Raw genomic sequence first — 70,851 nt, forward strand, 5'->3', positions numbered from 1 at the left:
TTTAAGTATTTATTTATGTATCAGGTATGTTTAGGTCAAAATTAATCTGCATAAAGGTCACTAGCCCAATGCTAACACTAATTCTATAGTAACTCTTATTAAGCATTACATAATCACAGGGTTGGAAAGCAGGTTATGCTAAATTCATGTGCAACCATAGTTAGCTGTAGAAAGGATGATGTCATTGTGTAATGACTGTGAGTGGATGGCTTACAATTTATCTTCAAAACTCATCTATATAGAGTGAACTTTGGGGACTTCCCCCATTTACATATGAAGATGAACTTTAAACATAAAATCAGTGGAGCAGTTCTTACGTGTTGCTTGTTTCACCCCAACTTTCAGCCAGCACTGTTGTCCAGAGCAGGAATGGACCTATGACATATTACAAACATTACAAAATGTCTTGTTTGTGAGCTGAGCTGCCTAATGGAGCAAGTTCAAGCTCAAATAAATACCTCCCTCCTTCCTTCCTTCCTTCCTTCCTTCCTTCCTTCCATCCAGACAACCACCACAACCAAGCAGCACTACAACAACTTCAGAGAGAACAGACTGCTGCTGCCATTAACACACAATGAGCAACACAAGTGACTTCTAGCCAGTCACACACACCTTTGACACAACTCACCTTATTTTCACCTGGGATGGAAGACGTGTGGAGGAATTACTTCTGAAGGCTTTTGCTACTGTGACCAGGTGACAATAGACAGGAGCCACAATAAACTGGAACTTCAGACTGATGTAGACAATCCAGTAGACTGGATGATAAAACTAAACACCAGGATTGATAAAGGGCTTCAAATAACTGTTTAATACTAAAATAAAAACAAACAGAAATTCAAAACAAATCAAGAATGTGGGTCCAAACTGCAGTCAGGGAGGCTGGTTGGAAATGACATGTACAACAAATAATCATCACTGCAAACAAATTCACTGGAGCTAAACCAAACCATTTAACAGCACTACAAAATAAACTAACTTAAACAAACTCACACAAGACATGAATAAAGACTGGAACCATTTCCTTCTCCCTGGCAGCCCAAACACAGACACACTGTTTTAATGCTAAATACTTTGGGCTGTTTTTTACATTTCATTTCTTTACAAACTAAAACCTAACAAATGATGGAAAAAAACAACAGTGGCTGGTTTCTCTAAAGTATCTGCTAAAATAACTAAAGAAATCAAATCAATTAATAGAAAAAAAAATACTTTACAAACAAAATCAAATCATTTACAGGCCTGAAACAAAGCCCCTCCCCTCAGTTTAGAACATGCAATTGCCTGGAGACTATTTATAAAAAATTAATAAGTTAATATGTTCAGGTATGGCCAGGTTAGGAGACAGCTGGAGAGACTCCACCAGCACAAGGCTGCAGGACCTGACGGCATCAGCCCAGTGGTCCTGAAGACCTGCGCCGTCCAGCTGGCTGAGGTCCTACAACACCTCTTCAACCTGAGCCTGAAGCAGGAGGAAGTCCCGGTGCTGTGGAAGACGTCCTGCCTGGTTCCAGTCCCTGAGAAGACGACTCCATCTGGCCTCAAAGACTACCAACCGGTTGCCTTCACATCTCATGTGATGAAGGTGCTGGAGAGGCTGGTCTTGGCCCACCTCAGGCCGCTGGTGAAATCTTCTCTGGACCCTCTGCAATTTGCGTACCAGCCTCATGTGGGAGTGGACGACGCCATCATCTACCTGCTGCAACGAGCTCAGTCTCACCTGGATGGAACCGGTGACTCTGTGAGAATCACTTTCTTTGATTTCTCCAGTGCATTCAACACCATCCAACCACTGCTGCTGAGTGAGAAGCTGCGGGTGGTGGAGGTTGGGGGGGTGGACACATCCACCGTCTCCTGGATCACTGACTACCTGACAGGCAGACCACAGTTTGTCCGTCTGGGCAGTGTGCTGTCTGATACGGTGGTCAGTGGTACTGGAGCTCCTCAGGGAACTGTTCTGTCTCCCTTCCTGTTCACCTTATACACCACTGACTTCCAGAACAACTCAGAGTCCTGCCATCTGCAGAAGTTCTCTGATGACTCTGCAGTGGACAGTGTATAAGGGATGGACGGGAGGATGAGTACAGGGCAGTAGTGGAGGACTTTGTGGAGTGGGCTGGTAGAAATCACCTGCTCCTGAACGTGGCCAAGACCAGAGAGATGGTGGTCGACTTCAGGAGGAAGACGACGGCTCCACAACCGCTGAGAGTTCTGGGAGAGGAGGTGGACATGGTGGAGGAGTACAAGTACCTGGTGTCTCCATGACAACAGACTGAACTGGAAGACCAACATCAATGCTGTCTACAAGAAGGTGATGAGTCAACTCTTTTTCTTGAGGAAACTTCGATCCTTCAATGTGTGCAGCGAGATGTTGGAGATGTTCTACCATCTGTTGTGGCCAGTGCATTGTACTTCGCTGTGGTCTGCTGGGGGAGCAGCATTGGAGCCGGTGACACCAACAGACTTAACAAACTGGTTAAGAAGGCTGGCTCCATCATCGGCTACAAACTGGACAGTCTGGAAAAGGTGGTGGAGAGGAGGACGCTGAACAAACTATTATCCATATTGGATAATCCTGACCACCCTCTCCACCACCTGCTGCAGGGACAGAGGAGCACTTTCTCTAAAAGACTCCTCCAGCTGCTGTCACAAGGACAGATACAGGAGATCATTCCAGATACAGGAGATCATTCCAGATACAGGAGATCATTCCTGATACAGGAGATCATTCCTGCCGACCGCAATAACTCTGTACAATAACTCACCTCTGGTAAAAATCCATCACATAACAATAACACTGTTGACTGTGTTTCTTGGTTGTTTGTATATAATATATATAGATATATACTGTACTGTATATACTGTGCATTTTAGATTTTAGATTTTTAATGCTATTTACTGCTATTTTATTGCTTTTCTATTATTCTATTATTCTCTTATTGTTTCTGTATGCTGCTGTAGCCAAACTATTTCCCCTCGGGGATTAATAAAGTAACTACCTAACCTAAAACACAAAGATCATCTTTATATTTCTTCACTAGTAAAAACATGTTTTTTAACAAAACAAACAGAGCCGACCAAAATCACCACCAAACCAAGGCAGGCCTCAGCTTGAGCTCAGGTGTGCAGGAAATAGGCCCAGGTGAGCTTCCTGCCTCAATAGACAATCCTCCCTTCCTGTCTGGGTCCTAGTGCTAGACTTGTATCTGCCCATCCACACTACTCACAAACTACAGCTCTTTTCTGCTCTCAAATGGAGACGTTAACAGTGGAAACAGGATCTGATGGAATTTAAATGTTTGAAAAACATAACCCTGTTAGGGTGAGGATCTGACATTTTATTTATGGTTACCAACCCTAACCCCTAACCCATAACCCTTAACCCATAACCCTAGGAGTTTTGCTGGTGTTTTTACAGGCATAAACAGCATATGAAAATAAAGGTTGACCATAGATCTTTTACACAACACAATGTGTCCATGATCTGTTAATTTATTATTCAAATCTTACTGAACCTGATTGAACCACATTTCTTATATATATTCTACAGATCATTTTCACCAAGGTTAACAAACAGCTGAATTACACAATAATGGCTGCTTAATATTTTACTTTATAGGCACTGACAAGTGATACGAGGTATTAAGAAAAATGTACATTTAACAGAGACATAACAGAAGCAAACAAAAATGGGACAAGAAAATTATTAACAGAGTTTAACATAAGACTTTTCAGGTTTTACAAGATCATAATTGATGGGAATATCAGTCAATGATTTCCTGTTTTAAATTAAAACTGATTTACAAATATCTAAAGTCAATATGCGACTTTGAAATATCAGGAACATCTGGTGGCCTCATGGTTCAAGAAGACAAGTGCAGTGTCCACAGTTCAATTGTTGCTGGCGACCTTTTCTATGTCATATCCATCTCTGCTGTTTTTAGTAAAACAAACTATCAACTGTTACACTGCAAATGGAAAACAGATTTACAAATGAACAATCTTAAATGTTGCATTGTTGACATTGTTGTGTGTCCATTTTACACTTTTGGACAGAGATCCGACCACCGGTTTGTCTGCACACAACTCTTTCCACCAGGCGGGGCGCTCCACAACCTGGCTGCCCTGCATCACCGTCGACCACAGGTTCTTATACAGCTGCATGGAGGACAAACAACACCACAGGTTGGACAACAATTTCTTGTGTGCACACAGCAGACCAAAACTCTTCTCGGTGCCCTAAAGGACATCTGGAAATATGCTGCAGTGGTTGTTGGTTAATCATCTTTAAAACCTGAACTGTGTTGGATGGAGGCTACCATAGAGAGCTAACACTCATGCTCACATATTTACCAAGTTACATCTAAGTGAGTACAAAGAAAATACTCAAAGCATTTTTTTTTTATTACAAAAGAAACATGTTCAAGATATTTTTAATAAAGCAGAAATCTTTTTCATATATTGCATGATGTCTTGTACATGTATGTTTGTAATGTACTGATCTCTCACCATGACACCAGCTCTACACTGTAATAGAAGAACAACACTCATTTATATTTCTGTCCTCTACATGGATGTAGGACGTACTGAGGATGTTAACTTTCTGTCTGAGGCCTGGAAACGTTTCAGACTTATTATATTAGGACTAACTGATGAATGTGTCTGAATGTTTACAGGGAGGAACAGAGAAACTCAACCTTCCTTCCTTCCTTACTAACCTCAGCTGTCATCTTCACCTGAACTGTGACTGCCAGGTGGACATCGGTTATTAGATCCATCTGAACATACTAATCACAGCTCATTCTCAGTTTGTTTACATGTGTGAGGCTGTGGTAGTTTTCCTTTTACAAATGTGTGCATGCTGATGATGTCACAGAAATTGAAACATTTTCCTTCATCCTCTAAGTCTTCCAGGTGATGAAGGTCCTCGTCGTCTGTGGGCGACAGCTTCAATAACTATCAAACAATCTGATGCTCCTACATTTAGCTGCAAGTCAGCTTCTCACATATAAACACACTAACATGCACACATGAATCAGGAATATTTAAAACAGATCCCTATATTTAAAAAAACACAAACAGTGGTCCATATAATTAGAGAATATAATTACAAACCGTAAACAGTACGAGGAAGGCAAAAAGCACGGAGTAGAGCAAAGCTCCTCCAAGAGCTGGCCACCTCCAAACTGCATATACTTACAGAGTCTCAAAGACAGGCAGGGCTAACGGCCAACGGCCAAGAAGCTCCACAAGGCCCGCCCCCACAGGACAGGGAGACTCTACAACAGGAGCAGATGCAGAAGCAACCCCTGTCCTCAAATTTGATCAGCTGAAGAAAGGCAAGAAGGACCTGCCCAGCAAGCAAAAAAGACTCGGAGACCGTGAGCGGACCACTTTTCTTTTATTATTTTTCTTCCGTGCCTACGCCTGATGAAGACCAAGACAGGTCGAAACGTGGCGACGGGCACAAATTGAGGACAAACTGGTCACACTTTTCTGCAAGACAATCTAGTCTCTTTTTATTTCATTTTTCTTTTTCCATGTAAGGATCTGTCTCCCCATAAAAAAAACAAAAAAATATATAGAATACTCACCTTAAACAGGGACGAATGAGCCCAAAAGGGATCTCCGTCCGTCACCGATCCCCCGGTGACATGGACAGGGATACCCTAATTGGAAGCACGGGATATGAGGGAGAGGGGTTGGGGTGGGAGACCTGCCGGGGGATGGACCGTGCACCCCCTCTCGCCAGTTTATTCCAACGGGAGGATCAGTTCCCCTACCCCTAACCCTAAACCCTAAACCTAAACCAACCCTAACCCTAACCCATCCCTCTTCCCTAAAACCTAACCTATCCCTTTTCCCTAACCACCCTCCTACCACCCTACCCCAGAAACCTAAAACTTGAATTTTTTTTTTTTAAAAAGAAACCAAAGGAATTTGGAAAAATAGAAAAATTAGGAATTAAGATAATACTAAGAGTGGTTAAATAATTACAACAATTAGGATTAAAAAAGGAAAAAAAACCAAGGAGAAAAGCTATTTTTTTCCTCCAAAAGTTATGTGCCTCTCTGAAAAGGCATGTAATTAGGAGCCTTCTAAATAGACAGGGCTCTTGGCCAATGAGCAAAGAGCTCCACTAGGCCCACCCCTGCAGACAGAGGGAGACATATAAAAGATCAGCTGCAGAAGAGTCTGTCCTCTTTCCATTCTCTGTTGAGCTGAACACAGGAACAGACCTCACACAGCCAACAAGAAAGACCACTATCCTGATTTTATTGTGCCTTAGCCTGAAGAAGACTCATAGCAGTCGAAACGTCGCGACAGGCACGATATAATTTTTCAAAAAAAAAATTTAGATTTTTTTTTTTTTTCTTTCTTTTCTTTCAAAAAAACAAAATCTATATACTTACCTTACCCTACTTTCCCCCTAAATTTATTCCACCCCACTTACCTGATTTTATTTCCCTTCCCTTTATTCCTTTGGAATAAAACCCTTTTCTCCCTCCCCAACCACCATGAGCACAGCTCACTACGATTGGACCCTTGTCAGCCACCGGAAGGGACGAAACCATCCCCCGGCCAGGCCTCAGACAAATTACGGGCACGAAACGCACAACAGGAGTGGGTTTGGACTGGGAGACCCACCTGGAGGAAGGCCCGTGCTCCACCCTTCATCCGTTCGGATGGGGGGTTATTCTCACAGTGACCGGATCCGTCCAGGTGAGACTGAGCTCGTTGCAGCAGGTAGGTGATGGCGTCGTCCACTCACACATGAGGCTGTAAATGACTGACAATTCTCTTCCATAAAACTTAATTGATAATCTAACCACAGGTAGCAACTCACCTGGATAATCGACTTAATTGGGTAGAAACACCAGACGGAGATGGTCCCGGTGAGAACTTCTCCCTCGACAGCTGCCCTGCGGCTCAACAGGTAACTCTCACTTGCAATACTGCTAAATTCACTGGCTATCTCCTGGGAATCCCAAAATATCGTACTTTGCTCTAAATCGTGTCTGCCTCCTGCACCTGTTTTAGCTCTGCGGTCTCCGGTAGCTGAGGGTGTAGGAGGGGCTCAGCCACGTGCAACATCCAGGACGTTCACTCAGTGAGACGTTTAGGGAACGTATGTAAATTGGCCTACTGAAAATTACTTTGGTTACGTATAGACAGTCTGTGTTAAATTAATGTCATTTTAAAAGCATATAAAGGTCTTATTATGACAGCAGATGTATTGTTTGTATTCTATATTACAGTCACAGACTGTCTGTTCTGGAAAGATAGGCAGCTTAAGATATTTGTGTGATGTGCAGCATGCTTACTATCATAGGAAGTGATTACAAGTTATTCTTTATCAAGTAGTTGTTAAAAAGAAACATTTAATTGCAATTTTTGTTGATTTAATTCCCCTCCACCCCACAAAAAACACTTAAGAACTACACAAATTACATTAACATTTTTGTAAAAAGCCATCACAAAATCAAACCTTTTTAATCACAACAATCCCAAAAGACTGCAAAATCCTGGAGGGACTGATACTGATGTACATTTGAGTCATTAAAACAAGTTCACAAGGGATTTGACAATTTGCTGCTTTTAATTGACATATTTTTATAAACGTAGAGTATCTTTTGTTTTTAGACTATTGGTTGGATAAAAGACAGAATCTAAATACATCTGTTCGTTCAAAGAGAGATTGTATGACTTTTTTTAATACATTTTTTAAACTTGTATAAACAAAACAAACAATCCATAATGAAAATGAGTTTTGGTTGCAGCTCTGGTGCCTTCTGCCAAATCTGATCTCTGCTGTAAATAAAAGAAACTGACAGGTAACAAATTAAAGGAAAAAAAACTGAATATATTAAATGAGAAATGACTGTCGTTGGTTCCATAGGAGACACAGGACTCCCTAAATGGTTTGACAAATCTTTGATGAAGAAGTGGTGAAGTTGTTCTATTAGGTGTCAATTTTAGATAGATAAAAACAAAATCAATTTTGTGTTGTTTTCTGATCCAAAACATGATAAACAGGAGACAGAAGATGACGCAGCATCTGTGCCCTGAACATTTATTCTGCAGGTTTTTCTGTACATGGATGGATCAGACACTTTGTGAACACAATCAGTTGCCATTTTGGTTCATCTGAAGATACTCATTGTGTAATTTCTCCTGGGTCTCGTAGAGCTTGCGTAGTTTCTTGGCTTGACCTTTGCTGATCTCCTTCCCTTCAGCATCGTGAGTAGGGAAACCCTGTTAACAGCAAGAACACATGAGTCTTAAAGGTCCCATATTTTACACTTGTTTTATTTTCATTGTTAAAACTACACAAGAAGATATTTTTGTGGTTTTAAGAACCAAAAACTGTCTCAGTATAGTTTTCTATCCCCTCTTTTCAGCGTCTGTCTGCAGCTTTACCAACAGCAGGCCGTTTTGTGGCTGTGTCTTTAAGGGTCATTGGTATCAGTGATGCTCTCTTCTGATTGGCTGACTGTTTTGTGATTGACACACGCCCAGGCCAAACACAGGTCTTGTAGCTTGATAGCTCCACAACAAAATGACCAGTCCGTGTTTTCTTCCACATAAAAGGTTGGACGGTGGGCCGTGGTGAGGGCGGATATATGATGGCAGCATGAGTCTGTGACATCACAAACTTGCAGAATTTCAAACAGCACAGTTGCTGCATCCGTGCTGGGTGGACTGAGCATTGTAACACTTAAACAGCATTTATAGCATCTCAACCTGCTCTATAATCAAAGAGATCTGAATATATAGAACATGGGAGCATTTTTGTGAAGTTTTTCTGAATTTTATAGAAAACTTGTTAAAAGTAAATCACAAAACACACAAGCAGAAACATTAAGGAGACAAGTTCACACATTTTGTTTTGGTCTGAACTTTCTACTAATTTGTATGAAGGTATTTTTGTCTTTTTTTCAGCATAAAAGAACATTTTGAGAAAAATTGTCTTGCACTGGAATTAAAGATCAAGTTTGTAAGTAAAATGATATTCACTGATCATAAAATTATTTGGATTGCAAACACAGTTTTTGGGACTTTAAAATTTTGATTATTAAATCTGAGATTTTATTGAGTCACTAAAAGTGAATCAGACCTTTTTGTTTGTGACTCAAAAACTTTTGGTTTCAAGTAGAGTTGGACGTAATGTGTGGGACAAAAGTACATGAAGGACTTACCGCTTCGTCAAATTTGGAATATTTGTCTGTTTCAGTGAGAAACATTTCACATGGAGGAATCTGCATCTTGGCGAGTTTGGCCATCTGAAAACAGAAAAATAAAAGGGACATGTTAGTGAACACATTCATGATCAGACAAGCAAAAGAGGAGGACTAGCGCTCTGTATACGAAGCCATCAGACTGACCTCTTGTTCTTGTTTCTTCCTGGCTGCCTCCTCTTTCTGCTTTTTCTTCTCTTCTTCCATCTGTCAAAGAGGAAAACGATTGATTACCTCCAACCGGTCAAGTTGCAGTTTACATTCATGACCATATTGATATATGCAGAGAGAACTTTGAAGGAATTTCTCCAAAAAAACAGATTCTGATAGAACACAAAGTAGTTGTTGCCATGACAACAGATGATGCCCCAAATCTGGATGTTGCTGCAGAGTAGCAACAGATTCTAAAAGGTTGATGCTTCACACACATGTTGAACACGTAAACGGTTGGTATTTCGGAAGTACTCCGTTTACTTTTTTCTTGGTAAATCACAGCAGACAACTTTGATAGTTTCTGAAACCTGAACTGCAGCAGACTGGTGCCGATTTCAGGTGAGACATTACAAATGAGAGATTAGCCTCACAATCTAAAATTAGAGGAATCCTCAGAGATTTAAAGTAAATAAGCACCAAACAGAAAACCCATTGTATTTCTTTGTGTAATTAAGGGCTCTCTTACCTTCTTCTTCTCCTCCCTTTCCTTCAGTAATGTCTCCTTGTCCACCAGTTTCACCACAGTAGGCAGTCCTGCAACACATTCACTTGGTTTCATCGCTATACCAGTTTCTTTTGTTTCTGTCTCCTCTACACAAGAGCGCCGTAACAATCTTCTTTTTTTTTTAAACTTTTTATAGAGATAAGTACACAGTGTTGAATTCAGAAGAGCCTTGTGTGAAAGGGATCTTTTAATTAGTGTAATCATTACAATCTAAGTAATGGGAGGATTGGAACACAGGAGCCTGCTAGCTGCCCCCACCAGTGATTAATCATGTTTTAGTACAAACTGCACTAACAGAAGAGTTCAACAGAAGAAACCTTCTAAAAATTATTACCAAAACATTTCAAATTCATGTCATGAAGTCATTGTCAGGACAGAATTCCGACATTTACAAGCTTTTACCTTCATGATCTTCCAGTCGGACTCCATGTTCCGGTAACGTGTCGTCACGGACGACGTCGCAGAGCTGCAGCAACGCCGTCACTGAAGGAGTTAAAAAAAACAAAAAACAAAGCTTTAATTGCATCCTGAAGGGAAAACAGTTGACATATTTTCTCATTGGACAGGCGTGTGATATTTTCTGATTGGACACGCGTGTGATATCTTGAGCTGAGACTCAAAGTTTAAGATGCACTCTTTTACCTTTCTGCTCGCGGGCGATTTTGCGGACGGCCTCTCTGAAGTCCGACAGCACCGTGAGGTACGGCATCACCGTGCTCTCCAGCTGCAGAGATTTGAAGGGACATTTGTTTGTTAAAACTTCATCCAACATTTAAAATGACAGACGTTTAGTCAGTCAGTGCATTGAAATCCTAAAACAGCAAAATGAGGCCATTTGATGTCAAGTCTGCTAAAATCGATTCCTTAGAAAAATATGAATAAAAAGCACATTTGTCCTGATAATGGAGACGTAACAGACACATTTACACTGTAAACTGTGTTTACTTACGTCGACACTCTGACCCTGTCCTCCTACGGGGAAGCCGATGGGGTCGGATCCTTCCACTGCACCAAATATCTAGACGACAACAAAAGCTTCCTTTCAGTGGTTTATCACACACATCATTCACTGTTTACTTACTGGATATGAACCAGAATAAACAGTCATATTTAAATGATCAAAGTTCAAGCTTCATCTATAATAAATGAATCTACAGGAATACAGATCCCAACTATCACATTAAACCGATACAACTGACTCTTTATTGGTTCTGTTGTAAACCTTTGGTCAATGATGGACCAATAGAAGACAGGGAGCTCAGACTTACTGTCTGTAACAGTAAAACACTGAACAGGTCACCTTCAAGCAATCAGTGAAAACATGTTCAACCACAGACTGAATATAAAAGAGTTCGTAGCTTCAGGTCTGTAAAATGGTTCCGATCCAGAAGTGTCTTCAGCTGCAATACCAGCGAGTGCCACTAGAGGTCGGCTCCAAAAAGCCTCCGGCTCCATAGACTCCCATTCAACTTCTCTCATCAAATCCAAAGTGAATAAAATGTGTCCATCAGTTATCTCGGTGTTGTTAGCTAAAGTCACTCCTTCTTATTAGTTTTCTGGAGGTCCATCTGAAAATAATCCCTCATTCATTAGAAAAGAAGATTCAAGAAGACCTGTTTTTGGGGGCGTGTCTGTTTGATTGACAGGTCTGTGGTGCAGTCAGGTTACAGCTACAGCGTGGGCGGGACGTAGTATCGTCAGGTTTCCAATCAGATCGGTCAGATCCACCTCTGGCTCCTCCCCCAGCTCGTCCAAATATGGTCACTTCCTGCTCCAAACTGCTCCGAACTAGCAAGATGGTGACGGACAGAATCTGAACTGGAGGATTCATAACGTTCACAATCCAACGATGACATCACTGATGGTTGATGACATCACTGATGACTGACGGTTTGTTTAAACCTTTTTGACAGACACTCAAGCTGCCATCTAGTGGTTGCTACAGCGTTAGCGCCTTCATTCGAGAAGATGGATGTTTTTAAATTTCAAGGTCGCCTACTTGGGTTGCTGCATTTCTAAAGACACTACATCATCAAATCCCACAGAGGTAAGTTCTGATGTCCAAGATCATAATTCTCCCATCGTCACAGACCCTTTAATCAGAGAATTTACAGAGATGCATGCTCGGCCTCCTTTAAACCACAATAAGACGTCCTCTGTTTGTAATTCACCTTTAAAGAAGAGGAAGAAGGACGCACACCGACACATTCACTAGACTTTCATTGTGCGTTCTCTGAAAGAGAAGAGGAAGTCATGCCTGTCTTTTAAGGACTTGTCCTCCCAGTTGAGGAACACGTACTATTTATCCCATGAAGGGGCTGGACTTGTAATAATCCAGGTTTCAAGGTGTTTTTTTAGCTTGTGACCAAACCAGTGGCTCGGACCGATCAGCGCACTGAGGAACTACAAGCAGCTGTAGGTGTTGTAACAGCAAGAAGCAAGAAAAAAAAAAATCTGAAGAGTGCACAAATCTTTCTTACAAATATGGCAAAAATCCTCTGCTGACTAACTCCTGCGGTTTGTTGCCATTTGGTCTGACCTGCATATTCCACTGAAGACGCTCTGCTACGTCGTGCGCGCCGTGATTTTGTTCCGTCCTCTGCGTGGCTTCATCTCCACCGGGAGCTTTTCAGCAGCGTTTTGTCTGCCTGTTTTATCTTACTTCCTCACTTGGTCATGTGTCCTTGATTTCGTGGGTAAACTTGTTAAACAGTCTGTTGTGTGTTCATTGTCATTTCCTACTTTGTGCAGCAGACAAAGTTAAAACAGTCTGCTGTGTTTAAGTCATTAAAAACATGAATCCTCCTGTTTATTGTGTAACTATTTCACATACCGTGTCTGTACCAGCAGGAGGATCCATTTCTTCTTTAAACTGAGCGTGGGTTAGACGGTGATGTGATTTACGAGCGGGGATTTCTTTAGCGGAGCAGCTTGGCGACCTGCTCCTGGGCCGCGGTGCAGCCGCTAGGATGTGAAGCATCGACCTTAATGATGGAGATTCACCACGACAGCCGTGTTGGAGTCGGAACCAGTTGAAAATAGCCTTAAGGTGCTCTCCAATAACATGACATGGTTGATTGACCTGATTGGTTAAAGTAAGCCCCTGATAGACAGATGGTTCATCCAATCAGCTGCCATGTTTTTGAACTTTTCCAGTCAGTTTCTACAGACGGTGTCTCGGATGGTTCTCTTTAACTAATTATCTTAAGTTTGTGTAGAAGTGGAAAGGAAACAGATGTCAGTGCACCGGTATTTTTCCTCCTTTTGTGTAACGCTGTTCTGTAAATTTCTGAGTTTTATGCACAGAAATACTTGTATAACAATCTACAGAAGCAGAACAGACTCTTCATGGTTGTATACTTATGGAGAGAGCTGCCTGTTAGTGATGAAAACTGCAGCAGAAACACACTCACCTTCAGCATGTTGGTGAGGTACGCGGAGATACTTTCCACCAGCATGCGGTTGGGCCGCAGCTTGGCGCTCTTCCTGCTGGCGACGTAAGTGTTGCTCTGTCCGACCAGCACTCTCATCTCCTCCATGGCAGTGCGGGTGTCCACGTTGTCGCACAGAGCCTCATGGACGGCAGTCTTCCTGTTGTAGAAACTGGACGACACGAGAGACATTGAGCTTTTAGTTTCTGATGAGTTTGTTCCGGTTTAAACGCAGTGTGTCTGCAGATGAGTCGACCGGGAGGGTTCTTTTGGAACACAAGTGTATTTGGACTTTTCTGAATTAAAACCTTCACATATCTTGAGCTTGTGAGTTCTCAGTCACTCCAGGATTTACAAGTTTTTTTGTGATTGTTGCAATCAAAACATTTTGATTTTGTGGCATCTTTTCCCCCCAAACAATTGCGATTTCCTCAAAGGAATATTTCTTTAAGGAGTTTGTATGCAAATGTTTGGGCACCTTTGGGTAAATGACATATTTTGTTGATTTTTTAAAAATCAAAACAAGTAAACACAAACGCTACAGACACAAACGTTGATGCCGTTATATTTCATCAAGTTAAAAAACATAAAATGTGTAAAAGTCGGTACTCAGTAGCACCTATTCAGCAGCATGCAAATGTTTTTTTTCCTGTTGTGAAAAACGTAAATTGACTTATTACAATTATTGACCTTCAAAGTCCAAACGAGGCAATTAATGGTGAAGTAGAAGGGTGCCCAAATATCTGCACATGCCACAAGTACTGTTTCATCAAGTTTATGAAGTAAAAAGTAAAAAAGGTCATAAAGGCTCCTTTTTTAATGTATGAAAATGTCCTAATTTAGTTTTGAACTTTTCTATATGACTGTTATCTGATCGCTCTCATCTTTCAGCTAACACAGGTGTGTTCAGACGTCCCATCTCTGCCCCCTCACCAGTTGTTGAGCTCCACCTCTGCCGCCTCCCACTTCTCGAACTGACCGGTGACGTCGGTCGGAGCGCGTAGAATGTCTTTCACGTTGAGGAAGAACTCCTGTCAAATGAAATAATAAAAAACAGAAGATGAGTATAGAATAGAGACAGACATGAGGACTTACCTATTTGTCTTTTGTGGTGACCTACATTCATGAACTTCTCGTACTGGACGGCCGACTCCATCGTGTTGGAGGAGTAATCCAGGGTGTCTTTCCAGGAATGCATCAGGAAAGCCAGACGGAGCTGACGAGCTGCCGCCAGACAAAAAAACACAGGAAGTGATGAATATTTCTCATCTCAGAGTTTAACGTCTTTGCATCACAATCAGTACCTGATTTAGTTAAATGTTTAGGCTTTCAGTCCATTTACATCTAAATATCATCAAAGCTGTCAGTCAGTGACATAAATCTACAGCAGACATTACAGAAAAGTAGTTATTTGTTTTCCACTGACTGAAGGACATTAAGTTTGGAACGATTAAAATAAACCAGGTATCTCCAACATTAATGACATCCAGCAGCAGCAGAGGACTCACCTGTGTTCTTTTCTAGGGCGTCTTTAATGGTGATGAAATTCTTTAGAGACTTGGACATCTTGCAGCCCGCGATGGTCAGGTGACCGGTGTGCAGGAAGTAACGGACCCAGTAATCGTTCTCAAAGAAAGCCTGGCAGGGACAATAAAAATCAGCAGTGGTCACAAAATCATTAAACTCTTGTCCAAGAAGTGGCTTTAAATACGCTCCTGTGTTCTTATTTACTGTTCCTGTTTTATCTTAATGTTGTTTGGAGTTTTGTTCTTTAATGGCTCAAATGTTTCATGTCACTCTGATTGTTTGAGTTCTGTTGGGATACTGTGCACCACTTCTCTTGTATTTAAATGTGCTATAAAAGTAAAACGGACTTGACTTTGTTTACATTGTGTTTTAGTGTTTGTGAGAAAGACAGTGAAATGAACTGGACCTCGGACTGAGCCAACTCATTGTCGTGATGAGGGAATCGCAGATCGAACCCTCCTCCGTGGATGTCCATGGACTCTCCCAGGATGGAGCCAGCCATGGCCGAACATTCGATATGCCATCCAGGCCTTCCCTGTGACAACATATCAATGCATCACCTTTCAATTAAATGTCATTTATGTAGGATTTTTTAATTAAAGAACGACATTCTGATCATCAATTATCAAACAATTTGCAGATAAATTTTGTGGCAATCGATTCTTCTCCACGATTAATCACATCGACATTAAACCAATCCAACCTGATTTACATTTATTCTTTCTGGACAAAACACATACAACCATCCTTTCATGAAAGTTGTGCTCCCGTGTGAGCGCTCACCTTCCCCCATGGAGAGTCCCACGATGGCTCTCCGGGTTTGGAGGCTTTCCACAAGGCAAAGTCATTCTGGGACTTTTTCTCACTGAGTCTGTCGGCGGAGATGCTCAGGTCGCCTACAGAGAAAGAACACATGAAGGTAGTAACTGATCTTACCACGGCACTTAAAAATTACAATCAGCAAGGATCTTCAGAAGCTCCTCTTGTCTCATCATTAAAACACACGACATGCTGCCTCACCGCAACAACAGGAAGTGACGGGGTTTGTGGGTAATGTGGTCTTAAGATGGAATGAGGAACATGTTCAATGAGTTTTCTCCACTACCAGCTGGAAGAGACTGAACTTTGTTTTAGCGTTGAATGAATGTGATTTAAAAAGCATGTAAAGCTCTTATTTTGAAGGCAGCCTCTGTTGTATCCGACTGCTTTTTACAGCGAGTCCACTTTTAAGATTTTTTTTCTAACTTTGAGCCTCGTGGTTCTCTACGTTCAAAACAGAAATGAAAAAAGATTTCGGTGAAGTGCAGCGTGATTATTATCACAGGAAGTAATAGTTAAAAAAAAAAAAAAAAACTACAATTTTTTGAGAAAAGCTGCTGCAAAATCAACTATTTTTGATTGTAACAATAACTAAAAAAATATGGAGATTGTAAAACTTTCTAAAAACTCTTAATTGGTTAACCGATAATTTACATATGTACAGATTGTTTGGGGTCCTTATTTTGTGTTTATTTCATAATAAAGTAAAACTAAGTAAATTTATATTCAATAAAAAACATGATAACCAAATATAATAACCAGATGAGCAGTTAAATGAACAGATAAAAAATACTGATGGTGTTTAAGGCCAAACATTTTAGTTCCAATGATCCACGCGTTAAAAATGCACCTTCTCCTTCTTGTAAAGCTTTCTGATCTCCGACTGCCTCTGGAACCAGTTTGGCGTACGAGTGCTGCGGACTGGATTCAAACTTGGAGGTGTCAAAGTACACCGAGCCGTTCGACTCGTACCTGAAATCACCAGAGAACACAAGAACCTGAAAGTCAGAACAGCTGCAGCTGATAATCTGAGTGGAACGTGAGCTGTAACCACTGCTAGTTCCCTCCTCACCCGTAACCGTTGGAGACGATCTTCCTCACAAACTCCACGATCTCAGGCACATATTCACTGACCCGAGTCAGGACGTCAGGGGGAAGAACCTGAAAGACAGTTTATGCACAATAACAGCAGAGTAATAATGAATGAAAATCAGGTTTAAACAATATAACCCAACTCTACATCTTGGCTTAAAATCTACATTTGTATATATGAAAGCGCTGAGCTGGCACAATGTGACGAATACATTTTGCACTTCATAGCTGAAAGTGAGGACTGCTGGTGCACCGGTCAACTGATGATAAAACTTTATGACCGCAGTTACATGAAGGTCTATCAAAAACTTCTTCAGACTGTCCCTAACTTTAATGAGGAAGTATTCAGAGTGTCGTCTCTTCATCGTCATCATCACCGAGTTCACCACGTTAATGTGACCGCTGGTACGAGAACATTAGTGATGTCACCATGGAAACCTGAAACTGGAGCAGAGAACAATTCCAGTGAGTAGAGGGAGGGTTGGGAGAGACGATTGTGTTGTTGTGGATGAAAATCTTGTGTTGTCATGTTGGAGAAGCCTGTTGCCATGGCGATACAGTTCAGCTGGTTCTCAGTGAATCTTTCCTGTCAGACACCTCAGAAGGTCCCAGTACAACTCAGTGTTGAGTCTGACAACCAGCTAACAACAGAGGCGACGGAGCCTTCTCCATGTACCACTGGGTACACACCTTTTTGTAGCTGCTTTCAATGTTTGATTCATATTGTTTTTACTGTTATCAGCGGATTTTAATGTGACTGTTGTGTGATTTATACTTTTGTGTTGTCCTGATCATTTCAACCTGTAAGTGTCTTTGAGTATGTTGAAAAGCGCTATACAAATAAAATGTATTAGCTAACAAACAGCTAATTTTGCTAAAAACAGCTAAAATCAAATCTGCTGTTTCTGTGCTCCAGTTTCAGGTTTCCATGGTAACATCGCTAATGTTCTCGTACCAGCGGTCACGTTAACGTGGTGAACTCAGTGATGATGATGATGAGACGACGACACTCTGAATACTTCCTGATGGAGGTTGTTGGTCCTCCTGCTCCGTGCTGCACCAAACATCCCCACTAATGAGAAAAAACAAGAAGTTTCCTGTCTATGCTTACGTTCAGGGCCTCCATGTCTTTGTGGTACTCTCCCTCCCAGTATTTAGGGAGGATGGAGAAGATTGAATTTTCCGTGACTTGACTCCCAAACTGTTTGTCTAACCAGTCAGCCAGCAGGTCCTTGGAATTCTCCAGCAACACCTTGGAAACCAGACAATTAATATCTATCAGTCATGGCATGTAAGACATAAAGAGGAAACCTAAATCTGCGTATTAAAAAATAATCAGCAGAGATTTTCTGTATTTGAGTTTATTTAGTTGCATTTATTGTGTAATGCAGACACGTGTCCAACTCATGGACTTATAATACATCAAAAACACCGTGAAACATGAATAAGAACCAAAAGATAAATTCTTCCATTGTTCTTCTATCCTAAACTCTTCGTTTGGTTCATCTCTCATGTTACCACCTCTGTGTAAGAAAGATAATCACAAATCCTGAATATAAAACTCCAGAACGCCGAAATCAAGCCAGTAAAACTTCCTCCGTTTACCATCGTTGAGTCAGATCTCTTTAAAATAAAAACTAAACGGATTTACAGTTGACAAAGTGGTCATTAATAAGCACATTCTGATCTACCGTGACACAATACCACCTCATCTGCTCGGTCTCACCTGAGCCAGACGTTGGACATCCACGTCTGCTGCTTTGCTCTCCATCGCCACCTGCAGGGGCTGCAGAGCCACTGCGACGGCAGCGTCCAGCCGTTCCATCATCTGCTTCTTGTCTGGGTCTGTGGTCGAAGCCAACTGGGACTGAAAGGGCTAAAAGCAGCAGAAAGAACACATGAAAAGATAGAAACACCTTCCGGCTGGTCGGAGGCTTCCAGGCAGAGCTGAACTTTATCATCCAAACAGGATTATTTTAGGCTTCAGAGGATATTGATATTTAAAGTTGTGTTTACAATCTGCTGTGGAGCATCAAATGAAGTGACTTTTATTGACAGGTGAATCAGCCCCTGGAGGATTTTGTGGAAGTCTTCTGACAGCTGTGAGTTGAGAGTTTTACGTGATTTCTTAGCAGAAATATAGCTGGAATAGAAATACTTAAAGATATTTGAGTACTTTATTTATTTTCTTAACTTAAACAAGCACGGAGCTTAAAAATTCCCGAGTCATAAAAATGTTGTAGCTTTGCAGAACAGACTAAGAGGCGACATCTTCTGTCAAAATAAGAGCTTATTCAACACATACTGAATACTAAAAAGCAAAGTGCAGTCTGTTACAGCTGGAAGGTTGAATAAACTCATGTATGATCAGACTAACGCAGCCAAATGTGACGGGAAGAAGCCTGATTCTCATGATAACACCACATTTCCCATGAACCCTGCCACTTCCTGTTAGGTGGTTTGTTTTAATAATGAGATAAGAGGTTGAAGAACTGCTGACAGCATATGAGGAGATAAAGCAGCTATTATTTTGAAAGGTTTACTTTCCTCACAGCTTCTATTGAGTAACTTCACTCCACACACATTACAGCTCAGTTACATGAGTGTTGCTGTGAATTTACCAAGTACAAAATGGAGGTGAATGTAGTTGGTATCACTTCAACCTTCGAGTGAAACAAGTGTGTTTCTCTGCCAAACATGGAATTCAGAAAAATAACTTTCATCTGAGAACAATAAGCAAGATTATTAAAAACGACAGAGTAACTCACTGTGGCAGAATTGGACCTTTAACTTTGATCCAAAGCAAAGACCGAACGTTTAAATTATTTCTATTAACACATTTTTGCCCATAACTGCATGAAGAAACAGACAAATTGTCCCTAATTCTTCCCACAGAGGTTTTTTCTATCGACGGCTCATTGTGTGTTTTGTCTCACCCCTCTGGCACTCAGGACGTCCTGCAGGATCTGAGCAGCTCCTGGCTGCTTCTCCTTGTACTGGTCCAGCAGGTAGTTCTGACGTGCCCGTTTAATGATCTGAAAGAAAATAAATAAAACACAACAATATAAAAACATGACCATCATGATTGCTGAATATAAATGTCAAAATCACTGCTGATGTCTGTCAGCTGATCACGAATCAGTTTTAAAGTGAGCTCTGCAGTACGGCTGCTTATATGTGTGCGTAGATGCAACTTAACCAACCGATTTATCATTTAATTTCATTCTATCACAAATTCTCAAATTATAATAATACTTGGTAAATTTTTGAATTAAATCTTTTACTACAAGCAAGAAAATAATTTTATTTTTGATGTCAAGTGAAAGTCTGATGTTGTGATGACAACAAACAGACTGGGAAAGATAATTGATTTGATACGAGGCTTCTGTACTTTTACCACATTACATTTAAGACTTTTAATAAAATATAGGATGAACTGATTATGACTGTTAAAGTAATAAAGATATGGTTGATAATATGGTTTATTAGTTACCAAATGCGTTCAATTATCGATATTTCTTCCACATTTTTACTGTACGTGCCAGCAGTATATAAAATAATTCCTGATGATATAATTAATGAATCACTTAACACAACAAAAACTTGCATAAATTTATAAAAAAATGTTTTTTATCTCCACATATATATATTTTCTACATGATCAGATGTCTGGAACAATTTTACAAGAGATTTTTCAGCCACTTTTTGCTGTAAAAACATTTTTCTGGATTAAAATGAAAAAAAAAACCTCAAATCTGAAACTGAATCAAAGTTCTTTAAACTTTGTGAGACCCACAGAATGTGAAAATATGTATATTAATCAGTTTATGTGAAGAAGTCATGACTCATACGTACTTTGTCATCGATGTCAGTGATGTTGATGCAGTAGAGGACGTCGTACTTGAAGTAGTCCCTCAGTATCCTCCGCAGAATATCGAAGGATATGTAGGATCTGCACGGAGACGCAGGTTATACGTTAACAGACTGTTGAACTCAACATACAGGGATGACATGAGGGTAATTTAGCTTCAATCTGTTTACCTGGCGTGTCCCATGTGAGAGGCGTCGTACACTGTCGGTCCACAGCAGTACCAAGTTACTGTGTTCCCTTTCTGGGGAACAAACGGCTCCTGAAACATGAAGATGAAGGACTTTAACCAGCTCAAACTTAAATATATCATCTGTACCATACTGGAGGCAGCATTCACTTCAAATCAACTGTGATAATCAACATGAAAACTACATCGTCATATTACAGCAAATTAGGTTTCATTCTTGAAGTTCAGCTTTCAGTTTGTAGTTTTAGCTCCCACAGGTAAAAGAAAAAAGTCAGGGGGTTTATTGTTTCAGAGCCGATTTACGAATTTGTACAAAGAATCACTAAGTTTAACATTCGTCTCTTTATCTATTTTCTATTAATTAATTTCTGACCCACCTTTGCTCTTGTCAGGCTGTTGTAGAGCCGAAGCTGGGGAACATTGGTTCCTGCTGGAGGCGACCACGGAGGCTGAACCCGCTTCCCTTTCACTGGAAACAAAGGGTGAGAAAAAGAAAAAAAATTCCGATTTTTAACATCATGAAACTAAATGTTTCAGTTCTGCAATTCAACATTTTTTTACCCTCACATGACAAGAATTTAAATCCACCTGTGTGTAGCATCTTAAAACACATGCTTTGGCGACCTCTAGTGGTGCAGACACTGAACCAGTCATCACAAGTATCAACTCATTGGTTGTTTTTTGACAAAAAGGGCTTTAATTAGAATTTTCAGTCCAAAAAAGACCAACAGTGAAAATGCTTCTATTAAGTATAAACTTTGAATTTAATACAAAATTTCACACTTCATTGAAAATATGAGCAGAACAATTTCAGTGAAACCTCGTAACATTTGGAGTCTTTTTTCCCATCACGCACTGTGAAATTGGAGTTTCTGTATTTAGTAAATTGTGTCTCTGAGATCAGAGCTTGATGTATTGATCTTCTGATTGTCTGATCACTTTTGGTTCTTTGGATCCAGCTCATCCAGTTCCAACAGGGTGTTTTAGAACTCCATGCTGTGCCCCTTTAGAAGCCTTCAGTCCAGCCATGATGTGATGCTGAGAAAGAAACTCTTTTCAGAATAAAAACCGGACTCGTTTCCCCCCGTCACAATGCTGCCGAGTGTTCAGATGAAACTGGAGGAACAGTCGTGTTTCTAACCAGTGAGGGATCATAACTAGGCATATTTACTCAAATGCTGTACTTAAGTACAATATTTTCTGATAAAAATGAAGGTTTAGATGCTCCTTTATCTCATACTTTTGAAGCAAAGTAAACTATTTTAAAGTCCTTTTGGATTCGCTGGAAAATATCTAGTTTTTCTGAACTTTTTAGAGATACATGTTTTTCATAGAACAGAAACAATACAAACATATGATGATCGTATAGAGTATGATCCATTACAGTAGATTAAACTAACCAATAGGAGAAAGAGTAGTTCAAATAGGCACAACCTTAATTACCTACAGTAGTACAATGCTCATTACTGCAGCAGTAAATATCAGATACTTAAAGACTTCAAGAAATTTTCTAATAGGTGATTAATTGAAGTTGATTTTTTTTTTTTGTTCAATAAAAAGTAAAAAAAAGAAAAATATTCGGTTTCCTAACATAAAGACAACAAAGAAATGTTTAAAATGGGAAGCTGTAAACTGTATTAACTGACAATAAAAACTGTTCTTGATACTTTTTCTGTTAAATGACTTCCTGTTTTAGTTCAGTTCACTGAGGCTGCACAATGAAAGCAGTCAACATACAACAAAATGACCAATAATTTATTCATATCTTTTAAAACGTCACAAAAAGCAGCTGAAGTCAGGCATTCACTGTAGGATTTTTCACAACTGTAGAAAATATTACGATAACCACAAAGCTGTGGACTCAAGTTTCCTCTTTTCCAAAGTGATCAACACTTTACTGAAAATAAGGAAAAAAAATACTGAAACATCTCTGCTCCCTGCAGCCTCATTTTAACTCTCCATCTGTTCAAAATATACGTTAATTCTCCGTCTGTTAGAAATATATTTTAATTCTCCATCTGTGGTCTGATGTGACAGGGTATTAGACTGGTTTTAGACTGGTTTTAGAACTGTACTTCCTGTGCAGTTCAGCTGCTCCCTACAGCCCCACAGGACAGCTGTTCTGTTGTAGATTATTTCTTTTGATTATTCAGAGGACGTCAGCTGAAAATAAAGTGACAATAAAGTAAAACAAATATATAATGTTCAATCTTTATCAAGAAAGTCCTTCAGTCAGTGTTTCGCCACAAACAATGATGCTCAGAAAAGACAATACCAACAGACAGACAAAGACACGATGACCATGACTAAGAGTGAAACTGATTCTATGTTCCTGCAACAAGAGTCAAAATGAAACCGTTTGTTTTCTCCAATTTATGTGACTAACAGTGAAAATGAAAGAAAATCAAGACGAAGCCGAGAGATAATGAAGCCATATATAGAGATTAGTGAGGTCTGAGCACAACGTGACCTCCAGAAGAAGAGAGAGATGGAAAAAGAAATTATACGCGTTTGTCCTGCTGGTCTCTAAAGATGCAGTAAAAACCAGCGAAAGACTCAAACCAGGGACAAAGAAGTTACATGTGTTAAACTCTGAGGCTGTTTTATATTTAACCAGAAAACTGCAACTAGAAACATGGTCAGAGTTGTAGCTACATTTATAATTCATTTTGTACCTCCAAGGAATAATTACCAATAAATATAACATTAATTACAAATGCAGTTTATCATAATAAATATCTGTAAAAGCTTTTGTCTCCATAGGTTGAGCTAAAATAATAATAATTATAATTTCAAAAGGGCATCATCACTCCCTGTGAACCAACCTAGAGTTCATCATAGCACAGAAACAGCTCTGGTGAAAGTTACTAACAACCTTTTATTAGCCTCAGATAATGGACTCGTCTCTGTACTTGTTCTTCTGGACCTCAGTGCTGCTTTTGACACGACTGATCATACGATCTTATTACAGAGATTAGAAGACGTTACGAGGATTAAAGGAACTGCATTAGACTGGTTCAAATCCTACTTATCAGATAGATTCCAGTTTTTCCATGTCAACAATGAGTCTTCCAGACAAACAAGAGTTAATTATGGAGTTCCACAAGGCTCAGTGTCAGACCCAATACTTTTTACTTTGTACATGCTTCCATTAGGAGATGTCATCAGGAAGCACTGCATCAACTTCCATTGTTATGCAGATGACACTCAGCTATATCTTTCTATAAAACCAGATGAAACTAATCAGTTAGTAAAACTTGAAGCCTGTCTAAAAGACATAAAGGCCTGGATGACCAAAAACTTCCTGCTTCTAAATTCAGACAAAACAGAAGTTCTTGTACTTGGTCCTAAACACCTCAGAAACTCTTTCTGTAATCACTTAGTTACTCTAGATGACGTTGTCTTGGCCTCCAGCAAAACTGTGAGGAACCTTGGAGTCATCTTTGATGAGGATTTGTCCTTTAGACACCATATAAAGCAAATCTCCGGAATTGCGTCCTTTTATCGACATAATATTAATAAAATCAGGAAAATCCTTCCTCAGCATGATGCAGAAAAACTCATTCATGCATTTGTTACTTCTAGACTAGATTATTGTAATTCCTTGTTGTTAGGATGTCCAAATTACTCATTAAAAACCTGCAGCTGATCCAAAATGCTGCAGCAAGAGTACTGACGGGATTTATCAAGAGAGATCATATTTCTCCAGTTTTATCTTCTCTTCACTGGCTTCCTGTGAAATCAAGAATAGAATTTGAAATTCTCTTGATGACTTACAAAGCTCTACATGACCAGGCTCCATCATATCTTAGAGATCTTATAGAACCATATAATCCCAGCAGAGCACTTCTCTCTCAGTACGCTGGTCTACTTGTGGTTCCTAGAGTTTCCAGAAGTAGAATGGGAGGCGGAGCTTCAGTTTTCAGGCTCCTCCCCTGTGGAACCAGCTCCCAGTTTGTGTTGGAGGGGCAGAAACCCTCTCTAGCTTTAAGATTAGACTCAAAACGTTCCTTTTTGATAAAGCCTATAGTTAGGGCTGGCTCAGGTAGACCTGAACCAACCCTTAGTTATGCTGTTATAGGCCGAGGCTGCTGGAGGACCTCGTTACATGCTGAGCTTCTTTTCTTTCCTCCTACTCTTTAACTGACTCATACTTCACCATCTTTTTCTCTCCCATAGTTTCTTCTTATTATCTGTTGTCTCCATTCAGTTCCTTCGCTCGTATAGTTTCTGTTCTTTCTTTTCCAGATGTCCCGTCATGGAGCTGCATGTCTCTGCTCTGCGCTTGTCGTCTCCACCAACAGTTCTTCTCTTGTATCTCTATGCTGTCCTTTTCTCTCTCTGCTCTCCTCTCACCCCAACCGGTCGAGGCAGATGGCTGCCCACCTCTGATCCTGGTTCTGTTAACAGATGCTCCGCCCACTTCTGAGCCTGGTTCTGTTAACAGATGCTCCGCCCACCTCTGAGCCTGGTTCTGTTAACAGATGCTCCGCCCACCTCTGATCCTGGTTCTGTTAACAGATGCTCCGCCCACCCCTGATCCTGGTTCTGTTAACAGATGCTGCGCCCACCTCTGAGCCTGGTTCTGTTAACAGAGGCTCCGCCCACCTCTGATCCTGGTTCTGTTGGAGGTTTCTTCCTGTTAAAGGGAGTTTTTCTTCCCTCTGTTGGAGGTTTTTCTCTCTTAAAGAGGAAGTTTTTTTCCTCCTAGACTAAGTGGGAATTGTTGAATTGTTGGTTTCTCTGTATAATATTGTAAAGTCTTGCTGTAAGGACTTTAATGTGTTAAGTGCCATGAAATAACCTGTGTTGTCATTTGGCGCTATATAAATAAAATGAATTGAATCGAATTGAACCTGATCTCACTGGATGATGCAACAACTCAGTGAAACTGAAAATGAACCACTGAATTAAAATAAATCAAATATAATTGAACAAAAAACATCCCAGAAATGACAGCTGCAGTGATGTTTTTAATTATTCAGAGTACGTCAGCTGAGTAGGCGGTCCTTCAATGCGGTCCAGGAGACATTCCTGTCCACAGTGATTAAAGACTGAGGACACGTGTCCCAGACCACCTCTGAATGTGTCTGAGCAGATCATATCTCTGGGTCCTGGGTTTATTCACACCTGAGCTGACCACCTGTGATCGGATCACCCAGGTGTGACGTCAGATGTGAGGAGGCTCACAAACACACGTTGTTTTCTCGTTCCTGCCAGGAAGGATGTCTGATTCGCACACTTTTCTGAAGGGCTGCTGAAGCTGCAGGTTTTCTGTGAGTGCATTTCTACCAGCTGTTGCCTCTTTGTTTGAACAGTGATAAACTGACCCTTCAGCTGAAGGCGACACACTATGTTGGCAGGAAAAGTGAGAGCTAAATTTGACTTCCAGTTCTGCTTCATGCGTGTCAGTGTTTGCAGAGCGGCAGCTGCTTTTAGCGGTGCCTGCGGGATCTACGACGGCCTCCGCTGTACCTCGATCATCTAGCCTGTTCATGCCTTCAACTGTCTACTCACTGCTGCTGTCTGGGTTGAGGTCCTGCTGCAGGGCTGCTATGTGTCTGTACCAGCGCAGAGCGTGGACGTGTTGCGGATCTGGGGGCCTGCACAGGAGCCTAAAGGCTTTCTGGTCGGCCTGGGAGGGGCTGAACCCAGCCAGGTAGCTGCGAGAGGTTAGGTAGTCATTCAGGGCCGCCGCCAGCGCGGCCTCCTCATCTATCTGTAGCAAGAAGCCAAACTCAAAGGCTGCAGAAACAAGAGGGCAAATGATCGCAGAGAATTACAGATGGGGCAGCAACAGCCTGACAAAACACCAACAACAGCAGCAAAGAGTTTCCTGTGGGTGGGTAGGGGTGGGGGGCGCTCACAGTCAAGAACTGCATTAGAGAGTCAGCAAATGTCCAGCTCAATTTACATCACAGGGAAACTGAAATCATCCAAATTATCTGACACTAATTCTTGGTTTCCCCAAACATCACAGTAACATGTTCAACCTTTGATTTAAGAGCATAAAGACGTTCCAGCTGAGTGTATTTACTCTGAGATACTCCTCAGTGTTCTGTTAGGACTTCAGAGAAGAGCACAATTTAAAATGACGTTTTGTAGGCAGTGAGTAACTACTTAGATGGAAGAGGATTAGATTAAATAATTAAAGCACAAAATGAATGTAACTGCAATGTGTTACTGAGAAAAGGTGTGTAATTCTATTACAGTTAATTACTATTCAAAATGTTGATTCTAGACAAATTTTTATCTGAAATCAGGGAGAAGTTTCTGTGTAGAAAATTCCTTCTGTTGCTTTGCATGTTTTCTCCGAGCAGGAATGTTTTCCGTCTACATCCAGACAGGCTCATTATATTTGGCAGTAGGAGCGCCACTTTGGTTCCTTGTTTTTGATTAGTTCTCTTGTTTGAATATTCACCGCCTCTCATCAGCCAATCACATCAATACGCACTGCTCTCAGCAACCGGGCCGAACAGGCAGAGGCAGTCGGCCATGTCGTCGGACGAGAACAGGGAACCCTAACGTGAAAACAGACTCGTGAAATATCACAGAGAAACAACTGAAAATAAAGTGACAATAAAGTAAAACAAATATATAATGTTCAATCTTTACCAAGAAAGTCCTTCAGTCAGTGTTTCGCCACAAACAATGATGCTCAGAAAAGACAATACCAACAGACAGACAAAGACACGATGACCATGACTAAGAGTGAAACTGATTCTATGTTCCTGCAACAAGAGTCAAAATGAAACCGTTTGTTTTCTCCAATTTATGTGACTAACAGTGAAAATGAAAGAAAATCAAGACGAAGCCGAGAGATAATGAAGCCATATATAGAGATTAGTGAGGTCTGAGCACAACGTGACCTCCAGAAGAAGAGAGAGATGGAAAAAGAAATGATACACGTTTGTCCTGCTGGTCTCTAAAGATGCAGTAAAAACCAGCGAAAGACTCAAACCAGGGACAAAGAAGTTACATGTGTTAAACTCTGAGGCTGTTTTATATTTAACCAGAAAACTGCAACTAGAAACATGGTCAGAGTTGTAGCTACATTTATAATTCATTTTGTACCTCCAAGGAATAATTACCAATAAATATAACATTAATTACAAATGCAGTTTATCATAATAAATATCTGTAAAAGCTTTTGTCTCCATAGGTTGAGCTAAAATAATAATAATTATAATTTCAAAAGGGCATCATCACTCCCTCTGAACCAACCTGATCTCACTGGATGATGCAACAACTCAGTGAAACTGAAAATGAACCACTGAATTAAAATAAATAAAATATAATTGAACAAAAAACATCCCAGAAATGACAGCTGCAGTGATGTTTTTAATGTTTCCTGGAAATGTCTGCAGTCAACTAGGATATAACATCTGCCCAGATGTGAACACCACTGTCATGATGACCTGTGTGAGATGAGGTGCAGAATACAACATTAAATATTTGGTGTTCTGAGTATTTCAAACCCTGTTTTGTTTTATTCTCGTGGTAATATGGGAAGCACATGTTGAATTCTAGTTCAAAGAAGAGTACCACACGTTTCCTTTAGGAAAACACGCCAAACCAAAGTCTATTTAAAATTCTACAAAGAATTATAACGGTCCACATTTTAGTTACTTAATAAAACGCTGCTTCACTGAAAAAAATGTGCTTAAGTAAAGGCTGTTCTTCAGTCCAGAAAAACTGCTGAATCGTATTTATGGACCTGTGTGTCTTTGTGGAGACACGATGCTCCGTTTACTATCCGCTTAAACAGGCGCATTTCTAAAGGGACTTCGGCTTGTCGTTCCCTGACAGGGTTACCTGAAGCTCGCTGATTAGCTGTGGCAGTTCGTCAAAACACGTTCAATGTTGCTGTCAACACCTCCTCGGTGGTTTTGAAACGGTGAAAAACAAACATTAGTGACTGTACCTGGCTCTGCTGAGGTCGACATGTCCATAGTGCTGGATGGCTGGATGCTGATGCAACAATAACGTGTCCGGAAGAAGAACCAGTGCACTAAATGCTAACGGTAGGAACAGGAACGAATGCGTTCGACCCTGCGAGCAGGGGGGACACTAATAACTGTCGGCTCAGCCAAGCCGGAAGTTTGTTCAGTTTAAAGAGCGGCTGCAGGAAGTCGGATTGAAAACAAACAAGCTCCCGCATACAGCTAGTTTATCTTGAACTCAGCGGATAAATGAAGAGTTTGTTGTTCATTTGAAGCTGAAATGTCGCACATTAAAGAGTACTTGGACAAAGTGAGCCGAGTTTATGAACGATACACGGAGTACGTGAGGAGGAATCCAGCTGCTGCAGCACAGCTGGAGAACAGCGCGCGGACTCTGTCCTACCTGATCGCAGGTGAGGAGCCGCTGTTTCTCACTGGGGACAAAGAATGAGATGTTTTAGTTTCTGACTTTAACCCTAACTTAGATCAATCAGACTCGAGTTCCAGCTGCTGCTACTTATCCAGACAACACGTGGCTTTTGTTTTGCAGGACGATTTGCAGATTCTCATGAACTGTCTGAACTCGGTAAGTAAAACATCAGTTCATAGTTTTATAACTGATTAATTAATCTGTTATTCAGCTGGATTTCATCAACAGGATCTCTTCAGCCACCAGGGAGCCACGCAGCTCGGAGCTTTAGGTTCATTCATCAAACTTCACCTCTAACTTTTCAAATGAGAACATTTGCAAGTTTTCTGTTTTTCTGTGATTAGTAACCGGAAGTTTGGAGATTTGTTTCTGTTGGTCAGATAAAACAAAGTACATAGAAACGGCAGCAGCTCTATAGAAACTCCAACACGTCTTTGAGAAGAAAAAGACAACATCAGAAATCACAGAAGAAGAAAAAGTTGGATTTCTGTCACCTAAAAAAAGATCAAATCTATTTGCAAAACATTTTTCAAAGTGCCCACAATTAATACCAATATGGGGGGGGGGGGGGGGGGGGCAAGAGGGCAGGGCTCCAGCTGCTGTACAGTTTTCAGCAGATGGATGATGTAATATCTGTGATTTTTCTCCTTGAAAGAAAGCTTTACTTTCAAACCAGCTGGTGTGTTGTGGGGTTTAAAAAGGTTCAGAAAACACAACTTTACACAAATGAAGTCATCATAAACAAGGATGCAGAATAGTTTGTTATTCTACTTCAGAGGTTTACATTTCTATAGTTTGTAATTCATCAATGATTTGGACAGAAACAAAGTAAATATGAACTTCCTGACATTTTACAGATTAAATGATCAACTATACAAATAATAAATTAATGGATGATGATAGTTCCACACCAGAAGCTCTGTGTCTTCTTCTAATAAAAACACAATTCTGGTTTAGTAAACTTGATGTTTCCACTTTGGCCTGGGATTTTATGACCGCACAGTTAATATTGCTTTATCTTCCACAGCATGATGATGAAATGTTTTGTGTCTTTTTAAGTGTACTCTGCCTCCAACCTGCTTGTGCTGTTCAATGACAGCATTCTGCGCAAAGGGCTGAGACGTGCTCTTCCTGTGGTGAGTGCTGCTGCATAGCCCATCATGACCTCCAAGGGGCGACAACACCTCTGTTGTTTCTGCTGTTTAAGTTTAAACTGTTGATGCTCATCAGGTTTAAAGAATCCAACTGTATGAGATATGAAATAAAAAGACAGACTAAGCCTAACCCTGTTTAAACCTGTGTTAAGTCGCTGTCCCAGCAGAGGCTCCTCACCTGGCTGTCGGTGCTGGAACACGTGGAGGTTTTCCTGGAGATGGGAGCCTGCAAGCTGTGGGGCGAAGTTGGCCGCTGGCTGGTGATCGGACTCATTCACATCTTCAAGTACGGCTTCGTCCTCTCGTCTTAATTACAGAAAATAAAAAGTTAAGCAGTGAGGTCAATTTTAGATTCATCCGACAAGCCGGTTTGAATTGGGCAGAAGTATCTGGACACCATTCGGTGCCAGTTGGACCCTTCAGGTCTCAGTGATAAGTAACTTTACTGCTCGATAATTCACTGATGTTGTCAAGTTTGAATCTAGAGTTTGTGTTTGTCCCTTCCCTCTTTTAACATGACAACACCTCTGTGCTCAAAGCCAGCTGCATACAGAAATAATATTCAGTTTGTAGTGGAAGACGTTGATTGAGCTGCAGCACCAACCTCTGGGAAGAACTGGACTCCAGACTGGACCGAGACCTTAACCTTCACCAAGTGTCCACTTTATTTGGCCATTAAGGCACAAAAGATGCTCACCCTTTTGTTTTCGATATTATTTCTTGATCAAATGTGACACTTCCTGTTTGATATCTGTGGTTTGTTTCCAAACATGTAATACTGTGTAATAACCCTTTAAGCTGCTAGAAAGTCCTTCCTCCCCGTCTCCTCTTTCCAGGGCTGTTTTTCGCATCATTCTTCTTCTATGGCACAAATCTGGCATCCAGACTTCACCTCCCATAATCCCCCTGGACAGAGGGGCGGACCTTGTTGGTGAAGGTCAGTTGATTGTTGGTCTTATCACTTCTTTTCAGATAGTCTAAAATGTTTGTTCATTATCTTTAAGAGAAAGAACTGTTCTCATCTTTATTTCTGTTTTCAAGGTTCAAGTCTTTGAATTCCACTCATGATGCATCGTTTAGGAAAAACAGACACTCGACATACATGACAGAAAGTAAAACAGAAACTAAAGTCAGGATAAAATAAGAGTGAACATTGGTCTGTAATCTTCAGGTGGATGACATCATAACTCCAACTCCATGTTTGCTGAAACCCAAGTGGCCCAAAAAAAAATGGTGCTTTAAAGTTCTGTGATACTGTTTGTTCCACAGATGACGATAACGGGGAGCAGCAGGACGACTCCTGCTTCGTGGGTCAGAGGTCAGGACGAGTGATGAGGCCGCTGGGCAGCAGTAAGTACAGCAGCATTCTCTGAGAGATATCAGGTGTCTGTCTGGAGGATCTCTGGAGGTTCACCAGTGCAGCTCCAACTCTTCTTACCTGCTGAAAAAGAAAATGACTCCTACTGCCTGAGTCCCCTATCAGTTTATTAAATATCATGGCTCAGTCTTTTATTAAGAAATAAGCCTTTACGTATTTACATGTAAAGTTCAGACGAGGTAGGAGCACAGCAGGTCCTCGTGTTGGAGGATGAAGAACTTGTTCAGATCCACAGAAGGTCACATCGGACAGAAAAGAGCTGCTGGCTCCTCCAACTCTGAAGAATGTCAAACTTCAGGACTGATCACTGACGTCTTCTGGCTTTGATGCCGAAGGCCAAATGTGACGTCGCTGCTTGGAGTTGAGTTGAGAGGTGAAGCTACTTTCAGAATGTATTTCAGACAGCTGACATCTGTTTAAAACCTGAAGAAGATCCAGGCTGGTTTCTCTTTATAAACAGCTGCTGTTCTGGATTCATTACTCAAAAACTGATCAGATCTCATAAAGAACAGACTTATAAAGAACACTTTGTGCTGAAGCTAATAAAACTCAGTAGTAGTAGTAGTAGTAGTAGTTGTAGTAATAGTAGTAGTAGTTATAGTTGTAGTAGTAGTTGTAGTTGTAGTAATAGTAGTAGTAGTAGTAGTAGTAGTAGTTGTAGTAGTAGTAGTAGTTGTAGTAGTAGTAGTTGTAGTAGTAGTAGTAGTTGTAGTTGTAGTAGTAGTAGTAGTTGTAGTTGTAGTAGTAGTAACAGTTACCCTTTTTTGTAACAGTAGTTACCTTTATAAATACCTCTAACCTCTCCATCTCCTCCCTGTGTGTGTGTGTGTGTGTGTGTGTGTGTGTGTGTGTGTGTGTGTGTGTGTGTGTGTGTGTGTGTGTCTGTCTGTGTGTGTGTGTGTGTGTGTGTGTGTCTGTCTGTCTGTCTGTCTGTCTGTCTGTCTGTCTGTCTGTGTGTGTGTGTGTGTGTGTGTGTGTGTGTGTGTGTGTGTGTGTCTGTGTGTGTGTGTGTGTCTGTCTGTCTGTCTGTCTGTCTGTCTGTCTGTCTGTCTGTGTGTGTGTGTGTGTGTGTCTGTCTGTCTGTCTGTCTGTCTGTCTGTCTGTCTGTGTGTGTCTGTCTGTCTGTCTGTCTGTCTGTCTGTCTGTCTGTCTGTGTGTGTGTGTGTGTGTGTGTGTGTGTGTGTGTGTCTGTCTGTCTGTCTGTCTGTCTTTCTGTGTGTCTGTCTGTGTGTGTGTGTGTGTGTGTGTGTGTGTGTCTGTGTGTGTCTGTGTGTGTGTGTGTGTGGTCAGCAGCTCGGTCCCTGCAGGAGCGTCTCTGGGGATCTCCGCGTCAGAAGAAGAGCAGCAGCTTGCAGGAGAAGCTGAGCAGCAGAACGGAGCTTCGTCTGCAGGACACCGTGGCGGAATGTGTTTACATCGGCCGGCCGCTGGTGCACCGTATCCTTCATCCTGCTGCTGCTGGATCTCATCTTAACACACACTAGTTCTCATTCAGACAAAATGCATCACTATCTATTTATTGTCCTGCAAACTTCATTAAAAAACATCATCTGTGGAGTTTTACTTTTATATTTTACAAGCAGCGGTATTCAAAACATCACGTAACATGTAACATGTAACTTTAACAAACTGATGAATGCACCTCAGAAATGACCTACAAAGATGACATCATGTTTACTCACAGGTAGTGTTCCCCGGTCCTGTCCGGTCTGTACCGGTTCATTGCTGCATTTCTACCAGCTGTTTATCAGAGTATCAGTAGTCATCTCTCATCTCCTCTCAGCGCTCTGCAGGTCCGCTGAAGTCGTTACAGTCTGAACTCCAGCTGTTTCCGTGAGTCTGCATTAAGGACATTTTAAAATGAGACAACTGAATCATCAGAGCTCTGGAGGACAAACAGCTTCATGTGCGCTGAATCAGCAGTGAGAACAAACCTGAGTAGATCTTTTTTTATTGTTATTCTTATTTAATGATTTTTCTGTAGTTTGTCTTTGACTCCTCCCCGACGGCAGTTCTCTGCCTCGGCCTCTGTGGGAAACAGTCGTGGAAGCCGTGGCTCGTCTCCGGAGTCCTTGAAATTTCCAGGTAAACTAAGCTCCTCCTTCTTTCTGTTGAAAATCTCCATTTTACCTGCAGAGAAAGGAGCTGAAGAAAGCTGAGGGTGTAATATAATAAATTATTATTATTAATATTTATATCATTATAATATAGTATAGTATAGATCGAATATATTATAATAATATGTTCATCATTCATGAGGTCATAAAATCTGTGAATATCACAAGCTGTTTGTTGCGCCTGAAGACGAAGCCTCCGTTCTTCTCCGTCTTTCAGGATCTTATTTAAGAATGTAATCAGATGGTGAGTTATAAACACAAGATGTACCTGAACTTCAGGAAGTTCCTCGACAGAAGATGAGTGATCCATCTGTCTCCTGTTTCCTGCAGCTTCTCTGTTCTCAGTGACGCCAAGTTTCAGAATCGGTGGGAGAGAGCTGAGATGAAGAGGAGAGGCTTTCTTCTGCTCTACTACCTTCTGCGTTCACCCTTCTACGACAAATACTCAGAGTAAGTATCTGTGGACGTCTGAATCCCATTCAAGAGGACAGTCTATGAAATTACAGCTGCAAATAATCAGGACTTTTATATCCATTATATTTTGTATGTGAAAACTTTGCAAAAATTCTCCACAAATTCTCAAAGTTTCTTCAGTTTGCCTTAAATGTGAACCACAAAATATTCCAAAATTAGTCTCTGCCATTTATTGAACTTTAAATAGGTTGGACAAAATATCAGGAACACCAACAGCACCACAAAATGACCATTAAAATAAACCAGCAGCTGTCAGTCAGACTGAATAACAACTGAACATTATAATCCTTGTTAGTATTATACTTCTTACATTATCTGGCTAATTGCTGCAGAAGTAGAGCATCTTATTGAGCTCCATCAATATTTAAATAGTTTTCATCCATCTGTCCCCTGTTGTTTCAAAAGATGTCTGTTTGGTCACTGAACTTATTTATGATTATTGTCCGTTTTGCAAGAATCAGAACAAATGCATGTTTTAAATTGCAGAAAATGCAAGTTTGTTGGCACCATCAGCCTTTCAGAGTTTGAACTGTGTTTCCTGTTTCATCTGAAGGGAGAAGATTCTCTTCCTGCTCCGACTTCTGGCCGATCACGTTCCAGGAATCGGGCTCGTGGCGCGTAAGTTCAGCGGGACGTAAAACCCCTGAAAGGATTTCTGTGTTGCAGTAAATATTCATGACTTAAAAAAAAAAAATATATATATATATATATACATATAAACAAAGATTCCCAGTTTGTTAAGAGACTGATCTTCTGAATCAGCTGATCTGCTCCATCAGGACTGAGTGGGTGGAGTTTGATCAGATCAGGTTACATACTATACAGATGAGACCCAGATTTACTTTCCTCTCTTCAAGGGAACTGAAACATGTCTGAAATTTCTCCTGATAAATTACACAAAACTGAGACAGAAGTGTGTTTGGTGCAAAAACAAGAAGGCTGAGTTCATCTGGACTGAAAACGAAGGCTAACGTCAAAAATGTGGATGTAAAGAAAATGTGAAACCATTCGAGCTGCAGTGATGAGTTTGTGGCCCAAACAGACGAGCTGGTAATCAGTTGAAGACGGTAAGAAGGACTATATAAGGAGAATAATGATCCTGTGGTCTGTGTGTTCAGGCCCGCTCATGGATTACCTCCCCACCTGGCAAAAGATCTACTTCTACAACTGGGGATAAAACCTGATGGACGTCCTCGGACCTTCGATGTTTGACGGTCAGCGATGGTGAGGAAGGACTGTTGGCTTGTTTTGACTGCAGTCACTCGTCACAACCCCCTGAAATCTGACGAAACCACATGGACACCATCGACCCTCTGACCGTTTATTTTATTCTGTTCATCAATTTATTGTCAGCAATCAACAGTTTAGAGGTTTATTAACTATTTGTCCTTATTGATTAATATGTCAGTTATTTTCTTGATTAATCAATCAGTTGTTTGGCCTCTAAAACTACTTTAAATGATTAATTATCAAAATAATTAGCAATTAACTTTCTGCCCAATGAACTGATCGTTGCTGCTCCGGTTTGTGAGACTGTGAAGCACCGGTAAATGTTTTGCTCGTGTTAGAGGCGTGTTGAAGAGATTCATTCTTCATTTTCTACAAGCTAATGACGGGTTTGTACGATTTGTGGCAGAACATCTTTGTCTTCGAGCCTGTTTACGCCTGCCATCAACGGCCGATCTCAAGTGGTCCGCTCTGGTTTCAGTGTGAACGCACTGAGATCCGGTCTGCTCAGACCACGTTGGGACGTGTCTAGGACACGTATCTTTAATCACTGTGGACAGGAATGTCTCCTGAACCGCCTACTCAGCTGACGTCCTCTGAATAATCAATACAAATAATCTACAACAGAACAGCTATCCTGTGGGATTGTAGGGGGCAGAAGTACAGTTTAAAACCAGTCTTAAAACAAGTTTTAAACCCAGTGTAAACCTGTACAGGAAGTGTCGCTAAATGAGCTGTTTCCAGAATAAAAACTGTTTCCTGTCTACCTGACGCTGGTTTCACCAAAGACTCTTCTGGGTTCAGTTTCTTTTTTAGTTGACCTCGTCTGTAATTTCTGACCCACATCAGACCCACAGCTGAGGAAGAAGCCCCGCGCCCTCACAGTTCACTGATCCGGCGCAGCGCACAGCCCGACCCTCTCAGACCTGCTTGAATAATTCAATAATCTGGACCGATCGGGTCAGGTCTGACGGTTCAGGTTGTGAATTTCAAACTTGCAGCTCTTTATCTGTCACACTGTGCAGCTTTGTGTTGATGACTCATTGTTAGTGAGAACACGTAAAACTAAACAATGACAAGCACAGAAAACTGAGTACCAACTGGTTTCCACCAGCAGGCATCCACTTCAAATTCCTCAGAAACAACTGAGCTGCTGTAAACGAGGAAGTTCCACAACTTGAGACAGAACAAACAGGTTTGTGAGAGTGAGTGAGTGTGTGTGTGTTGGAGTCACAGAGAGCACAGTGGAGGTTTTCAATCTTTATTAACATACTCAATAAGGTTCTTTTTGTAGCCTACAAATAAATAGTTTTTCATCCTTTCAGTCCACATTTAAGTTTCTTTTCAGAGAGGTTTTTAAGGTGGGGCGTACACAGGTGTGGCCACACTGGGAAAATATGACTGATGGATCAAAGAAAATTACAAACCGCTTTCCAGAAGTGTCACCGTCTACTCCTGAAAACGTGCTGAATGTGAAGTCTGGCCGGAGCATCGGTGAACAGGAACGTGACGGGCGGGTGTGAAGATGTCTGATTTGATCACACCAGGTGTTGTATTCAACATGGCAGTGACATTTACAGAAATACCGACAGCGAGTCAGGGGCATCATGAATGTGAGGAGCGTTGGGAACCTGAACAGAAATGTAAAGCCTTTCAAAATAAGAGCCGAGGCAGACTTCACATTCAGCCTCAAAGTAAAACTTACCAAAAGGTGTTTTGAGGAGATGCATAGTCAAAACAATGTTATTGTTTCATGAGCTGGGACATAGCATGTTCTGTGTGAAAAAACATGTATGTACATACTTAAAATGACACTTTAATGCTCATTTGTTTTGAGTTTAATCCACCTGTAATTTCTAATTTCTGTCTGATGACGCCGCTCCACCTGTGCGCTTCCTGTGTTTAATAATTTTTAAAAAGTAAATAACCAAAGCAGCAAGGACATCTTGTGTTTGATGCTCTGACAGAAATACGGAACTCCAAGCTCTCAAACAGAGCCATGAACACAACTCAAACATGGTGGGTTCTTGTTCAAATTAAAGCTAAAAATATATATACTGCACCTTTTTTAATATCACAATAAAACAAAAAACAAGCATGACATTTTCCATAATAAGAAGAATCAAAATCAACACTTTGATTTATGTGTAAGGAATAAAATATAGTTGAATTAACTCTGACATCATTTTGAAAATCTAAGACCAAAAACCTTCTGGACATAAAATTAGAATAAAACTCCTTGTTTAGCAAAAGACTCGAACCTGTGATGGTTTCAATTATGAAAATAAAACTCAAGAGTCAGCTGATGAGGGTGAGAGAAGAAAGAACGTCTCACTCCTGGAACATCGTCTCTAGTGGAGGACGACAAGGACGACATGGACCACGTGTTTTCCCATGCAATCCTCTCCGCCCCACCCCCCTCCCCCCTCCATCTCCTCCATCCAAATGCAGGTCCGTCAGGAGGCTGGTTGGCTCCACTCAGGCGGTACTGAGTGATGTCGTCCTTCTCAGTAGGAGCCGTAACGGTCCTGAGAACAAAACAACAGGTATGAGAAAATGTTCAAATGAAGTAATGCAGAGACTCCTGAGGTCTCACCTGGATCGTGTTCATGACGCCGTTGGCGAGGACGGCCATCTTCCCTGCGACGGTCTTCACTCCCTGTTTGAACTGAGCGATGTCGGGGCCGGACGGGAGCACGCTGTCAAAGCCGGATGCTCTTCCTTAGAGAGGAAACAAAACATTTAAAGCTCAGGCTGGAACTGAACCTACGACCTCATATCAAAAGATGCCTCGTCATTTTACCAATGCCACGTAATAATTATTTCATCTCTCACTGAGTTTGTAAGTTTGCCCACTGACAAGGAAATGAACGGTCTCTAATTGTAATGGAGGTTTATTTTAACAAAGACACAGAATATATATATATAAAAAAATCATATAAAGTTATAAATTGATTTGCATTTGATTGTGAAATAAGTATTTGATCTCCAACCAGCAAGAATTCTGTCTCCTACAGACGGTTAGATTTGTCCTCTCGCTTTAAGAAAATGTATAAACCTGTATAAAAGACACCCGTCTCAACTTTTTACCTGTATAAAAGACACCTGTATAAAAGACACCCATCTCAACTGGTTACCTGTATAAAAGACACCTGTCTCAACTGGTCACCTGTATAAAAGACACCCGTCTCGACTGGTTACCTGTATAAAAGACACCTGTATAAAAGACACCCATCTCAACTGGTTACCTGTATAAAAGACACCTGTCTCAACTGGTCACCTGTATAAAAGACACCTGTATAAAAGACACCCGTCTCAACTTGTTACCTGTATAACAGACACCCGTCTCAACTGGTCACCTCTATAAAAGACACCCGTCTCAACTGGTTACCTGTATAAAAGACACCCGTCTCAACTTGTTACCTGTATAAAAGACACCCGTCTCAACTGGTCACCTGTATAAAAGACACCCGTCTCAACTGGTCACCTCTATAAAAGACACCCGTCTCAACTGGTTACCTGTATAAAAGACACCCGTCTCAACTTGTTACCTGTGTAAAAGACACCCGTCTCAACTGGTCACCTCTATAAAAGACACCCGTCTCAACTGGTTACCTGTATAAAAGACACCCGTCTCAACTTGTTACCTGTATAAAAGACACCCGTCTCAACTCTTTACCTGTGTAAAAGACACCCGTCTCGACTGGATACCTGTATAAAAGACACCCATCTCAACTGGTCACCTGTATAAAAGACACCTGTCTCAACTCTTTACCTGTATAAAAGACACCTGTATAAAAGACACCCATCTCAACTGGTTACCTGTATAAAAGACACCCATCTCAACTGGTTACCTGTATAAAAGACACCCGTCTCAACTCTTTACCTGTATAAAAGACACCCGTCTCGACTCGTTACCTGTATAAAAGACACCTGTATAAAAGACACCCGTCTCAACTTGTTACCTGTATAAAAGACACCCGTCTCAACTCTTTACCTGTATAAAAGACACCTGTATAAAAGACACCCATCTCAACTTGTTACCTGTATAAAAGACACCTGTATAAAAGACACCCGTCTCAACTTGTTACCTGTATAAAAGACACCCGTCTCGACTCGTCACCTGTATAAAAGACACCCGTCTCAACTCGTTACCTGTATAAAAGACACCCATCTCAACTCGTTACCTGTCTAAAAGACACCTGTATAAAAGACCCCCGTCTCGACTCGTCACCTGTATAAAAGACACGTCTCAACTCGTTACCTGTCTAAAAGACACCTGTATAAAAGACCCCCGTCTCGACTCGTCACCTGTATAAAAGACACGTCTCAACTCGTCACCTGTATAAAAGACCCCCGTCTCGACTCGTCACCTGTATAAAAGACACGTCTCAACTCGTTACCTGTCTAAAAGACACCTGTATAAAAGACCCCCGTCTCGACTCGTCACCTGTATAAAAGACACGTCTCAACTCGTTACCTGTATAAAAGCTCAAGAAGAAGCACAAGAAGGTCACGGAGAGGTCGAGCCGGTCTCCGGACCTTCATCCCAGAGAACATCTGTGGAGGGAGCTGAAGCTTCCTGTTGCCGAGCAACAGCCTGGAAACCTGAAGGGTTTGGAGGATCTGCAAAGAGGAGTGAACAACATCCCTCCTGAGATGTTCAAACCTGGAGACCAACTACCAGAAACGTCTGACCTCTGACCTCGCCAACAACGCTTTCTCCACCAAGTACTGAGTCATGTTCTGCTACGGGATAATATACTTATTCCACACAATCAGATGCAAATCAATTCTAACTTTTATATGATGTGATGTTCTGGATTTTTTTTAGTAGTCTATCAATAGTCTGTATGCGAGGCGTTTAGGGGACATCAGTGAACAGTAGTATCTACCAATAGTCTGCATGTGAGGCGTTTAGGGGACATCAGTGAACTGCAGTGTCTACCAATGGACTGCATGTGAGGCGTTTAGGGGACATCAGTGAACTGCAGTGTCTACCAATGGACTGCATGTGAGGAGACCTCCTGTTTGAGTTCAGTTTTCTAACAACAATAGTGGACAGATGAACCATTTTTAAAGATTTAGCTTTAGACTCAATGACATAAAATAAAAGTTTTACTTTTTTTTATTAGACTTTTTATGAGGATAAAAATAGAGCCACAAATCCTGAGTGATTATTTTTAGCGTGCTTCACAGCTCAAATATAAAAGTCGTCTTTGAGTTTGATCAAAACAGATTTTACCTTTATGGTCGCTGCCGTCTCCGAACAGGTCAGCTGAGCTGATGGAAGTGCTGCCAGACATGCTCTCCAGTCGGGTCTTAGCATCGTACTGAGCAACAACAACAGATTCAGCTTTAGAGATATAAACTCAACCATCTCTCTCCAGTTGCTGTTTCAACTTTAGAGAATTAAATCTTGTTTTTAAACTAAAATGAAGGGAAGTTTCTCACCTCGGCGCTGCTCTCTCGACCGAAGAACATGTCCGACGAGATCGCCTTCGCGTTGGCAAACTTCTGCCGGGCCTCACTGGACTCGGAGACCGGAGACGACACCTCGGCTTTTCTCCTGCTGGGAAGTCTGAGTTCAACACAAGAGGCCGGATCAGAACTGGGACCGGTCCAGGACTCAGAGAAACACCGCAGCGTGTATGAACATGAAGATACCTCTCTCCTATAGGCTGAATACTAGAGATGGTGACCTCCTCTTTAGGCTCCTCCTTCTCCAGGGCCCAGGAGGCCGTAAAGGAGGCGGTCCCTCCCTCAGTGTCCCACCGGGACCCGAAGCTGTCCCCCACTGTGAACGGGTTGTCCTTATATCTGAAACAGGAGACACAGAGGAGTAAGGACCGAACCTCTGCTTCATCATCCTCCTGTAAATAATCAGTCCATTTATAAGAAATATAAATACTCAGGTGTACTTTGGGGGTCCAGAGGTGAAGCCGGGCTCGTCGAACATGTCCAGTTTGGAGCGAGAGGAGGACTTGGCTCCAACAGGCGTTTCCTGCTCGATCACCTGCATCTCTGACATCACAGAGTGAGACACGGCGCTGGAACAGGAAACAGGAAACAGGAAACAGGAAATCAGGGCACAAATTTAAAGTACTTCATGTTCAAAGTAAAAACTGTGAGAGTCCATTTCATGAACGTTGATCATCCTCAGTAAGACGACCTCTGACCTCTGACCTGAGGTTGCTATGTTACCTCCTGTTGCCGAAGCCCATGCCCAGCCTCTCAGCCTGCTCCCTCTTCTTTCCCTCCAGAGTCTGAAGCTTCTTCTCCTCCATCTTCCTGTCGATCTCCAGCTCTTTGTAGGCCAGACGCATCGAGGCCACACTGCAGGAATTTCAGAGAATCCTGGTTTTAGTTGAAATAAAACCAGTGAAGTGAAGGAGAATATGTGTTCCCTTACATGGATTCCTCAGCTTGTTTCTTAGCCTCGGCCACCTGCTCCTCTCTCAGCTTCTCAGCCACTTGCGCCTGCTTCTCCACCTCGGAGAAGCTCTTGCTGCTGACCTTCTGGGCTCCGAGGCCTTTCTTTGCACCGAGCTGCAGCAGCGTGGGAACACGGGGAACACTGATCACTTCTGGGTGAAAGTCACGTGTTAAAAGGGTCAAATGCATCTGCAGCATTCGGCCGACAAGAAACTGGCGTCTCTTTAAAACGACCCTCCAGATCACAGCCCTGTTTTAGTATTTCTACGTGTCTCGTTCACTTTGACACTAACGAGGCTGAAATTACATCTTTAGTTTAACATTAGCACATCATTTTGAGAACGAGTAATCTTAAGATTTCTAACAGCTCCGCTCTGTTCACGTGAGCGACGGGACCCTCAGACCGGCAGCTGGTTGGTGGTCCGGCTCGGTGCAACTCACCCCTTTTTTGGCAGCCATGGGCTTCTTCTTCCCGATGATGGACGGTTTCACATCTAACACACAAGTGGAAATCTGTTCAAACATTTCATCTGCAGAATATTTTCATTTTTAAGTCTCAATTCAAGCGAAGCAATAAAAAGGTATCAGCTCATGAAAACCAGGTGATTCTGATAAAAGCTGCTGCAGACAAACAGCACTGAGACGGTTTTATCGTTCATTCTCGGACTGAACATCATGACGCTCAGTTACAAACACAAGATTGAATGTGACCTTCTGAGATGAAAAGCTTCTGTGAAGCAGATGTTAGTCAGCCAGTGTGTGTGGTGAGAAGGTAGGAACTAAGATTACAGACCATAAAAACTATTCAAATCTCAGAGACATCGCACTGTTGAGATGAAAACTGATTATTAGCATTCTTCTGATCCTGTTTGTGTCCTTCTGAGTTTTGGTGCCACAACATCAGCATGCTGCATCTGAAACCAGGTATGTGAGACAGATGGATCAGCTGGTCTCAGTAGTCCTGACGGAGCTGCACGTTGTTACAGCTGGTTGAACAGCAGAAGCTCACCAACAGCACAGTTATCACACACTCTCCTCAACCAGCTGCTGAGCAAGATGTCAATCAAGCAGCCCACACTGATCACCTTCAGGTGTCCATCCCTCCTGTGATGACAAACGCATGGCGTCCTCTACAGGACCGGACCGACCAATCAGCAGTCATCATACAGAACACAGAGGAAGAGCACAAGAATCACATCTCTGTTTGGGCCAACATTACACCACTGCACACACTGCTGCTATGATGGATGAGGTGTGATCAAACAGTTCAGTGTTCCTGAACGCAGCACCGTGCTGCAAATGGAGCAGGAGGACCAATAAGTTCAGAGTGTTCCTGAACGCAGCACAGTGTTTGTTTCATTGTATATTAACATAAATAGAAACTGACTTTTCTCAATTGATTTTAAATGTTCCCATTTTGTCATTCTTTGATAGGAACATTGTAATCACTCCTTCTGCAGAAAATATGCTCCTTAATTAAATATCTATTCTTTGTAATCTGCAGATTCATCACTATTTCCAATTCTTCTCCCTTCAAACCTTTTCTGAGCACCTTGTTAATAAAATGTACAAAAGGTAGGAAACTCAAAGACACCCTATTCTTTTCATCCAGTGAACAGAGGTGAAAGGTTGAGGATTAATTTCCACTGACAGGAACGAGGTGTGTGCAGGTATTGTGTTCTTCTTTGTGCAGATAATTACAACCTGCACTTGCAGACATCTGAAGGATGAGAACATTTCTCTGCTTTGTATGACTGAAACAAAGAGAAAATATGCAGCCATACAGACGGTGTCAAAGTGAAAGTGTTTGCAGAGATAAACAGAGAGATAAAAAGACAGAAATACAGATATGAGGCTGTACACTCAGACTGAGGAACGCATGAATGAGCACAAATGTGAAAAGATGAGAAGGGAAGCCGTAGCCGAGAGCTCTGCAGTTACATCAGAACCACAAAGGCTGAACCCAGAGGATACTCACCGATGGAGGCTTTGGGTGATGTGCTCAGACCGTCGATGCTCGGCCCGTCTTCTGCCTCTACAAAGAGCCAGAGAAACATTTCAGGCAACACAAAACTCGCATTTAACAAACAGACAAATCAACGGAGCTATCATGACTTTTAGTCTCTGGCATCAGTCATACTCCAAAAATACAGAATACTACACCTCCCATAATGCAACATTTTGAATCTTATAGGCCCCAAACATGCTGCACAAAGAGCACAAACACAAACCGGTACAAATGCTGAGATGAGTTTCCACTGCAGAACTCAGAGACAAAGTCTGGACTATCCTGCTGCACCTGCTGGACCCAGACCGGATCAGAGGAGCAGGATGGATGGATGGATGGATGATGGATGGATGATGGATGGATGGATGGATGGATGGATGATGGACGGATGGATGGATGGATGGATGGATGATGGACGGATGGATGGATGATGGACGGATGGATGGATGGATGGATGGATGGATGGATGGATGATGGATGGATGGATGGATGGATGATGGACGGATGGATGGATGGATGGATGATGGACGGATGATGGACGGATGGATGGATGATGGACGGATGGATGGACGGATGGATGGATGGATGGATGGATGGATGGATGATGGATGGATGGATGGATGGATGATGGACGGATGATGGACGGATGATGGATGGATGGATGATGGACGGATGGATGGATGATGGATGGATGGATGGATGGATGAATGATGGACGGACGGATGGATGGATGATGGATGTTTGGATTATGGATGGATGTATGGATGTATGGATGGATGGATGGATTGATGATGGATGGATGGATGGATGGATGGATGGACGGATGGATGGATGATGGATGGATGTATGGATGCTTGGATGATGGATGGATGGATTGATGATGGATGGATGGATGATTGATGATGGATGGATTGATGATGGATGGATGGATGGATGATGGATGGATGGATTGATGATGGATGGATGGATGGATTGATTGATGATGGATGGATGGATGATGGATTGATGATGGATGGACGGATGGATGGATGGATGATGGATGGACGGATGGATGTTTGGATGATGGATGGATGGATGATGGATGGATGGATGGATGGATTGATGATGGATGGATGGATGGATTGATGATGGACGGATGGATGGATGGATTGATGATGAATGGATGGATTGATGATGGATGGATGGATGGATGGATTGATGATGGATGGATGGATGGATTGATGATGGATGGATGGATGGATGGATGGATTGATGATGAATGGATGGATTGATGATGGATGGATGGATGGATGGATGGATGGATGGATGGATGGATTGATGATGGATGGATGGATGATGGATGGACGGATGGATGGATGGATGATGGATGGATGGATGGACGGATGGATGTTTGGATGATGGATGGATGGATTGATGATGGATGGATGGATGGATTGATGATGGATGGATGGATGGATGGATTGATGATGAATGGATGGATGGATGATGGATGGATGGATGGATGGATTGATGATGGATGGATGGATGGATTGATGATGGATGGATGGATGGATGGATTGATGATGAATGGATGGATTGATGATGGATGGATGGATGGATGGATTGATGATGGATGGACGGATGGATGGATGGATGATGGATGGACGGATGGATGTTTGGATGATGGATGGATGGATGATGGATGGATGGATGGATGGATTGATGATGGATGGATGGATGGATTGATGATGGACGGATGGATGGATGGATTGATGATGAATGGATGGATTGATGATGGATGGATGGATGGATGGATTGATGATGGATGGATGGATGGATTGATGATGGATGGATGGATGGATGGATGGATGGATGGATGGATGGATGGATTGATGATGGATGGATGGATGATGGATGGACGGATGGATGGATGGATGATGGATGGATGGATGGACGGATGGATGTTTGGATGATGGATGGATGGATTGATGATGGATGGATGGATGGATTGATGATGGACGGATGGATGGATGGATTGATGATGAATGGATGGATGGATGATGGATGGATGGATGGATGGATTGATGATGGATGGATGGATGGATTGATGATGGATGGATGGATGGATGGATTGATGATGAATGGATGGATTGATGATGGATGGATGGATGGATGGATGGATTGATGATGGATGGATGGATGATGGATGGACGGATGGATGGATGGATGATGGATGGATGGATGGACGGATGGATGTTTGGATGATGGATGGATGGATTGATGATGGATGGATGGATGGATTGATGATGGATGGATGGATGGATGGATGTTTGGATGATGGATGGATGGATTGATGATGGATGGATGGATGGATGTTTGGATGATGGATGGATGGATTGATGATGGATGGATGGATGGATGTTTGGATGATGGATGGATGGATGGATTGATGATGGATGGATGGATTGATGATGGATGGATGGATGGATGATTGATGATGGATGGATGGATGGATGGATGATGGATGGATGGATTGATGATGGATGGATGGATGGATGGATGGATGGATGGATGGATGGATGGATGGATGGATTGATGATGGATGGACGGATGGATGGATGGATGATGGATGGACGGATGGATGTTTGGATGATGGATGGATGGATGATGGATGGATGGATGGATGGATGGATTGATGATGGATGGATGGATGGATTGATGATGGACGGATGGATGGATGGATTGATGATGAATGGATGGATTGATGATGGATGGATGGATGGATGGATGGATTGATGATGGATGGATGGATGGATGTTTGGATGATGGATGGATGGATTGATGATGGATGGATGGATGGATGTTTGGATGATGGATGGATGGATGGATTGATGATGGATGGATGGATTGATGATGGATGGATGGATGGATGATTGATGATGGATGGATGGATGGATGGATGGATGATGGATGGATGGATTGATGATGGATGGATGGATGGATGGATGGATGGATGGATGGATGGATTGATGATGGATGGACGGATGGATGGATGGATGATGGATGGACGGATGGATGTTTGGATGATGGATGGATGGATGATGGATGGATGGATAGATGGATTGATGATGGATGGATGGATGGATTGATGATGGACGGATGGATGGATGGATTGATGATGAATGGATGGATTGATGATGGATGGATGGATGGATGGATTGATGATGAATGGATGGATGGATGATGGATGGATGGATGGATGGATTGATGATGGATGGACGGATGGATGGATGGATGATGGATGGACGGATGGATGTTTGGATGATGGATGGATGGATGATGGATGGATGGATGGATGGATTGATGATGGATGGATGGATGGATTGATGATGGACGGATGGATGGATGGATTGATGATGAATGGATGGATTGATGATGGATGGATGGATTGATGATGGATGGATGGATGGATTGATGATGGATGGATGGATGGATGGATTGATGATGAATGGATGGATTGATGATGGATGGATGGATGGATGGATGGATGGATGGATTGATGATGGATGGATGGATGATGGATGGACGGATGGACGGATGGATGTTTGGATGATGGATGGATGGATTGATGATGGATGGATGGATGGATTGATGATGGACGGATGGATGGATGGATTGATGATGAATGGATGGATGGATGATGGATGGATGGATGGATGGATTGATGATGGATGGATGGATGGATTGATGATGGATGGATGGATGGATGGATTGATGATGAATGGATGGATTGATGATGGATGGATGGATGGATGGATGGATGGATGGATGGATTGATGATGGATGGATGATGGATGGACGGATGGATGGATGGATGATGGATGGATGGATGGACGGATGGATGTTTGGATGATGGATGGATGGATTGATGATGGATGGATGGATGGATGGATTGATGATGGATGGATGGATGGATGGATGTTTGGATGATGGATGGATGGATTGATGATGGATGGATGGATGGATGTTTGGATGATGGATGGATGGATTGATGATGGATGGATGGATGGATGTTTGGATGATGGATGGATGGATGGATTGATGATGGATGGATGGATTGATGATGGATGGATGGATGGATGATTGATGATGGATGGATGGATGGATGGATGATGGATGGATGGATTGATGATGGATGGATGGATGGATGGATGGATGGATGGATGACTAAACCAGCCTAAACAGAGGTCCCTCCCCCTCCCACCACCACCACATGGTGCTCCACATGATGAAGTAAACAGGTTTGTTCCACTCACGGTTGTCGTCCTGGAGTTTCGTGTCCGTCAGCTGGTGATTGACAGCGGCTCCGTTGTGCTGCGGTTCAGAGGGCGGCGACACGCTCCAGTCGTTAGCAGGCTGAAAACAGGACAAATACATCACAGCTGTTTGTATTTTCTTTATTAGGTGACATAAATGTATGAAGGCTCATTCTTGCTCTCTTTGTTTGAATTTTACACTCATTAAAGTTCCTTCAAAGCTTCATGTAGAATCTGAGGCTACGTAGTCGGGATGATGTAATCAGTCTGTTTCAGCTCATCACGGATCAATAGACACGTGTCAGCTGATAAGTAGCGAGATACTGCAGCAGGGCTAATACAGACCTCTCAACACCACTTATTAAGAACTATTCTATTGATACACAATAATCTATTACAGTTCTGATTTTTCAATATTTTACAGGCAACATGTATATTAAAGCATATTTTTTTAATATCAACATAAATATATTAATGCACTATTCATTTGCAGTTTAAAGATTTTAATGATTAGAATTTAATGTCCAGCAAAGTTTTTTTACAACTGGCCAATATATTGTGATATATGAATATAGATCAAGTATAATATCAGTGAGGCACTTCTATAATATGAAGCTGAATGAAATAACTTTTTTATTCAAACTAGCAGCAACCATTTGATCAAAAAAACAAACCTGTGTGTGTTGGGCAAAGAAGTCCGTCTCTTTCTTCTCCGGAGCTGCAGGAGTTCCTGCTGCAGAGGAGTTGATCCACAGCTGGAATAAAGAGACACATTAATGATGATCTAATAATATAAATAAAAGATCTAATGATGGGCACACAGGTTTATAATTCTAACATTTAGTTTTTAATAGAATGATCATGAAGCACTGAGTCGTGCTCTTTGTACTCTGGACTGGACTGACATGGCTCAATGATCATACCGTCACCGTCTTATGTAACATGTGGATGATGTCATTTGGACTCAGCGCTCAACCTGTGAGGTACAAAACTAAGGTGACTGTGGTGACGTAAACTATGACTACAGAAAACTAATAAACATATCGCTTTTCAGCTGCAAATATGTTATTTTTAACATCTTACATCAGATTTGTGGCTGCTCAATCATTATAAACTTCTGATGTATTAACGGGCCACGTGCCATTCAAAATGTCCCGGACCGCTCCCTGTACCCGTTACTTCATGTACCAGATCCTGAATGATATTTTTTTTATAACAATTACAAAATCCGTTTAAAGATAAAGAAAATTACATTTCACATTAAAGTTCAGATCTTTACTTTTCAGTTTTACGATGACTGAAGGCATTTGATAAATAAAATAGGAGTCCAGCTGGCCTGCCAGTCTTCTGCTCTCTGCATTAATGCAGAAATATGGCCCGTAATAAAGTGATGAATTAAAACATTTCCACCTGATTTATACTCACATCTGTGCCATATTTGGACAACGCGGTGTTCGCCTGCTGCCGAATCTTCTCCCTGTACATCTGGGCTGCACGACTGTTATACTTGGCGTTGGTGTCATTTGTGGAGCAGCCGTGCTGGCGGAAGAAAGACGTCTGAAGACAAGAGGAGAAAGAGGCTCATTACATCAGAGATTTGACCAAAACACCTGCATCAGAGCTCGACTCGCCCACATCGAAGGGTTTCTCAGACCGAGTCTCTAACTTACCGCGTTGGCGTTCCCTCCGACCTGCATACATCTGAGCTGAAACCAGTTCCAGTTGGAGTCCAACTCGGTGGATCTGGAGGAAACAGGAAGCAAACAGGTGCTCAACACTCTCTATTGATGGCAGTTACAGCTGATCATGGCAGCGGCAGTCGTAGTCGAAAGACTGAACTGAGATCACTCAGGTGAAGCTCACCTGATGAAGCTGAGGTGAACCCCCAGTGAGCGGTGGATGCCGGAGCAGTCGATGCACAGGAACACACCGTAGGGGATGCTGGCCCAGCTCGGGTTCTTGGCAGCGCAGTCAAAACATGCCTGGACAGAAGGAGCGTGTTCAATTCATCACCTGTTGTTACACCTGGACAACCTAATGACATCATCAATGAGATCTGCACCAACACAAGTGTGATGGTCCCAGAGTTCAGCAGCCATACAGGCACCACACATGTAACATGTACTAACATGTACTAATACACATCTAACATGTACTAACACACATCTAACATGTACTAATACACATCTAGCATGTACTAACACACATCTAGCATGTACTAACACACATCTAACATGTACTAATACACATCTAACATGTACTAATACACATCTAACATGTACTAACACACATCTAACATGTACTAACACACATCTAACATGTACTAACACACATCTAACATGTACTAACACACATCTAACATGTACTAACACACATCTAACATGTACTAACACACATCTAACATGTACTAATACACATCTAACATGTACTAACACACATCTAACATGTACTAATACACATCTAACATGTACTAATACACATCTAACATGTACTAACACACATCTAACATGTACTAATACACATCTAACATGTACTAATACACATCTAACATGTACTAACACACATCTAACATGTACTAACACACATCTAACATGTACTAACACACATCTAACATGTACTAATACACATCTAACATGTACTAACACACATCTAACATGTACTAACACACATCTAACATGTACTAATACACATCTAACATGTACTAATACACATCTAACATGTACTAACACACATCTAACATGTACTAATACACATCTAACATGTACTAACACACATCTAACATGTACTAACACACATCTAACATGTACTAACACACATCTAACATGTACTAATACACATCTAACATGTACTAACACACATCTAACATGTACTAACACACATCTAACATGTACTAACACACATCTAACATGTACTAATACACATCTAACATGTACTAACACACATCTAACATGTACTAACACACATCTAACATGTACTAACACACATCTAACATGTACTAACACACATCTAACATGTACTAATACACATCTAACATGTACTAACACACATCTAACATGTACTAATACACATCTAACATGTACTAACACACATCTAACATGTACTAACACACATCTAACATGTACTAACACACATCTAACATGTACTAACACACATCTAACATGTACTAATACACATCTAACATGTACTAACACACATCTAACATGTACTAATACACATCTAACATGTACTAATACACATCTAACATGTACTAACACACATCTAACATGTACTAACACACATCTAACATGTACTAATACACATCCAGCATCCACACAGCCCGACATCACGACCACCATCGTACACGTTACTGTCGTTAAACTGCGTGACTTATTTTGGATTCATTTAAACTTGAATCGGACTCATTCTGCTTAACTTCCTGAAGGTAACGTAGCTTAGCCGATTAGCTTCCTCAAAGTGCACAACCCGTTTACGTGGCCTTTCTGTTCGGCTGCTTTACCGGCAGGCTAGCAGCCGTTAGCTCGGGCTAGCAGTCTGACCGAGCAGTTAGCTGCCTAGCTACAAAACGGCTAGCTGGCTAGCTAACAGCTGTTAACCGCACAGACGAAGCTAACCGACGGGTGCCGGTGAAAAACACGGACGGCGTCGTACTTGGTTACCTTGTTCGTAGGAATAGATCTTAATCTTTTGAAAATGGTAAGGATTTCGGTCTTATTTGGTTCCGTAGCCATCTTGCCACCCTGACGATTTCCATAAACTGACGTCACTACGGTAAGTCGTGAGCCCCAAATAGTACAAAAGCGAAAGTTGAGCTAACCAAAAACTCAAAGCGGCAAAAGAAAATTTTCTTCACTGATTAGCTGGCCCCTTTCTTCACCCAACCAATCAGCATCGAGCCTTTAATAGGATTAATTCACAAGATTAGGTCTGGATCTATAGTGACCAAAACACTCTTAAGAAAACAGTCATTTTAAATTTTTATAATAAAGTTGGGCAGAATGTCCTGAATATTTCGACTCTGAATGACCTCCACATGAAGCGACGCCCCTCATTGTACTTAAGAGATCATTTCATTTCCTTTTTGTCTGACTTTCATCATCAGGTCTTTTTATAATGGTCTCATGGAATCACAATGACATCATATCCCAAAACTCAATTTAAAGTCCTGTTTCCAAAGCAATATTTTTTCCAATAAACAAACTATTTAACAGAGATGACATTCCTGTTACACACCAGGATTACAGAGGTGAGGCAATGGTTTCATTGCAATCCCCTCTGGTTTGCTATTTGGCAATAACCAAGGGTTAATCATCAGTTGTTAACGTCATTTAAGCAAGTGCTGACTCTGCAGGTATTTATCTATTGATTCTGTTGTTGCAATAAAACCACAGATTAACAGGATGCAAGACAAAACTCCAAAAACAGTTTTCCAGATGATCTCAACCTCAACAAGCTACAAGATAACAATGTTGTTACACATTGAAACATCAGTAGTAATATCCAATAGTTAAAATATTACCCTCTGTGGTGGTGGGGCGTCGTTTGGCTCAGCTGCAGGAGGGACTGATTTGGGGGAGTGGTTCAGGGAATGGTGCCTGGAAGAGGCTTCATTAGCACAGCTGAAGTGAATCACTGATGGTCTCTCTCTCATGTTCTACAACATGGTGTCACATCCTCACTTTACTTTTTGTGAAATATTTAGAATATAAATGATACATGGAGGACTCTTACTCATAGATACAGTGATACTTTTACCAACATAAAAGTAAAACAACAGCTGCCAATATAAATGTATAGGATACTTAATAAAGTACATGGTGGAGAAAAGACTGAGATACTGTGATGTTTTTTTTCTCCAATCAGTAGAATATACAAACTTAATTAGCAATGTACTTAGTATTGTTTATTTGCCACAACCACTTTTTACAGTTCCTTCCTTTTTTCGAGGAGAATATTTTATCTCAGTACACTGCAAATATTCAAAAATATAATTTTCTATCATTATTTTAACTCATCTGAAAAGCTGCTAAACATGGGGCTAAACAGTGCCAGTGTGAAACAGAGCAGGAAATAGAATCCACCTTTTGGTTGTCCAGTCACATGACCTCTTCATCAGCATCATGCCATTGAACATGCTATTTGTGTCACATGAAGCCTGCCACTGGCGACACTTTATCAGTGCTGCTTACTGTTAAAGTGTCATTCCAGAAAGTATGTGTTCCAAACAGGGCCGTATATCCCTGGGTTAGGAATGACCTTGGGTTGACCTTGGGGTGACCTTGGGATGACCTTGGATTGACCTCGGGTTAACCGTGGGTCAACAATGTGTCTGTGAAAGGGGCAAAGTTGTCCCAGGGCTGTTCCTAGCTGAGGATATGCAAAGTGAAAAGAGAATGAGTTTATGTGAGTCTAAACTTTGAACTCATTATCACTTCATACGATGTGCATCCATCAAAGCAAAGTAGTAGAAAAGCAATGACTTGATGTCCATGACATCCCAAAGCAATGTGTCGACTTTCACTGCAAATAAATGCTTCAATGTCACACACAACACATCAAATCTATTTCCATGGTTCAATAATTCCCGATGTGAACCATGTCTGTCTCTTTTTTTATGAATTCATAATAAATTGTTACAGTGCAGCCCAGATCAGGTTCATCCTGTTAGGTGAACTCTGAGGGCGCCGCCTCCTCCATGTCTGACATGAAACTGACTGAACAAGCTCCTCACACGAACACATTCTGTCAGCCATCATGGAGGCAGGTGCAGTTCTCCTGCTGCTCAGCGCCCTGCTGGGGATCTCGTCCACTCTCAGCTTCTACGGAGACAGCGTTAGTTTCAATCCTCCACAGAAGCAGAAGGATGGGACATTTAAGGTACGGTGTCTTAAAGCCTTGCATTACCTTCGTTAAATCTAAAAATGTATCATAATTTATGAAACAAAAGGACAAAACCAACCATAGCTGGAGCATTTAGAGAAGAGCAGTTTAATAAGATGTTTGAAAGTCTTATTTCATAATCAACAGAATTAATTTCTGACATGAGGACACCAAACAGTTTGTGCTTGTGAAACACCTGCATGTCATCCATACCTCCTCCTGTCACATATTTATTGACGTGTAAAAAAAAAACCTGTTGAACTTCTAACAACCTGCAGAGACCAAGTTACAAAGAAAATTAGATGTGTTCTTTTCACGTCACTTCACTGCTGTACTGTCCCGAACCTGCAGGTGGCGTTCTACCACAGACAGAACGGCAGAAGCAGCTGTGCACATCAGTCGTCCTTCTCCTGCCAGGATGGGGTGTGTTCAAGCTTCAACAAGTCAGGTGTGCTGCAGACGGACCAGGACGACACGGGTCAGGGCAGGTGGTGTCAGTCGGAGGGACGCACAACAGTGACCGTCCGGACCAATAACACATCCTTCTCTCTGAGGTAGGTCCAGACGGCAGGAACACCTCCTCTGACTCCTCCCTCTGATGTGGCAGCAGGCCTGAAGGGCACTTTGGATATTTCATCTGTGGGTGTGGCCTGAATGATCTGAATGAATAATTAATTAATAAATGAAAGAAATAACTTTTTTGTTTTGATCATTTAAATGATGTGTGTGTGTGTGTGTGTGTGTGTGTGTGTGTGTGTGTGTGTGGCAACACCTTTCACCTCCTTCCTTTCAGGGACTCGGGCTGCTGCTGGGTGTCGAATGTCAGAGGAAGAACCAACAGGACGACTGAGGGAGAACTGAACCTGGGAACTCGATCGGACTCCCGCGCCATCAACAGCTGTCCTGTAACATCAACAGTTTCCTCTTTACGGTAAAAAGATGAAAATATACATTTAAAAAAAAAAATACATAACACTGCTCTGCAGGTACAGCAGAACCTAAGTCACGTGTGAATATGGAAGTGTGTTGATATGAAAGTGTGTTGATATGAAAGTGTGTGAATATGAAAGTGTGTTGATATTAAAGTGTGTTGATATTAAAGTGTGTGAATATTAAAGTGTGTTGATATTAAAGTGTGTGAATATGAAAGTGTGTTGATATTAAAGTGTGTTGATATTAAAGTGTGTGAATATGAAAGTGTGTGAATATGAAAGTGTGTTGATATTAAAGTGTGTTGATATTAAAGTGTGTTGATATGAAAGTGTGTGAATATGAAAGTGTGTGAATATGAAAGTCTGTGAATATTAAAGTGTGTTGATATTAAAGTGTGTTGATATGAAAGTGTATTAATATTAAAGTGTGTGAATATGAAAGTGTGTTGATATTAAAGTGTGTTGATATTAAAGTGTGTTGATATGAAAGTGTGTGAATATGAAAGTGTGTGAATATGAAAGTCTGTGAATATTAAAGTGTGTTGATATTAAAGTGTGTTGATATGAAAGTGTATTAATATTAAAGTGTGTGAATATGAAAGTGTGTTGATATTAAAGTGTGTTGATATTAAAGTGTGTTGATATTAAAGTGTGTGAATATTAAAGTGTGTTGATATTAAAGTGTGTGAATATGAAAGTGTGTGAATATTAAAGTGTGTGAATATTAAAGTGTGTTGTGTGTTCATGCAGCATGCCTCAGAACTGTTTCTCCAGGATCCGTCTTCTGGCTCTTGATCCAGATGGAGATAAAGTGAGATGCCGCTTCGCTTCAGACGCTGCAGCTCCTGCAAACTTTACTCTGGACGAGGTAATTTCTTTTAAGTGCACCTATTGACAGAGAACTAACAGGAATAGTAATGCTCACATTATATTTCTATATATTATTGTATTATTTCTTTGTTTACCAATATTACAAATTGACAACATTTCTTACTTTGACTGTTATTAGTCTGTTGATTAGACGGTTATCATCATACGTCTGTCTCAAACATCTGGAGCAGGCGCTGATTAAACCTATTTGCAACACCTGGTGGTAATAATCATGATATGAAGGAACAGGTGAGCAGGGGGCGGGGAAGATCAGCAGGTGGGAGTGGCTTGGAGGTAAAGCAGTGAAGTCAGATGACCAGGTAGAACGAAGGAAGTGAGGTAAACTGTGACATAACTACTGATCTTCCCAAACAGTCATCCTTCATTTTGATTCTCCATCCTCCCAGACTTCGTGCACGCTGAGCAGCACAGGTCAAATCCAAGCGGGTGTCCAGGTGTTGGAGCTGACGCTGGAGGACTTCCCCTCCAAAAACATCACTCTGACTTACGCAGACGGAACGTCGGAGTTTCGGGAGGCCTCCGACATGAACGCACCGCCTCTCTGTAAAGTAAAGCTGCAGTTCTCAATGGAGGGTACGAGCTGCTATTCATACACGTGACTGACTGACTGAGAGAACTGCACTGATTATCTGACCTTGAATTTCATGAGAAAAAAAGACACGTGTTAAAACTTACAATCACTGATCAACCAAGTTTAATCCAAAGAAGCTAAATCTAGCCACATAAAGTACGAGACACCCCTAAAATAGAAAAAAAGCAGCTCTTGTTCGGTCTTGATAACGTCCGGTTTTTGTGTTCCAGTTCTTCCTCCAATATCAAACTGTGAAGCAGGTCACGTGCAGCCCATGTTCCTGGTCAGGACTCCTTCACATGGTGACATTCTTCATGCCACGGTGGGGCAGACCTTCCAGCTTTACGCCCAAGCACAAGCTCACCATGCCAGGTCTTTATTTGTTAGACATGCCGCCAGATTTGACACAAAGAAGTAATCATGCCTCTTTAGTAATCTTCCCCTTTCTTTCCCTGAAGCATCCATGACTTCCAGGTCAGTGGCCCGCAGAACATGACCAAAGAGGTCAAAGACGACAGATCGGGAACAGCAGAAGTGACACTGAGCTGGACGCCTCAGCGCACTGACCTGTACAGATTTGTTCCTGTGTGCTTCACAGCAGAGACAAATGCAACGTGAGTTGTACTGAAAAAATGAAAATGAAAATTTTCTATTAACTCCTTTGTGTTGTGTTTTCTGGATTTGCTGAATGTTCAGTGTCTACATAAATTTAGAATTTTCTTATGTAACGTCTGTGCCAATGATCAATAATCAGCCCAAAAATGGATAAAATGAAGGTTATAGATCTGCTACAGATTACCTGGGAGCCTTTTTTCCACTTCATTTTTGAGTACTTTCTGACATTCATATTATTGTTATAATGCTTCGGCAGTTTTGCACTCAAATGTGTTTTCTTTGTTTTGTCATTTAGCCAATCAGAGATGCGGTGTGTTGTTGTCATGGTGACCCAAGCATCAATCACTCAAGGTTTGTCAATTGTCTGTTACCACTTGAATGAGACAGTTAAAAATAAAAAGAGTCTACCTCACATGACGCCATCGACCATTTGTTCACACGCTCGTGTTTATCTTCTGGACATCTAATCATCACCATTAAACCTCTTCAGATGATTAAAATGTAGTAAATTACATTAATGCAGGTTTAAAAGCAGCGATTTCAACCTGAGCTCTGACGTGAGCTGAAGTTGTTTTGTTCACTTCTACAAGTTTAACATTTCTACAGGGAAGTGTTGCAAACCAACTTCGTAGTTTGGCCTCAACACAAAGGTTTTAGTATGAATAAGCATTTATATTCTGCAGTGATATTGTCCTTATTGACAAGGACTTAACAAAGACTGGGATTTACAGGCAAAGCCACTGTTCAGTGCTCCCCTAACAAGATGATGGTGGCCCTGGACAAAGCTTCCATGCCCGGCATCGATGAGAACTTCCTGGAGTTGAGAGACCCGTCGTGCACTCTCACCTCCAACAGGACGCACATCATGGGCAGCATATCCTTCAGCACCTGCGGCACAAAGCTCGAGGTGTGTACAAACCTTTTAATCTCAGTAACTGATCAAAGGGAAATACTTTGTATTTTAAATGGCCAGTTCACATGTCAAGGAGAAGAACGCTTTAGCTGCTGCCCCTGTTTATTATCTTTCAGCCACTGACGGCTTGTCTATGACGTTGATTTGTTCTAAATGCAGGACAAAGGTGACTACATTGTTTTCAAGAACGAGATCAACTCCTTCGAGCTGCCCAACGAGATCGTGATCCGAAGGAAGACGGTGAAGATTGATTTCTCCTGCCAGTTTCCCAAAACCATCAGCATCTCCAGTTACTACAACCTCCACAAGTCCGACTACATCTTCACTGAGTCCAGCTTCGGCAGCTTCGGCTACACCTTTGAGATATTCCGCGACGAGAACTTCACAAATAAGGTGGAGGCCAGTGCCTATCCAGTGGAGGTCAAGCTGCTCCAGACGATCTTCATGGGCATTCAAGCTAATTCAGAGCTACCGAATGTGACTCTGTTTGTCGAGTCCTGCAAAGCCACTCCCGATGACAACCCTGAAAACAGCCGCTCCTACGACCTCATCGAGAACGGGTCAGTGCTGAAGCTTTCTGGACACAGACACAAAAATGCTTTTCACTCTTTATGTGAAGATGTTCTGAGAGAATAATAATCATATTTCCTTTTTCCTCCAGGTGTCTGAAAGATGAGACGGTTATAGTGCACCCATCGGATCAAAATGAATTCAACTTTGAGGTTCAAGTCTTCAAATTTACAGGAAACTATGACCAGGTAACAAAATCAGAATAAAATCTGTGTTGAAATAAAAAAAACAGAAAACAGAAAGCCAAAGTCCTGATGTAACAACTTTACCTCTATCATGTTGAAATGTAAACAGATGCACAACATGAACCATATTTCCCTTCAATAAAATAATTACTCGCTGACTTCTGAACACTTCCCTGCCACCTTCCAGGTGTACATCACCTGCTCCGTCATCCTGTGCGAACCGGGGAATCCCTTTTCCAGGTGTGCCGAGGGGTGTCTGAAGGAACCGTCCCGCAGACGCCGGCGAGGGCTGAGCAAGGAGACGAGCACTCACTACATTACCCAGGGTCCTCTGCAGTTTATTGGGCCGGCAGGTCCCAACGCAGCCAAGGATGAGAGAGATGCTGCGATGAAAGAGAGTGAAAGTCTGGCTGCAGGTTCATTAATGACTGACATACTTATCTATCTATATGCATACCTATCTATCTATCTATCTATCTATCTATCTATCTATCTATCTATCTATCTATCTATCTATCTATCTATCTATCTATCTATCTATCTATCTATCTATCTATCTATTATCTATTATCTATCTATCTATTATCTATTATCTATCTATCTATCTATCTATCTATCTATCTATCTATCTATCTATCTATCTATCTATCTATCTATCTGTCTGTCTGTCTGTCTGTCTGTCTGTCTGTCTGTCTGTCTGTATGTCTGTCTGTCTATATCTACATCTATCTATCTTCTTACTTTCCTTCCTCCCTTCCTTCCCACCTACCTAAAAACTAAACCATGCATCAATGTCTTCCAGGGACTTCTCCACCAGATTCTCCAGACACCAAATCAAAGGGAGACCGTTGGGAAATCCAGGAGCTTCTTAACTCCAACATCACCACCGTGGTCTTTGCCAGTGGCTTCTTGGTGTCCCTGGTGCTGCTGGCTGTGGTGGTTCGTCACTATAGCAGGAAGAGAAAGGCCGAAGACCGCAACGCTCTCATAGTTTCAGACTTTGAGAACTAAACCCAACCCAACTCTGTTTTGCACAACCTTTACTTTGTTTTATTTTCTGAAGTTTACTTTCTTAAAAGTCTGTCTTAAAACAATACTCACATGTCTATACGTGCATTAATTCACACTTCCTTCTGTTCCCACTTGCTACTGAAAGTTCCCTTCCTAACAGGCTGTCAGTTGAAGAGGTGGCAGACAAAATCTAAAGTCTTCATTTATCTGAATCCGATATGAGGCTCAATCAAGAGGGTATCTTCCACAGGTATCATCCTTTCAGATAGATCTGTGCTTCAATAAAAAGGCTGCAACTTTGGATGGTACTCACTTGGTTTCTTTAAAATGTATTTTTATACAGAATCTATTTGAGTAAAAGCAGGCTAGGATGAAATCTTTGAAGGGCCAGTATGAACATGAGAAGTGATTACAGTAAGTATAACAATAATAACAAGAAGTGATAACAGTAAGTATAATAATAACAATAATAACAAGAAGTGATTACAGTAAGTATAACAATAATAACAAGAAGTGATTACAATAGGTATAGTAATAATATTAATAACAACTATTATAAGTTTACACCGAAGTACAAAAATATATAAAACAGGCTAAAAGTACATTGAGTAGGGGGCCTTAAATCAAATACAAACAGCAGTCCCAGATTGGGGTCTAGTTTTGTGTCGTTATTTGACAGGGAGCTGCAGTCAGAATGCATTCTGGAAGAGACTTTCAGAAGCAGCAGTAGGAGCGCTGTGAGTCCGGGTCCAGTGCTCGGTCTTCGGTGGAGTGAGGCGGTTCAAAACTTATTTTAGTGTTCACATGAACGCCCAAACGTCTTCTATTTCGAGGCTGATGATGGTCTTCATGACGGGGCATCCCGGTGGTCGAGTGCTCCAAGGCATGAGGACGTTTCCTGATTGGTTCTAACAAGGGTCATATGTCATAACATCTCACCGCGCCCCTCGTTTCCTGTCTCTCCAGACATCCTTCTATCAAATAAACCTTAAAAATAAACTTTAAAATCCTTCCCAGGATGATGTGCGTTGTTATTGCATTGCACCGTTCAGAAAAAAGCTTCTGGAAAATGAGTTTGGTTTGTGTTTGTGTTTGTGGTTGTTTTTGTTTTTGTTGTTAACACCTGCAGTTCAGAGCTCATCTAAACCCTTTCTACACTTTTCCACCTTAAAAACAAAATTCCATTCAAACTAGTTTTGATAGATTTTTTTTTATGCTCATTATATGTCATGACTGTGTCAAAGTTTTGAAAACGGGTTCTCAGCCATTATCTTCTGTTGAAGGTTTGTTTGGAAGCGTCTTATAAAACCTGAAAGTAGGTTTGTGCAAAATTTGTATTCCAGATTTTTGTTTTTGGTTCATTAAGGACCCAATAATCATTTTAGACCATTTCAATTACTTTGTTTTGTCCACCAGTCATTAGAAATACAGTACAGACATATTTCATCTGATTACAACCATCACTGATCTGTATCGATCCATGACAAGAAATCTGATCCTGCTTTGTGTAATGTGGTGGTGGTCACACGTGTAATCCAATTAAAGCCAATATGTTCTCTTATTTTATTATATATTATTCTTTTATTTAAATGGGATTTATTTACAATGATGTTGATCAAGAGACGACACTTGGACTAGTTCCTCACTCAAGTTATTAACATGTCCGCTCTACGTTCAGTTTGTGAACAGTTTCTGTAAATGACAAATGTTTTAATAAAACATCAAAAGTGCCTTTCTTTAAGAAGAAAAACCAGTCTGGTGATTATCGTGTAAACACAACACAATAACATGAAGGAACTGCAAAAGGAAATTAGTTCTTGTACTGTACATGACGAGTGAACGGATGACTTGTATTCAGTCTTCCTGCCCACACAGCTTTTCTGTAGGAGGACATGAATTCTCTGATCTGCCTGACCCTTCAAGATGAAGTACTTCCTCTTTAAAAGGTCTTTGTGGGTGCCGTTTGCTGTAATATTCATGTTTTCCAGAGAAAGGAATGTTTCTTTGTGGATTATTTTCTGTCACATTCTGTGGGTTGAGATTGTGCGTCTTCAGCTGGGATGCAGGTGATGTTTGTGTAAAAGTGTGACTGAGTAGCAGCTCTGGATGAGGACAAAACACATTTTGACATTTTATCTGTTCAGATTGCAGCTCTAAATCACTTCAAGTCAAAAGAAACAATAAGACATAATTTATTGAAGGAAATATATCTGATGATGTTGAGACAACAACAACTTCAAATTAAAATAAAATAATCAGTAAATAATAAAAGTCCAGTTTTGCTGCGTTCCTGCTCATGTCGGTGTGTAGCGGTCGAGAGAGAGCAGATATCAGTGCAGAGAGAGATTGAAACTTAAAAAGAAGAATTATAGCACAGAGGCTGAGATGAGCTCCGAACATTCATAGAGTCTCTGAAAACTCGCCCTGCTGAGAGGGGAAATAAGAGCAGATGCAGAACTTCATTTGTGGAAGTGAATATCCTGGAGTTAAATCAGAGAGGGAGATTTATTGTCTCAGTTAAACTCCAGCTTGTGATCAGGGAGACTCTTTAGTGGAGTAATTTTAGTGTTCACTCTGAGGAGCACGATTCAAAGCTCCTCCTGGAGGTCACTGTGCAGCGTTGTGGCCGTATTAGCATTTCCCAGCATGCCTTCATTATTTATTTCTAACTTCTGACAATAACACACAGAACACACAGATAACATAAGACAGTATGATGGACAGGTGAACCAGCACCTCCTTATCGGGTTTGACCTCGGACATGTGCAACGTGAATTTTATACCTGAGGGCGAAGGGGAACCTAAAACAGTGGGATAGGGTTAGGGTTGGTGGGGATTTAACCGCAACATTTCTTCTTCTGTGGGTAAAACTAGTGATGATTCAAATTAACATCAGCCTCTCCTTCAGCTTCCTGTCATCACAATCCTCCTAAAGAACCGACAACCAACTCCCATGAGCCGCCGCTAGGTGATTCTGATGTTTCCAGAGGGTGATGTCCATCCACAGACTAGATGTAAAAGTGGACGAAAAATGGTTCCAATGCAGAAGTGTCTTCAGCTGCAATACCAGCGAGTGCCACTAGAGGTCGGCTCCAAAAAGCCTCCGGCTCCATAGACTCCCATTCAACTTCTCTCATCAAATCCAGAGTGAATAAAATGTGTCCATCAGTTATCTCGGTGTTGTTAGCTAAAGTCACTCCTTCTTATTAGTTTTCTGGAGGTCCATCTGAAAATAATCCCTCATTCATTAGAAAAGAAGATTCAAGAAGACCTGTTTTGGGGGGCGTGTCTGTTTGATTGACAGGCCTGTGGTGCAGTCAGGTTACAGCTATCGGTGGGCGGGACGTAGTATCATCAGGTTTCCAATCAGATCGGTCAGATCCACCTCTGGCTCCTCCCCCAGCTCGTCCAAATATGGTCACTTCCTGCTCCAAACTGCTCCGAACTAACAAGATGGTGACGGACAGAATCTGAACTGGAGGATTCATAACGTTCACAAACCAACGATGACATCACTGATGGTTGATGACCTCACTGATGGTTGATGACATCACTGATGGATGATGACATCACTGATGGTTGATGATCGGTTCAAACTAAATAAAAATGAGATTATCAATAAGGTCAGTTAACCAAAGTTAAGCAGCAGGAAAATGATGACGTTTTTTAATGTGAACACTTTGAGTTACGTTGTAAATTTAATGATCTCATGTTGGAGTCTGTAATAGATACATTGGTTGTTCAGAAAGTGCTAAAAACACTGTTCTTGCATCTGCAGGTCTACAAACTACTCCAGTTTCAGGCTTACATGGTGATATCACTAATGTTCACGTACCAGTGATGATGTTGGTCAAGAGATGACACTCTAAATACTTCCTCATGAAGGTTTATTCTGGTCACTGTTCACATGCAACAGGAACCGTCCCAGAGATTTGTGGTTCAGTCCAACTATTTTGTTGATTTTAGTGAAAAGAAGTAAACAGTAAGCAAAGTTCAGAAGTTCACCATCTTCAGATGTTAATCGACTGTTGGTGTCTATTTCATCCACGACTGATGGAGAAAATCAAACATTTATAATGTAAATATGTCTATTTATGTTTTATATCTCTATTTATGTCTGTCTGTTTAGGAGGTTTTTTGGACGCTGAGAGCGAAGCTATAACCGGAGTCAAATTCCTTGTATGTGTAAACATACATGGCCAATAAAGTGATTCTGATTGTGATTGTTGGTGTAAAAGTGTGTCAGTACTTAGAGCATATGTACATTTACATCATTCATTTTTCTATTCTAATATACAATCATAGGAGCTAAAGTCGATCAGAGAAATATCCTGATAACGACGTTTACACCTCAGAGCTGAGCTGTGGTTTGAGGAAATACTTTTCACACTGAAGTTGTGCATCTGATGAGGAGATGAGGAGAGTCGAAGCTCATTCAGCTCTCAGCGAGGAGATCTGCACGTTGACACATCACAAGACTGCAGAGAATCTTTGTTTTATTCTTCTGACCAATCACAGCGTTCCTCTCATCTGCTGTTCTGAAACAAGCTCATCAGACTTTTATCGTGTTTTCTTTTGTGAAAAAGAAACTTTGAATTGCTATAGACAGCCAACATAAAAAAGGCTGAGACTCAAAACCTTCAGGTCAGTGGTGGGAAGATGGAACAGAAACATCTTACAGTGTTTTCTCCTGTTGCTCCAGTGATACAATTAATCAGCTCATTCATGCTGCAAAGCAAACAATCTTTGCCTGTCTGTAAGAACAGACCCCTCGGGGATTAATAAAGTAACTACCTAACCTAACCTAACCTAAGAACCAGTTTCCACCAGCAGTGTGTTTGAGCCACTTTCAGACTGACGGCATTCTTGGTTACACTTGTTGTCAACATGACAAGTGAAAAAAGTTTGAAAAATGAAAGGTGAGAGTTGGAGAGTTTAAATCCCGCCTCCTTCCTAGATTCCTGCACGACGTGGGCTTGGACGTCAGGCGAGTGACAGAAATGATCAGATCCAGTCCTCAATTCCATCTCCGAAAAGGTGCGTTGCGGTTCAACAGGTGCGCCGCTCGGTCTCACGCTATCCTGCCGATTGACAGCTGCTGACGTTAACGATCAATCAGTCAGTAAACGAAAGAAAGATAAAGAATGCTGGGCAGCAAAGTGTGACGGCCAAATTCTAAAGAAGGTTATCTGAAACAATTTATGACGTGGAAGTGAAGCAGAAACAAGCAGTGACTTTTGTTCCAGAAGAATCAGATCCTTCAAAGTGTCCTGAACTGTTACTGACTTCTAGGTCTCTGGTTTTATCCACTCGACACCTTTTCAATCAAAGAAGTTACAGTCATCCGCTCTTTTATAACACAAGAAAACAAACATCTTTCGTTATTGTTAATAAACCATTCAAACAAACCATCCAAAGCGTTCCCTCATTTCAAATGTCAAACTTTTCCGTAAAATTTGTCCTCCAGGTCAATTTGCTTCCTGCTTCTGCGTTTTATTTGTTTATTGAACTGTCATATCGTCTGTCAAAAAAAAAATAATCTGATTGATGAGAACAGAAGCTTTCTGCTCCTCCTTCAGTGTCTGAACCCCATCAGAGACATTCAGGTGAACTGGACCTCACCTAACCTGACAAACACGTTCACGTTTCCATTTCAAGTTTAAAAAAAATCAGCACAATTAAAATCTAAAAATAAACACAAAGAAGGTGGTGTATAATTCAGTACAGTCTCTAAAGGTCAAAGGTCAGGGTCACTACAACATCACGTCCATTCAGTTCTCGTGAACTCAATATCTCAAGAACGCCTCAAAGGAATTTCTTTAAATATGGCACAAACACTCACTTGAACTCAAAGATAAACTTTCTAGAGTTTGGTGGCTAAAGGTCAAAGGTCACTGTAATTACTCAAGAAGTCATGCGCTAATTTTGACAGAATTTCACAAAAATGACAAAAATCAAACAGAATAAAGTTATGAAGTGATTCATTTCATATCCAAAAGGTCAAAGGTCAACTTCACTGGGAACTGTATAGCTCTTCTGTGGGTTATAGGTGTGTGTGAAGCATCCATGTTTTAGTATTTGTAGTTGACAGAATTTTCAAATTAACAGCCGTCCTTTCAAATTAAGTTTTCATTTCAAATTAAAAGTTTTCATTTCAAATTAAAGCCCTCTAGTGTAGACAGATTCGACATCTAATAGAAATACGTAAAGTTGTTTTAAATTCAAAACAAGTGCCAATACAAGTGGATTAGATCTCACTGTCTATATTTGGTGCATATATATCAATTACCTGTTCAATTGTGTATTTCTTATTTCTCATATATAATTCCTCATGTTGTATTTCTTCCATCTCTATTTTTCTTTTTGTGAGAGGTTCGTCTCCTCTCTTGAAATAGGTTTCATTTCTGTTAACTGCTTTCATGCTGTTGTACGTGTGTGAAAATGTAAAAAGAAAAGTGCTCAGGTCAAATTAACTCAGGGTTCAATGCACCTGCATGAATGTGGACAACACCATCTACATGAGTGAGATGCTGTGAAGAGAGAAAGAGAAAGAGAAAGTAAGAGGCTCCTTAATACCTCTTTGTCACACAATGTCATCGTTGTGTGAAAAGAGGTGTGTTATTGTTGTAAATACCATCTGACTTATGCACTTGCCTGAAACTATTGCTGTCACTGAAATAATCCTTTATTGGCATTGCAACAGATTTTATATTCATACTTGTTGAACTGAAAACAGGAACCAAAATAAAGACGAACCAAATAAAATATTTTTTTGAGCATTAAAATTTAAAGAAATGTAGATCAGAAATATTTATTCTACTTACCTTTTAATGAAATCGTCTGTCTTTAAAATAGTTTGGGTGGAATTGAGTACAAAATATTATGTAGTGAAAAATAATGTCATATAGTGACTTTAGGGTGGCACAGTGGTGCAGTGGTTAGCATTGTCGCCTCACAGTGAAAAAGTCCTGGGTTCAAATCCAGGCCTGGGCATTTCTGTGCAAAGTTTGCATGTTCTCCTTGTGCCTGCATGGGTTCTCTCCAGGTACTCCAGTTTCCTCCCAACATCCAGAAACATGCGTTTCAGGTTAATTGGTGGTTCTACAAATTGTCCTTAGATGTGCATGAATGGTCTTTGTTTCCATTTGTCTCTGTGATGGACTGATGTCCAAAGTGGGCTGGGATAGGCTCCACCTTAATTATACAATACAACAATTGTGCTTTAGGTTTTGTTTTCCTGGCATTTCTGAGTGATAGAAATAAGTCTCCGTGCTGCCAGAAATAACAGTTCCATTGTACTGGTATATGCTGTTGTTGAACTTGATCAAACATTTACCGTATCAAGTGCTTTCACTTCATTGTATTTGTGCGCTTAAACCAGTTCTGCAGCTGCTCCTTTGTTCTACAACATGGTGTGCATACCATCACACTTATCAGAAGTGCAACCAGCTTCTCCACCCAGGGGAGCCTATTTAAGGATGCTGCAGGTGGATGTGAGCAGCAGAGAATCTGGAGATAGATGTGAATCTGGAGTGCGATGGCTTCTACACCGGTGCTCCTGCTTCAGCTGGTCCTGGTCTCAGTGGCGTCTGCGTCACACAACTTTGGGGGAAGCGTGACCTTCACTTACAAAGGAAGGAATCAGGATGGAACATACAGGGTGAGAAACAACACTTATTTCATGATTTATACTTTACTTATATACTTTCTTAAATATTCTTATATCTTGCTTTATCTCAGCATGTTTGAGCACAGTGAAAAACGTACATGAAATATATGATTATTTTATATTATAACATTGTTTATTATTACACATCCTCCTTTCCCAACACTGATATTGCATCCGTGTTTGATGCATGCTTGTATGTTTTACAGTTTCTACAAAATAAAACTTGAGTGAAACCTAAATTATTTAATGTTACATCATAGTTTCTTCAATGCTTACATGTACAACCATGTTTCTGAAAAAGTTGGGACGCTGTGTAAAATGTAAATAAAAACTGAATGCAATGATTTACAAATCACATAAACCCATATATAATTGCAAATAGACCAAAAACAACATATCAAATGTTGAAATTTTATTGTTTCATAAAAATATTTGCTCTTGCTTTAGAATAGAAAGATATACATACAGTCAAATCTAACCATTATTCTACAGTATAATTTACTTCATATGATTTCTTATTATGCACCATCTTACCTTTATTTTTCTGTCTCAGCTTGTATTATTTCTAATGATTATTATCCACTGAGTGGCTGCACACATACAGTATTTTTCAGTAGTAGTAGTTTCAACCTGCATCTTTTTCTCCAGGTGGACATCCGCAACAGGGCGACCTTCGATGGGTGTCAGTTCTCCCACTCCTATAATTGTTGGCACGGTGACTGTGGCAGAAACACACGATACCAGAGAAGCGTCATTGACAAGAGCACCAACGCTCCAATATCCAACAGAGAGTGGTGTGAAACTGAAACGGTGAACACAAGGAACGTCCAGAGTGACAAACCTTTTCAAATGAGGTGGGCATTATTTCACATCAATGACGGCTGCTGGTTTTAACTTGTGTTCATTGAGTCATCCAGTTGTACTCTTGTTTGTTGTGGTTGTGCTGATCATAAAAGCCGTCAGGAGAAGTGTTTAAAGCCAAGTCTTCTCTCCCCACATACAGGGCAGCTAGCTGCTGCTGGATCCAGACACGTAACTGGGTTAATGGTTGGAGATTGAGCACTCTTGTGGATTTGGGAAAAAGATCTGACACCAGAGAGCCAAACAGATCCCCTGACATTGCCATCCTACCTTTCCTCAGGTAAACCTCCTGATGTCTGCACGAAACTCTTCGCCTCCAAGCTTCAATCTTTACAATTTGAAACTCTCCCTCTGTGGCAAAGATTTGCTTTTCTCCAACAAAAAATAGAATAAACCACTTTCTTTTCCTCTTTTGATAAAGAATAACATTCGATCCTGTAATACACCTGTCAGTCTTCACCAGCAGAGGGTTAGGGTGACATGTTGCCTCGCCTAGGTGTGAAAAAGCTTGTGATTAAAACAAAACTACTTGGTCCACATGGATTTCTCACAGACTCAAAAAAAATCCAAAATATTACAGTTATTTCTGGTCAGTGCAGAATGATTAGAGACAACAGTACCATGGTGAAAGTTCTACACAACAAAGGCCCAAATTCCCCCCTTGGCCCAGTCACCTGGTGCTCCCCCTCCATTTAGTGCATAGGGTCAGGTGTCCCGCTTCTTTAGGGATCAAAGGTTGGTGGTCATCTGGAATTCCATCTGGGCCTCCAGACAGAACGCTTTCAGATGCAGACTCTAAACAGAGTGGTGGAAGAATACTTTAGAGAATACTAGAGGACATAATTATGAGATCTGGATCTTGTAATTATGAGATTAGGATTTCAACTGTGAGAAAAATTAAGGTTTAAAAGCCTGCTGCCACTAACGTTGGCTACTACGGTAAAGTCCCAAAGGTATTGTCAGATTTGAATTTCCCGAATCAATAACTCAATAACTAAACGTTGATAAAACCCAACCGACGGATCCTTCCCATTGCAGGGAGGTAGTTAATTACAAGAAGCCCTACTCGGAGCGAGACAAATCCCATTGTCTGTGTGGGGTGTCCCGTTTCCTTAGTTTAGGATTGAAAGCCTTTTACCCTTGTAGCTCCGTTCTGAAGGACCACGAGCCAGTAGAGGGCGCTCCTAAACGAGTGCTAGTGCCACGGGATGGGAAATGGGTCCTGACATGTACGTGTACTACATGTGTGTGGAAAACTTTTGTTCTTCGTCACATGACCTCCTTGTTGAACTCGGTCACACGTGTGGTACTTTCCAATCCTATGGTGATGCAAAATGCATACAGCATACCACCAGCAGCATAGCACTCCTGACCCGTGTTCCTCCTTGACTTTCCTTTCCTTGTTTTTCATGTCTAGCTCACCAGACCACCATGTTTTCATTCTACTGTCTATTTCTAACTAACGTTCCTGTTCCTCCTCAAGAGTTCCTCAGAACTGCCCACGGACATACAAGCTGATGTCTATTGATCCTGATGGCGACAAGGTCCGATGCAGATATGGAAATGTTGTCGGTACCGAGTGCAGTAGGTGCGACCGACCCTCCGGCTTCCAGCTAGATCAGGTGAGCTGAACACTTCGTTTCCTACATCGTACATAAAGGGGCGGATGCTTTGCCTCACCTAATGACCAAACCTCCACACTGATAGGGCTCGTGCACGCTACACTACCGCTCCTCCACTGCCAACTCCAGAGTTTATGGATTTGAGATGGTGGTCGAGGACTTCCCGCGACAGCACATCAATCTGTCCTACGCAGATGGATCCCAATCCCATAGGTCCCCACTGACTTCCAGGAGGAAGAGACAAGTTACAAGCACCTGGTGGTGGACCACCAGACCCACCACCACAACCACCACCACTCCAACCCCATGGTGGACCACCACAACCACCACCACTCCAACCCCATGGTGGACCACCAGACCCACCACCACAACCACTCCAACCCCATGGTGGACCACCAGACCCACCACCACCACCACCACCACTCCAACCCCATGGTGGACCACCACAACCACCACCACTCCAACCCCATGGTGGACCACCAGACCCACCACCACAACCACCACCACTCCAACTCCATGGTGGACCACCAGACCCACCACCACAACCACTCCAACCCCATGGTGGACCACCAGACCCACCACCACAACCACTCCAACCCCATGGTGGACCACCAGACCCACCACCACCACCACTCCAACCCCATGGTGGACCACCACAACCACCACCACTCCAACCCCATGGTGGACCACCAGACCCACCACCACAACCACCACCACTCCAACCCCATGGTGGACCACCAGACCCACCACCACAACCACTCCAACCCCATGGTGGACCACCACAACCAC

At 41.5% G+C, this 70,851-nt stretch overlaps 5 protein-coding genes and 1 long non-coding RNA gene across 11 annotated transcripts in view; 4 read left to right on the forward strand and 2 right to left on the reverse strand.

Moving 5' to 3' along the window:
• Positions 1-6,218: 6,218 nt before the first annotated feature.
• LOC138192328 (uncharacterized) lies at positions 6,219-15,375 on the forward strand. Of its 3 annotated transcripts, XR_011177787.1 has the most exons (4): positions 6,219-6,747; positions 6,836-6,937; positions 7,042-7,129; positions 14,280-15,261. It is a non-coding gene; the product is annotated as an uncharacterized lncRNA (long non-coding RNA). The 3 variants fall into 3 exon arrangements; XR_011177788.1 differs by lacking the exons at positions 7,042-7,129; positions 14,280-15,261 and adding an exon at positions 15,289-15,375 and having other exon boundaries at positions 6,229-6,747; XR_011177786.1 differs by lacking the exon at positions 7,042-7,129 and having other exon boundaries at positions 6,229-6,747.
• Positions 7,366-28,921, reverse strand: cars1 (cysteinyl-tRNA synthetase 1). 2 transcript variants are annotated; one of them, XM_069139646.1, is made up of 23 exons: positions 28,809-28,921; positions 26,402-26,629; positions 21,262-21,353; positions 20,868-20,956; positions 20,682-20,778; positions 19,763-19,861; positions 18,553-18,702; positions 17,938-18,078; positions 16,807-16,895; positions 16,585-16,706; positions 15,699-15,811; positions 15,322-15,450; positions 14,897-15,026; positions 14,509-14,612; positions 14,322-14,419; positions 13,371-13,560; positions 10,907-10,975; positions 10,600-10,681; positions 10,360-10,440; positions 9,919-9,986; positions 9,387-9,446; positions 9,201-9,284; positions 7,366-8,256 (listed from the first exon to the last, which is right to left on the reverse strand). In XM_069139646.1, exons 1-23 carry the CDS (start codon positions 28,834-28,836, stop codon positions 8,128-8,130), a joined length of 2,472 nt encoding a protein of 823 aa, XP_068995747.1. In that variant the 5' UTR covers positions 28,837-28,921; the 3' UTR covers positions 7,366-8,127. The 2 variants fall into 2 exon arrangements, with proteins under 2 accessions (XP_068995747.1, XP_068995748.1); XM_069139647.1 differs by lacking the exon at positions 26,402-26,629 and having other exon boundaries at positions 28,809-28,919.
• Positions 28,922-29,003: 82 nt separating this feature from the next.
• On the forward strand, positions 29,004-36,378 carry pex16 (peroxisomal biogenesis factor 16). 2 transcript variants are annotated; one of them, XM_069139650.1, is made up of 11 exons: positions 29,004-29,240; positions 29,378-29,413; positions 30,317-30,393; positions 30,564-30,697; positions 31,248-31,348; positions 31,681-31,761; positions 33,080-33,226; positions 33,802-33,874; positions 34,237-34,356; positions 34,934-34,998; positions 35,499-36,378. In XM_069139650.1, exons 1-11 carry the CDS (start codon positions 29,108-29,110, stop codon positions 35,555-35,557), a joined length of 1,026 nt encoding a protein of 341 aa, XP_068995751.1. In that variant the 5' UTR covers positions 29,004-29,107; the 3' UTR covers positions 35,558-36,378. The 2 variants fall into 2 exon arrangements, with proteins under 2 accessions (XP_068995751.1, XP_068995752.1); XM_069139651.1 differs by having other exon boundaries at positions 33,083-33,226.
• Positions 36,379-36,854: 476 nt separating this feature from the next.
• arfgap2 (ADP-ribosylation factor GTPase activating protein 2) lies at positions 36,855-52,092 on the reverse strand. Of its 2 annotated transcripts, XM_069139648.1 has the most exons (17): positions 52,002-52,092; positions 50,209-50,327; positions 50,016-50,088; positions 49,771-49,902; positions 49,020-49,100; positions 48,346-48,445; positions 44,021-44,077; positions 43,128-43,172; positions 42,484-42,536; positions 42,020-42,156; positions 41,812-41,943; positions 41,529-41,657; positions 41,275-41,427; positions 41,062-41,188; positions 40,853-40,940; positions 38,204-38,328; positions 36,855-38,135 (listed from the first exon to the last, which is right to left on the reverse strand). In XM_069139648.1, the coding sequence occupies exons 1-17, from the start codon at positions 52,071-52,073 to the stop codon at positions 38,115-38,117; spliced, it is 1,644 nt and encodes a 547-aa protein (XP_068995749.1). In that variant the 5' UTR covers positions 52,074-52,092; the 3' UTR covers positions 36,855-38,114. The 2 variants fall into 2 exon arrangements, with proteins under 2 accessions (XP_068995749.1, XP_068995750.1); XM_069139649.1 differs by lacking the exon at positions 43,128-43,172.
• Positions 52,093-54,096: 2,004 nt separating this feature from the next.
• On the forward strand, positions 54,097-60,211 carry LOC138192330 (uncharacterized). Its single transcript, XM_069139654.1, has 13 exons — positions 54,097-54,219; positions 54,574-54,776; positions 55,016-55,153; positions 55,905-56,022; positions 56,432-56,618; positions 56,847-56,988; positions 57,075-57,230; positions 57,527-57,582; positions 57,963-58,138; positions 58,304-58,704; positions 58,806-58,902; positions 59,087-59,315; positions 59,702-60,211. Exons 1-13 carry the CDS (start codon positions 54,097-54,099, stop codon positions 59,908-59,910), a joined length of 2,235 nt encoding a protein of 744 aa, XP_068995755.1. The 3' UTR covers positions 59,911-60,211.
• Positions 60,212-67,429: 7,218 nt separating this feature from the next.
• The window catches only part of LOC138192329 (uncharacterized), a 9,983-nt gene continuing 6,561 nt past the window's right edge, over positions 67,430-70,851 (forward strand). Inside the window, exons 1-5 of the mRNA XM_069139653.1 lie at positions 67,430-67,570; positions 68,228-68,433; positions 68,583-68,720; positions 69,924-70,062; positions 70,148-70,851. The exon at positions 70,148-70,851 is cut by the window's right edge and continues 212 nt beyond it. Of these exons, the coding sequence (XP_068995754.1) occupies positions 67,448-67,570; positions 68,228-68,433; positions 68,583-68,720; positions 69,924-70,062; positions 70,148-70,851 (1,310 nt within the window). The 5' untranslated portion in view covers positions 67,430-67,447. The remainder of the gene's footprint in view (positions 67,571-68,227; positions 68,434-68,582; positions 68,721-69,923; positions 70,063-70,147) is intronic.

Source organism: Embiotoca jacksoni, unplaced genomic scaffold (assembly GCF_022577435.1).
Source record: "Embiotoca jacksoni isolate LCO1_2020_lvr unplaced genomic scaffold, fEmbJac1.0.p SCAF_84, whole genome shotgun sequence".
NCBI lineage: Eukaryota > Metazoa > Chordata > Actinopteri > Embiotocidae > Embiotoca > Embiotoca jacksoni.

Excerpts from the sequence above, each read along its gene's own strand:
- pex16 (XM_069139650.1), top strand. The coding sequence starts at position 29,108 with ATGTCGCACATTAAAGAGTACTTGGACAAAGTGAGCCGAGTTTATGAA. Across the intron at positions 31,349-31,680 it reads GGCGGACCTTGTTGGTGAAG|ATGACGATAACGGGGAGCAG; the intron begins GTCAGTTGATTG and ends TTTGTTCCACAG. Across the intron at positions 33,875-34,236 it reads GGAGTCCTTGAAATTTCCAG|CTTCTCTGTTCTCAGTGACG; the intron begins GTAAACTAAGCT and ends TGTTTCCTGCAG.
- cars1 (XM_069139646.1), bottom strand. The coding sequence starts at position 28,836 with ATGGACATGTCGACCTCAGCAGAGCCAG. Across the intron at positions 16,896-17,937 it reads AAGACATGGAGGCCCTGAAC|GTTCTTCCCCCTGACGTCCT; the intron begins GTAAGCATAGAC and ends ACTGTCTTTCAG. Across the intron at positions 10,682-10,906 it reads GACAGGGTCAGAGTGTCGAC|CTGGAGAGCACGGTGATGCC; the intron begins GTAAGTAAACAC and ends AAATCTCTGCAG.
- LOC138192330 (XM_069139654.1), top strand. The coding sequence starts at position 54,097 with ATGGAGGCAGGTGCAGTTCTCCTGCTGCTCAGCGCCCTGCTGGGGATC. Across the intron at positions 55,154-55,904 it reads TCAACAGTTTCCTCTTTACG|CATGCCTCAGAACTGTTTCT; the intron begins GTAAAAAGATGA and ends GTGTTCATGCAG. Across the intron at positions 58,139-58,303 it reads CCTGCGGCACAAAGCTCGAG|GACAAAGGTGACTACATTGT; the intron begins GTGTGTACAAAC and ends TTCTAAATGCAG.
- arfgap2 (XM_069139648.1), bottom strand. The coding sequence starts at position 52,073 with ATGGCTACGGAACCAAATAAGACCGAAATCCTTACCATTTTCAAAAGA. Across the intron at positions 43,173-44,020 it reads ATCACCCAAAGCCTCCATCG|AGGACGCCATGCGTTTGTCA; the intron begins GTGAGTATCCTC and ends CCGGTCCTGTAG. Across the intron at positions 41,658-41,811 it reads ATGGGCTTCGGCAACAGGAG|CGCCGTGTCTCACTCTGTGA; the intron begins GTAACATAGCAA and ends TTCCTGTTCCAG.